This window comes from Xenopus laevis, chromosome 2L (assembly GCF_017654675.1).
Source record: "Xenopus laevis strain J_2021 chromosome 2L, Xenopus_laevis_v10.1, whole genome shotgun sequence".
Classification (NCBI taxonomy): domain Eukaryota; kingdom Metazoa; phylum Chordata; class Amphibia; order Anura; family Pipidae; genus Xenopus; species Xenopus laevis.
The window spans coordinates 47,906,272-47,978,360 of NC_054373.1; the positions used below are offsets into that span (position 1 = coordinate 47,906,272).

At 36.7% G+C, this 72,089-nt stretch overlaps 1 protein-coding gene across 1 annotated transcript; it reads right to left on the bottom strand.

Moving 5' to 3' along the window:
• Positions 1 to 10,706: 10,706 nt before the first annotated feature.
• On the bottom strand, positions 10,707 to 40,913 carry nos2.L (nitric oxide synthase 2 L homeolog). Its single transcript, XM_018246315.2, has 26 exons — positions 40,720 to 40,913; positions 38,016 to 38,088; positions 37,437 to 37,559; positions 36,558 to 36,706; positions 35,794 to 35,956; positions 35,571 to 35,662; positions 34,593 to 34,734; positions 33,945 to 34,084; positions 33,541 to 33,715; positions 32,579 to 32,680; positions 31,099 to 31,293; positions 30,914 to 30,996; positions 30,562 to 30,706; positions 28,872 to 28,976; positions 28,186 to 28,235; positions 27,208 to 27,382; positions 26,009 to 26,141; positions 23,273 to 23,351; positions 21,780 to 21,961; positions 20,459 to 20,622; positions 18,516 to 18,726; positions 17,361 to 17,448; positions 16,058 to 16,179; positions 15,283 to 15,431; positions 12,796 to 12,990; positions 10,707 to 11,687 (listed from the first exon to the last, which is right to left on the bottom strand). The coding sequence occupies exons 1-26, from the start codon at positions 40,824 to 40,826 to the stop codon at positions 11,553 to 11,555; spliced, it is 3,477 nt and encodes a 1,158-aa protein (XP_018101804.1). The 5' UTR covers positions 40,827 to 40,913; the 3' UTR covers positions 10,707 to 11,552.
• Positions 40,914 to 72,089: the final 31,176 nt, after the last annotated feature.

Below are 72,089 nucleotides of genomic sequence, written 5' to 3' on the forward strand. Positions count from 1 at the left end.
GCAACCCAAAATGCAACTTTGTAATTTACATTAATTTAAAAAATGTTCTAAGGTTTTAAAGATATTTGGAAACAATATCAATCTCGTTCTCGATCTGACTCTTGGAAATAATGCAGCAGCTAGCTGATAACAGAGCAGACTTCTGCTACATTGTGAAAACAAAAGGGGTAAATCATACTTCAAAATTAATGTTACGTCAGAAATCAGAAGGAACAATATTGGCTATTGCACACAATGGAGCCTTAAAGGGGACCTGCCATCCTATGTTCTTAGCTTTAATGCTGAGTTTTTTCCATTCGATCCGTTTCCGTGTCCAATTTGGCTTTGCTCCTTTTAGTGTACAAATTTTGATGAGATATGTCGATCTGTTATTATGTCTAATTTAAAAGTTATTACGCATAATATTCAGGGTTTCAACTCCCCACAGAAGAGGTTGAAGGCTTTTAAATACTATCGCTCCATTCGTACGGATATTTTGTTTCTACAAGAAACGCACTTTTCCTTAGATTCAACACCCTCCTTTTTATCGTCCTATTTTCCAACTTATTTTCTGGCAACAGGTCCTGAAAAAAAGAATGGGGTAGCAATATGTTTTATTAAAGGCTTGCAATTTAAACTTCACACTGTTACTAGGGACCCAAATGGTCGATATGTGTTGCTTGTGGGAGAAATACAGGATACTGAGGTAACTCTGCTTAGTTATTATGCCCCGAATGTGGGACAGGATGTCTTTTTTGATAAATTGAGAGAGGTAATACAATTACGCCGTAAAGGTCATTTGATACTAGGGGGGGGACTCCAATATCTGCTTTCATGTCACATTAGATAAAACTTATAAAAGTCCATCACTCCCACCCACTGATTCGGTGCAAGCTAAATGGATATTGGGTATATTACAAACACTACTGGTGATAGATGCCTGGAGGGAACAATGGCCTACAATTAAGGATTATACTTTTTTTTCTAATCCACATAGAATATATTCCCGTATAGACCATATTTTTTTATCGCAAACGCTACTACCAAATATTGATACGGCTAGAATTGTCCCGACTACCTGGTCTGATCACTCATTGGTATTGGTGGAATTGCAGTCCCTGATATGTAAACCTGCGCAATTTAGATGGAGGCTGAATGATGTCATATTGGCTACATCACAGACAAGATCACGCATTGAAGGCGCTATTCAGCAATATTTTTCTATAAATCGGGGCACTGTAGCTTCTCCAATCACGTTATGGGAAGCACACAAGTCTGTTCTAAGAGGGGAAATTATTAGTATTACAACGGCCCGTAAGAAGCAGAAGCGTGAAAAAATACAACACTTACAAAATAAACTGTTAATTCTAGAGCAGCAAAATAAAGCAAAATTTTCTCCTAAAATCCAAGCTACTATACTAGATGTTAAAAGGGAATTAGATTTGCAATATACACAGGATATTGAAACTGTGCACCAATGGCGACTCAATAGACGATATAGTAAGGGGAACAAATCAGATACCCCCTTGGCCCGAACTTTGCACTCAGTTTTGACCCCACACCCTCCCCTACATAAAATCCGAACCAAATCTGGATCTATTACAGGCAATCCGAAGAAACTTTTGCAAGAATTTACTGATTTCTACTCTAACATCTATAGAGCCCCCTCTAAATTTAATGAATCTCAAGCAGATAACATTTTTGCTAAAGTAAGATTACCTATCTTGACTCCTGAACAAAAGCAGATAATGGACAATGATATCACGATAGAGGAAACTTCATTAGCGATTAAGTTACTTCCGACCTCTAAAACACCTGGCCCAGATGGCTTTTCCATATTGTATTATAAGAAATTTGCTTCACTATTGTCACCACACCTTACAAATATGTTCAATAATTTGATGCGTGGAGGCAAAATGCACTCAGACTCTATCTTGGCTCAAATTGCGTTAATACCCAAGCCTAATAAAGATTTGCTAGAATGTGGTAATTACCGACCTATCTCAATCCTTAATAATGATGTTAAAATTTTGGGTAAAGTATTGGCCACTCGTTTGAATTCGTTTTTAGCAGCCCTTATTCACCCTGATCAAGTGGGGTTTGTCCCTAACAGAGATGGCGGTGAAAATATAAGGCGATTGATACAATTGATATACACTCTCAATTCCTCTCAAACTTCAGCAATACTATTGGCTTTGGATATTCAAAAAGCGTTTGATTCGGTCACCTGGGACTATATATATTATGTGTTAAAAAAATTGAATTTTGGAGACAAATTCCTTCTATCTATCCAAGCTTTATATAATACCCCTCAAGCTTTTCTAAAATGGGGCCCTTTTGCCTCTGAGACAATTACCTTGCATAGGGGGACGAGACAGGGGTGCCCCCTCTCGCCATTGTTATTTATTTTAGCGTTAGAACCTTTAGCACTGTTGATCAGACAGGACCCAAATATAAATGGGATAACAATAGGTCAACAGACTCACAAACAAATGTTATTTGCGGATGATATCTTGTTGACGGTGACGAAACCGCTCACATCTTTACCACGCTTGTTTAATAACCTTCATCAGTTTGAGCTCATATCTGGCCTGCAGATTAACCCTACGAAATCTGAAGCCCTACCTCTGAACCTTGCCCAATCTCAGAAAAAATTGATCCAACTTAATTTCGACTTGGGATAATCACTTACATTATCTGGGGGTAGCAATAACGCCAACTCTTGAAGGTCTATACCAAGCCAACTACCCTCCGCTATGGGCAGAAATTGAGAAATCGCTTAGGGCGTGGTCGAAACTGCGTATATCTTGGCTTGGTAGGGTGAATGCAATTAAAATGATACTGTTGCCTAAAATATTGTATTTTTTCCGAGTTTTACCGATAGAAATAGCTAGACTTCATCTACGTAAAATGCAGTCCAAACTTATGAATTTTATTTGGGGAGGTAAAAAAGCTAGGCTGTCCCAGAACACGATAATGCTGCCCAGACACAAAGGCGGTCTGAATGTTCCCAATCTACTTTATTATTATCAGGCCGCGCACATTATGCCGATCATTCACTTTTATAGACCCAATCTCCCATTATGGGCTCAAATTGAAGTTGCGTATTTGAAACCAATCAATCCTGCAGCTTTGCCATGGACCTACTGCTTCCACTCCTGTGCTCAAAATGGCATTGTCTGTTTGGGACCAAACTGTACAAAAAACTCCTTTGATGTCTCCCCATTGCCCAGCTATGCCTCTAGTTGGTAATCCTATTTTTGAACCAGGGCTTCAGGACAGGGACTTTTGTTGGTGGCAATCCCATAATTTGACGTATGTTGCTCATTTTTTTGGTTTGCAAGGACTTAAGAAATGGTCTACTATTGTTGAGCAATATAGTCCCCCACGATCAGAATGTTTTCGATATATCCAAATTCAACATTTTCTTAATATAGTGACTAAAGGATGTACTAATACCTTGACCTCTTCTGCCTGGGAGCAAATGTGTGTTAAATTTCTTTGTAGTGGAGGAATAATATCCATTTTGTATAAGGAAATTTTGAATTCTATGATTTCTTCCCTTCCGACTTATTCTAAACAATGGGGAAGGGACTTGGGTACTGTGATGGATGAATCTACATGGCAGCAAATTTGGACAAATACGTCTAAGATCTCAACGAATGTTTTGGCTCAGGAAACGTTATATAAGGTAATGTCTGGATGGTATATGGTCCCCGCGAAACTGCATACATTTTATCCTAATTCCAGCCCGCTCTGCTTTCGTAATTGTGGCATGGACGGTACTATGTTACATATTTGGTGGCAATGTAGACAGGCGTTCAGATTTTGGTCTAGAATATTTACGTTGATTGATTCCATTATGGGGATCAAACTTCGAAAAGATCCCATGATGGTGTTACTTAACACGACTATTCCAACCCCGAATAAATATCATCGCAAACTTATACAATTTATCTTTACAGCAGCGAAACAGACTATTGCTACGTCCTGGAAAAAGTGCTCAATTCCTATAATTATGTTCAGGCTCAAAATGAACTGGATTATGGTAAATGAGAGAATGTTAAGTATTACTGCAGATAAATATAATGTTTACACCAAAATCTGGACGCCTTGGATTTCATATACCAGGTTATAATAATTATATTGGATGCCACCTTTCTGGTTTAATTTTCTTTAATTATATAAGAGTAGCAAATAGTACGATTGGATGGAGTTGACACCTACTGTATGGTACTTTGTGTGGTTTTAAACACTGCATTAGGAGCAATACTGTTACTTCATAATAAACACGGACACGGGAACGGTTGTTTAAGTTTATTGGTTTAATTTTTGTCAATAAATGATTTCCAATACTGGATTGTTCTGACTAATGCTGTATAACTGTGACATGATGGAATTAAAGGTTTTTTCTTTCTTCACCCTTAGGGTATTTGAATCTGATGGCTATGTCCTCCTCTGCGTAGGAGAGTATTCATTATCTGAAAGTAAAAATGTAAAAAAATCTGCTATGACGAAAGTGATTGCTGTAATGTTATCAAATAAAAAAGTTTTGAAAGAAAGGGGACCTGCCATCATAAGGAATCATTCCAAATTCTTTTATATTGTGTTTGTTGAGCAAAATTAACACTACTTACACTATATAAATTATTTACATTTTGATATTCATTTGGAATCCACAAATAGAGCATATAGGAGAGCGCCATTTTGTGAACACTGTTATTAAGGCAAGCTTTGCACATGCCAAAATCTTGTGTATGAGCCAAAATGTTGATCCAGAGGAAGGCAAAAAACCCAGCTGAAGACTCTCCAATTTGCCTCAGAGGGGGAAAAAATCCTTCCTGACTCCAAAATGGCAATCGGACTAGTCCCTGGATCAACTTGTACTATGAGCAATCTCCCATAACCCTGTATTCCCTCTCTTGTTAAAAAGCCATCCAACCCCTTCTTAAAGCTATCTAATGTATCAGCCTGTACAACTGATTCAGGGAGAGAATTCCACATCTTCACAGCTCTCACTGTAAAAAAAACCCTTCCGAATATTTTTTTCTAATCAGAATGGGTGACCTCGTGTCAGCTGGAAAGACCTACTGGTAAATAAAGCATTAGAAAGATTATTATATGATCCCCTTATATATTTATACATAGTTATCGTATCACCCCTTAAGTGCCTCTTCTCCAGCGTGAACATCCCCAGTTTGGCCAGTCTTTCCTCATAGCTAAGATTTTCCATATCTTTTTCCAGCTTAGTTGCCCTTCTCTGTACCCTCTCTAATACAATAATGTCCTGTTTGAGTGATGGAGACCAAAACTGTATGACATATTCTCGATGGGGCCAACTGGCATTGCTTGCTACAGCCAAATTTATTATCTACAAGGACTCCAAGGTCATTTTCCATAATGGATTTGCCTAGTGCAGTCCCATTAAGGGTATAAGTGGCTTGGATATTTTTACATCCCAGGTGCATGACTTTACATTTATCAACATTGCATCTCATTTGCCACTTAGCTGCCGGAACTCAGACTCCTCCAATGTATACACTGAAGAAAAGAACTGATTTAGCACATTTGCCTTTTCTGTATCTGTTACAACCATACTGGTACCATTATTTAATGGAGCAACACTCTCAACCTGCATCTTTTTACTATTAATATATTTAAAAAACTTTTTAGGGTTAGATTTCACCTGCACCGCAATTAACTCTTCATTTCCTTTCTTTGCCTTCCAGATTGCTGATTTACAACATTTATTACAGTGTTTATATTCATTAAATGCAGCTTCTGTACCAAGTTTTTAAATGCCCTTTTCTTCTGTCCTATTAATTTCTTTACTTCTGTATTAAGCCACATAGGATGATTCTTAGAGCTTCTACATTTACTCCTTAATGGAATCAATTGAGAACAGTAATGATTTAATATCATTTTAAATGACAACCATTTCTGTTCTGTGTTTTTAGCTGAAAACCTAATGCCCCAATCAATGCTCTGTAGTGCAGCCCTCAAGGCACTAAAATGAGCTTTTCCTAAATTCATGTTTTTTGTTGCCTCAGTGTATATTTGTTTTTTGCACCAGACATTAAATGATATAACATTATGGTCATTATTACCCAGGGGTTCAATGACTTGCGCATTTGCTATAAGTTCTGGGTCATTTGAGATCACTAGATCCAGAATAGCATATACCTGGTTGGCTCCTCAACAACCTGTGCCATAAAATTGTCATGCAACAAGTTTATAAACTTGTTTCCATTAACTGATCTGGCAGTACTGTTGCTCCAGTCAATATCTGGGTAATTAAAATCCCCCATTATCATTACTATAGCCAAACTAGCAGCCTTTTCTATTTGCATCAGACTCCTTGCATTTGCAAACATACATTTAATACTGGTACCATATTGAACATATAACATGTGGTCCTCCCAATACTTAAAGTACTTTGTGACTTTTGGCGCATGCACAGTAGATGCGTACTGGCGAAATGCTCCTAATGCGCATGCGCCAAAACGCCGTTCAAAGCAGGAAGAAGATCGCGTGGAAGAAGATGTCGTCTGTGAACTCCCTGGACTGGACCTGCGCAGAAGGGTAAGTAACAAGTTAGGGGCATTTGCCCAGCTGGGACGGGTAGGCCAGGGGGGAGGAGGGAGGGTGGGCAACACACGGGAGGGGGGGGAGGGTTTTTGCGCCAACTAGGTTTCCTTCCCCTTTAACAGTACCCCCAGCCAAATCTCCCCCATTTTCCCTTTCTTTGCCCACTATCTCATCTAACCTGTTTTCCACTGAATCTTTTACTGAACCCTCACCCCCCACTCCTAGTTTAAAATCTCCTCCAACCATCTAGCCATCTTCTCTCCCAAAACAGCTGCACCATCATCATCGAGGTGCAGCCCATCCCTAGCAAATAGCCTGTAGCCGACTGAGAAATCGTTTAGCAATGGGATTGATGCATAAGAGATCACATAACTTTTAATGAACCTTTTTATGCATAAGAGATCACATACCTTTCAATGAACATTTTTCACCTACTCAGAGAGTTCTAATATCTATTAATATTTATTAAAATTACAGAGCGGCAAAACCTCTATATACAGGTATCTTATCCAGAGACTGCTATCCAGAAAGCTCAGGAAATAACAGGAAGGCCATCTCCCATAGACTCCATTATAAGCAAACAATTATAATTTTTTCCTTTTTCTCTGTAATAAAACAGTAGCTTGTACTTGATGGGAACTAAGCTGCCCTATTGGATTTATTTAATGTTTATATCATTTGTTTCTAATGCTACCGGACTACTGCTGCACAAATATGGCAGCCCCCTCATAGAGGAGCATGGGGCTAAGAATGGTTATGTAGATGCATTAGGGGAATACTTTTATGGCAAAATTAAATATAGCATTCAAAGACAATGTTATGATAGATATAAAAAAAGATTATTTTCTGGTGTCTGCTAAAAATTTATTTAAACATTAAATAAGCCCAATGGAATTGTTTTGCCTCTAGTAAGGATTATAGGTATAAGACCTGTAAGCCAGAATGCTTTGGACCTGGGGTTTTCCGGATAACAGACCTTTCTATAATTTGGATCTGTATACCTTAAGTCTACTAGAAAGTCATGTAAACATTAAATAAACTCAAAAGGCTACTTTTGCTTCCAATAAGGATTAATTATATCTTAGTTTGGATCAAGTATAAGGTACTGTTTTATTATTACAGAGAAAAAGGAAACGGATAACATGTAGTCTACGGGAGATGGCCTTTCCATAATTCTGAGTTTTCTGGATAATGGGTCCTATCCCTGTAATTATATCTTAGTTGGCATTAAATTTGAGGCAGTGTTTTATTATTATAAAAAGGAAATCATTTTTAAAAATTCGGATTATTTGGATAAAATGGAGTCTATGAGAGACAGCCTTTCCATAATATGGAGCTTTCTAGATAAAGGGTTTCTGGGTAACAGATCCCATTCCTGTACAAAATGAAACACAGGGCAAATGTTTTGTTAGCGTAACACAATATTAAAATGTACAGAGTGTAACATTTTATTTGCATGAGATCGGTAAATGTTTTAACTGCTGAATGTGGAGCCAAGATATTTAATGAGAAAAAAAAACATACAAAACATCAGATCAACTGATTATTCTGAATGAGTTTAACTATTAAAATAAACTGCTCTAAAGCCCAATTTGTATCACTGTAACCGCTAGATACAGAAGTTGTAGCACTGTATTTAGACTTTATGGCTGACATTCCAAAATTGTGGCGCTTGGCCTATTAAGTAGGGCCCAAAGCAGTTTATAGGGGCACATTTTTCTGGTTTAGATAGTAATGGAATTATATCAGTATACATATTTCAGTCACTTTTCATCACACTGTTTTGAGCTAAGACGGGCCACAACACCTTTTGGACAGCAAAAGGGGCCTTGAACCAAAATGTTTGAATCTCTCTTAATTTCTGATTAATAGTGACATCCTTTTTGAATACTAAGTGGTACAAACTCATAAACCATGGCAACATACAAACTCAGAGTAGATTAGATGACTTCCAGCCAACTACTGAAAGAGTAATTGGCCCTCATATATGGGGCCAAAGCAGTGAATGGGGGTCCCAGCATGAAGGAAAGCATGGCTGCAATGACGAGGCGAGTGATTATGTATAAAGAGGGTCTATTCCTGTAACATTGTTTTGAGCTAAGAAGGACCCTTGAATCCAAAATGCCCGATAAATATTTATAAGATTTATCTACCTACTAGCATACTCAATGGTACAATCATAGCAGACATAACATAAAAAATCACAATGGATAACCTCCAGTCAAATACAATTTCTCTTTATTATTTCTTAAATTCATACAACAGTTCAATACATGTTTAACAACATGCTCTATGCAAATCAGTCGTGATCCAAACACTATTAAAATATATTCCAGTTGGTAAATATAAAAATCCTTGTACAAATATTGTAAGCTCTGAGAAAATTCAGATACATTATGCAACTGAAAGGTGTTAAAGGGATAGTTCTATCTCACATACGTTGATAAACTGTGAGCGGGACATCTGGACCAGCCAGCATATTGCCATATTATCTAAAACACATCTTCTTATATGGGTAATATTTTATAAGTTAATATATTATTTTCTATATTCATCCTATAAACTTAAATCTACAGCATCAAGAGAAACAAAAAAAATATATAATAAATGTAAACACTTAGGGGTTTATTTACTAAACTCCGAATGCCAAAATCCAAAAAATTTAGTTTTTTAGTATAAAATCAGAGTTTTAAAAAAAAACACGAATTTTCCAGAATTTATAAAACCTCAAGAATGGAAAAAGTCAGAATCTGAAAATCCGGCATCTCAGACCTGCCGGGGTTGCATATAAGTTAATGGGATAAGTCCCATATATTTTTTGATCTGCGCTGGTTTCGTGAAATAATCCAAAGCTTTCAGGGATTTCGGACAAAAATCAGAAAAAATATGAGTTTTCGGTGGAAATTCCGAAAATTCATAAAATTCGTATTTTTCACATTTTTTACGGCTTTTTCCCCGCAGACAAAATTTTCAGGAAAGTGTATTAATAAATAAGATGAAAAAAACCCATGTGGATTTGGTTGGAGCTTTTTTTCAAAAATTTTTTAGATGAATTCGGACTTTGATAAATAACCCCCTTACTATTTGATTTATCCTTCCATAGTGTAAAGTCAAGATAAAGTGTAAAAGCAGCAAATAAATGAGTAAAAAAACTGCACATTTTCTATAGCGAATATCATGTGAACATATGTATAACTGACCTTGTATGCAAATATAAATATATTATTGTATTCAGCGATTCATATTTATATATTATTATGGTTCTGCACTACAGTATTCATCCTTATAGCAAGGACACCCGTCATAATTCACTAGCAATTCTAATGGTCTCGGGCATGCTTGCACTTGTATAATAAATATTCTGACAATATTAGCACTGCAAATGTAAAGAGAAATATTAGATTCACGTTGACTTTTCTGCCTCTATTATAATTTATTTTAGATCCAGAGGCTCCTAGCTTTGCTCCCATGGAGTACAAAAAAGTTAAGCCCTGGAGACTGAACCTGACTCTGGACAGACATTAAGGTTCGGTTTCTTTGTGCTCTCCACCCAATTGCAAATTCTTTTATGTATAAAGATAACTCATGCATTAATCCAAAGGCACTTTGCATGTAGTTTAGAAAAAGAAAAAGAGTTTGTGCCAGTAGGAGTATTGCATGCAATAACAATGGAAATCTGGGGGAAGAAAACAATTGTGCTAAAAATGTAGCAGTTGAATTTAGCCTACTGATCATATATGGTATGAGTCCAACAAACACAGGCTAATATTCATGGTTAGTGCCCAGTCATGTGCATTTCAGCAATCTGGACGACCATGGAGCTCTATGCTGCTCTAGAATTCCTCTGTTGCATGTGCTAGTGTGTCATAATGGAGGCTAAGTAACAGAAGATCATTTTTAGGGGATCTTTATAGATTGTGCTTATTTTTTTATCGTGTCAGATGTAAGGAGACTTAGAAGGGTTAGTTACTAAAAAATTTTTCTCATATTTTGCCTGAAACAAACTCGACCTAACCATCATCCATGAATTTGGCGAAATAACCACTAATTAAACTTCTGATGGAAAAAAAAACTCGAAAAATGTGAGTTTTTATGAATAACATTACAAACTAGAATTTATCAAGCGAAAAACAACATCAAACACCCCAAAACACTCAAAAATTGTGAAGGCAAAAAACCATTTTCAAATGGTTAAAGGGACCTCTGCCATTGACTTTTACATGAATTTGACAGGTTTTTCGCTTGAGTATTTTCAGCTTTGGATTTTTTTGCTGCTTTGGGGCTTGATAAATCTCTACAAATTCGATTTTTATTGAAAAAAACTTAAATATTTAGAGAAAACAAAACTTGATCTTTAACTAGCATAGCTGACACAAATACAGGGCTCCCAAATGGCAAATGTGCACATTTCTTGGTCCCAGATTGCAGCAACAATCCACTCTGTTCAAGTTTATGATCATAAAATTGCCTGGCCACCATACCATGTCAAGGTAAAACCCTTAGGATACTATTTCTTTCTGGTCATAGGCTGGGATCTCTCTGCTTAGTTGCATATCTTGGGAAAAGTGTCTCTCAACCAAAGCATCATTCTCACAGGTTGATCCTCCCCTCTGTAGCTTTTATTAGGGAGACATCTCCAAGAACAACACCCATAAGACCACTGTTAAAATAAATGTGGGGGTTGATATATTTGGCCTTTTACAATTAAGCTTTTAGTTTGGTACATCCGCTTGAATGGATGTGGTTTAGTACCACTGAAGTGCCTCCTTTCTACTGTGCAATACAATGAAACATTGTCACATTACCCAGAACTTCATTATTATAATAATAATATAAATAATGATAGTTGTATATAAGCTATTTTTCACAAGGGAAAACAGATTTGAAATGCTACTGATGCACATTGATTATAAGCATAAAGATGGAAAGGAAGACATATGAAGGTGCTCAGAATCAAGCCTGTACTATTTTCCATTCTAGTATTCCTATTTCATAATTTTAGTCCTATGATGTACAGTATAGACTGGTGTACTAAGAGCCACAAGAGAATGGTATCCATTTTTTGAATGCTGAGGCCTATGAGCAGGGCCAAATATATCTTCATGATATCTTAATTTGTTCTGCAAAGTAAACAAAAAAATTGTGTATTAGAAAAAAAAGGTTCAAACTGTAATTAAGTCATATATTTCTCTAAATACGATCATCTCTGTTGATATTCTAAAGAGCAATGTTTTTTGAATGGCACCCTTCATGTGGTTACAGTGCATGTTACCTTTGTTAATCATCATTAAAATAAAATGGGTTGTTGCCCTTTTGTAAGATGTAGAGAGTGATATTCTGAGACAATTTGCAATTTTTTTTTTTTTATTATTATTTGTGCTTTTTGAGTTAAGTTTTTATTTAACAGCTCTCCAGTTTGTAATTTCAGCAATCTGGTTGCTAGGGTCCAAATGACCCTAGCATATAAAAAAATAAATAATGGAGACCAGTTGAAAAGTTGTTTAGTATTCTATAACATAAAAGTCAACTTAAAGTTGAACCCCATTAAGAATGTCATAATTCATTATATCATTATTGTCATTTCATAGAGACCCTTAATAGACTCAGGGTTTTGCTGGTCACCTTCTTTAAACTTTTAACCTATGAAAAAATATTCATAAACGCAAAATATTACCAAACTTGAATGTTTGCTTATTTACTAAAAAAATTGCATCTAAAAGACTTGAAAAAACAGTGGGCAAAAATGGAATGAATCCAATTGTATTCTACTCTTCATTTTCAATGGGTCTACAAACTCTAACAATTTGAAATACTCAATTTGCTCAACTTGATTTTTGCTAACATTTTGCCTAGGACAACTCCACATTGACTTCAACAACCTTTTTAGAAGTATTTTTATTTTTTTGTCCTTGATAAATATTGAACATTCACGTTTTGGAAACCCTAATTTAAATTCACGAGTTTTATACCAAATAAATTTGAGTCGCAGTAAAAATTTTAATTCAGAAGTTGAAAAATCAGCCCCTTTTTTCATTCATAAATAGGTGCTGACTCAGGTTTGGGATTTCCACATTCAGTGAACATGACCCTTTTCAAAACTTAAAAAATTGGGGTATCTGGGTTAAAACCTGGTTAAAATGCTGTTATATTGTGTGTCAATTTTGCTTAATTTATGAAATCCATGTCAGTAGTTTGTACATTTGTTTTATGATCTTTATATACACTTACCTTCAGCTCAGAGAAATAATTTTCAGTTTCTTCCTCGTTTAGTCTCAACCTCTTGGCTATCAAGTGTTTCAGGGTCTGAACAACATCCTTTGCCATGTCAAAGTTTCCACACACGTACAGATGGCCTTCTTCTTCAAACAAAATCCGACACACTTCACTCTCCAAGTTCTTTAGAAGAATATCTTGAACATACATCTAGGTAGATATAAATACAGTATATTAAATAAAAAATATAGACATTGTATGAAAATAACTGCAATTTTTTGCTTCTACGGGTTTGTGAACCAGACATTTTTCTTTGCTTTTTATGGGGGGAGTGTAATAAAATTCGCAAAGAGCAAAACTTTGCAAATAAAAAATCGCCTGTATGTAATATTCTTCATTAGGCTTTTATTGGATTGGGAATCTTAATTGTGCATTGCGAACCTTTAATACCTGCTCTGGAGTTTCGTTAACTATTTTGTCACAAAAAAAGGGTTTGCGATTGCAAAATTTTATTACATACACTCAGAACGTTCACAAAGGCAGTTTGGTCGCAAACTTTGCGAGGAAGTCATTGACGTCTTAATCAGTCGAAAATGGTTGTTAATGGGCCTCTTTCTGAACATTTTTTGCAATAACGAAGCATATTACATTCCCCCTCATGTGTCTATTTCCTTCCCTAATTTCACTCCTTCTCCTCCTTCCTTATTTCTCACTTGCTTCCCAGCTTCCCTCACTGCATGAACATAGGTTTGCCACCTGGCTGGTGAAAATGTTGCTTGATGTCATTGTTATTAGGGTTGCACCGAATCCACTATTTTGGATTTAGCCGAACCCCCGAAACATCTGCGTAAAATTCAGCCGGTCACTGAACCGAATCCAAATCCTAATTTGCATATGCAAATGAGGGGTGGGAAGGGGAAAACATTCTTTAATTCCTTGTTTTGTGACAAAAAGTCATGCGATTTCCCTCCCTGCCCCTAATTTGCGTATGCAAACTCAAATTAGGGTTTGGATTCTGTTCAGCCGGGCAGAAGGATTCGGCCATATGCGAATCCTGCTGAAAAAGGCCGAATCCCGGCTGGATGAAAGATAAATAATAACTGTATGTCCTGTTTGAATTTATCTCTCTCTCTGGGGCACAATACCCAGTTTGTTTCTCTGGGGAAGTGCTATGTGAGAATCTTTTGAAGAATATATTATCTGACTTTCTGGCTCTATCTTGGTATGTCTATAGATCTCAAATCACAATGTGAGAATGCCCTGGCTGCTATGTGAGAGAGAATCCACTCTTCTCCTTCAACTGAATATTCTAGGGGAAAAGAGGCATACTTTGTTGTACATAAAATTGTGTCATTTTGGCAGAAATTGGTCTACTTTTAGTAGAAGTTTTCTTATTCCATGTATAGCTTTTTTAACGCTTTTCAAAGCTAGTATAGGTATGGAATCCATTATCTGACGTCTGTTATCCAGAAAGCTCCAAATTACAAAAAGGCCCTCTCCCATAGACTCCATTTTAATCAAATAATTAAAATTTTTAAAAAGAATATCCCTTTTCCCTGTAATAATAGAACAGTACCATGTACTTGATCCCAGCTCAGATATACCTTATTGGACGTAAAATCAGCCTATTGGATTTACTTATGTTTAAATTGTTTTTTTTAGTAGACTTAAGATATGGAGATCCAAAGTATGGAAATACCCCTTATCCGGAAAACCTCTGGTGCCAAGCATTCTGGATAACAGGTCCCATACCTATCTTCCTAACAACCATGTTTGTTTATTGTTTTTAATTTCCCTCTTATTTAATAACTGCTGGTATATAACTATGGTTTTGATCACTTGGAAAAACCTAAAAAAAAAACTGAAAACTTTGTATTTAAATGCATTTATGATAATCTTTAATCCTCTGTCATCCAAGTCCCCACCCCTTGTGGATAACTTTGTCAGCTTTTAATTAGCGGGGTAGGGAGGTTTTAATGCTTAAGTAAAAAGGGAGAGGGTTTAATGCGAAAGGGCAAATCAATTCTGGAAAGGAAAGTGATTAAACCCATTTCTTTTGAATGACATGGAAGATGGTCATGAAGGGAAATCACAGTAAACATAACATCACTGTAAATCTGGTTTTCTTCACTACAACTTCTATCCTTTTCCATTTCTTTTTTGGCACGAACCTCTATAAAAATGTGTGTGTCTTTCTATATTTCTTTAAAGCTCCTTTTTAAATAAGTTTTAGAGGTTTTCTGATTTTTTTCACTAGGGTCTAGGGCCCACCAGAGTTGCCACCTTAGAGGACCACACAACCAAAAGGCCTCCTGCCCCAACTGTGAGGTCATCCATGTACCAGCATTGCAAACCAATGTACTTTTCCCTTACAGCCGTGATTGGGGGGGAGGAACGGGGATGCAGCACCTAAAGCATTGGGCATGGAGCAGATCTGGGTTGGGGAGGCACAAGAAGGCCAGGGGCCACTGGGTTTCTTCCCTGGTATCCCACAATCCTCACCTTGGCTTGTCCTGGCTGCCTGGAATATGCAGTGTACACATCTTTCAATATGCCTTTATTCTTCATATATTTTGTCTCGTCTGCATAAATTTCATCCATCCCTGATTGCTGGCAGCCAAACAGTAGTATCATAGACCCGGCCTTTATTCCTTTAAATAATAAAATGTTAATATGTGGTTGGTTTTAATCCAGTACAAATGTATATAGCTACTATATCAGAAACCACAGCAATACCATAAAGCTGCATTAAATAATAACATAAAAGGGTCCCTGATAGGTTGAATTATAACCACATTTTCCCACATGAGAGATTTCATTAATGGCACCAGTGAGAATATGTGAGAGCAACGTTTTTTAAAAGGTTGGAGTAACAATATTGTCACTGTTTCTTTCAATTTAGCCAGTAGGCAGCAATTCCCATAACCAGAAAAATGTCACTGAAATATTTGTTATATATGCATAAAAACAATTTATGACTTAAAGTAACTGTAGCTTGATTTAATGACTTTATGACATACTGGGAGCAATGCCAGCTTGAGCCTATATATATATATATATAAATATGGTGCAACATACTGTATACTGAAACAGGCTTCTATGTACTTCAGAATTAGCTACTTGGACTATCAAGGCATAGAGGAAAATAGAGAGTGGTTTCTTATTTCTTTATTCAGATCATTTTTATTATCGTTTTATAATTTGTAGCTAAGCTCTAAAATGTAAATATGGCGAGACAATTTTCCTTAACTCAGAGCTTAGTAAATGTCTGTCGTACCTTTCTTTTCTAGGTCATAGAGTCGCTGCTGCCAAAATCCTCTAAATGGAGAAATTCCTGTTCCAGGGCCAATCAATACACATGGAACTGATGGGTTTTCTGGGAGATGGAATGTGTTGGTGCTAAAGAAATAAAATATATTTTTGCATATAACCTTAAATATCTCAGATTTATCTCAATACATATAATTGATTATATTGATGGTACTTAAATACATATACATGATATAATACACACATTTAATAGATATACTTGACTTATATATCTGAATACAATTTTTATATTGCCCCCTAACCTGTTTTTATTTGATATATCTCTAAACATTCTGCTTTTATGTGGAATATTCATTTATAAATATTAATATAAAAAAGGGGAAAAGGAAAAATGGCAAGAATAAAATTAGTAGGAGATGAATTAATTCTACAATATTTCCCTGTATAGCATTGCCAGAGTTCGGGAATCTATGCTGCATTGCAGAGCATGGAATCTAGAGGCTTATTTACTAGGTGGGTGGAAACGCACGCACCAAAATTATTTAAGAAAAATTATTCCGGAGCACATTTTTTTGCAGGAAGAAAGTAATTTTTTTTTCAATGAGGCTAAAAAATCTTTAATGTTTAATTAAACTAAGAAAATAAAGTCATACAGGCAATTTCCATTGACTTATATGGGGTTATTTACTAAACTCCAAATGCAAAAATCCTGAAAATGTTTTGATTTTTTTTTACTATAAAATCAGACTTTTAAAAAATCACGAATTTTTCGGAATTTATTATACCCCGAGGATGCAAAAGTCTGATTTAGAAAATCCGGCATCTCAGACCTGTCAAGGTTGTATATAAGTCAATGGGAGAAGTCCCAATGATTTTTTGATGTGCGCTGGGTTTTGTGCAATACCCTGAGGATTTCGGATTTTTAGGGAAAAAAGCATATAAAATCGAAATTTTCGGGTGGAAAAAATGAGGAAAAAAAAGTGAAATTCAGATTTTTTTTTCCCCTGCAAACCCCATTTTTGGGAAAATCTAATGATAAACAAGCCGAAAAAACCTGTGTGGATGTAATCAGAGTTTTTGGCAGAACATATTGAGATAAATTTGGACTTTGATAAATTACCCCCATAATGATACTCGCCAGGTTTTACTTGCTGAGTAAGTAAAACTATTTGAGGTTCTGAACAATATTCGAGTATATTTGCTTTTGTGAAAAAAGCACACACTTGAATTTTCACTGTTTGGGTCTTAATCCTACAACATATTCTGATGTGTTGCAGACGACACTAGGGAATATTCAGAGTCATGCTTACCTTCTAATAAAGCATGGAACTGTTTCATTGATATTCAGAGTGTTTAGCCATGTGCTGCAGACGCCATGATGTAATGGGCCCTGGCCACCTACGGAGAACAGAATATGCACATTTATTCAGTGTTTAAAAGCAGTGAGCAGAAAGCATGAAGGCTTAAGGAAATGTATATCTCAGACTTCATGAAAGAGAGTTTTATTCCAGCAGTACAAAATCAGGTGTGGTGTGACGGGTTTCATTTATAAGCCACAATAATTGGCCCTTCTTTGTAAATGTAAATTGTGTTTGCTACAGTGAAAATACCTATAAGCTGTTACACATGTTATGCTTTTTAAAATGCCTTATTCCTACAAAACATGATATGAATATTATCTTTACTTTCCTTTTGTAGGTTTTTCTAAGTCTAATGGTGGCCATACACAGGCCGATAAAAGCTGCCGACAGACCGAGTCGGCAGCTTATTGGCCCGTGTATGGGGCCCTCCAACGGGCTTCCCCGATCGATAGTTGATCGGACTAAAAATCCCGTCGGATCGCGGCCACATCTGTTCGTTGATGCGGTCCCACGATCCGACCACCCGTTAGCCATCGTTAGGATCTGATCGTTGGGCCCTAGGGCCCACGATCGGATCAGCCTGATATTGCCCACCTCAAGGTGGGCATATCGGGGAGAGATCCGCTCGTTTGTCGACATTGCCAAACGAACGGATCTCTCCGTGTATGGCCACCTTTAGCCTCCACTGAACAGAACTGATGGATCAGAATAGATAGGGCAGGGCTTTATTGTACTAATTGCAGAGTGAAGAGCTCATGGCAAACCCTGATATACAACGTAGTAGTGTAAAAACGAAGGCAGTAAGATTAATGTGTAAAGTGTGTGTGTTGCAATGAAGCAGTGGGTAAAACTAATTTTCTGTAAAATTTAAAATCCTGTAAGTAGTGTTGCCATCTGTCTGATTTTGAACCGGACAGTCAGGTTTTTACACCTGCTGTCCAGTTCGAAAATACCTGCCCGGTTTTCAGAACTATTAGCAAACCAGGTTTCTATATCAAGCTGTTAGCAAAGGTTTTCCTATGTTACAGTAATATTCTTTAGTCCTGATTGATAAATAATTATGTTAAATATGTTTTTTCTGCTAGGGGAATATACCTCACATACCTCTTGTTGTGTAGTTCACAACAGCAACAGTGAGATGGACCTCCCCAGGCACCATATCATTTGAGGAACTGATAGAGTAGTATCTGGGTTTCAGAGGTGGCAGCTGAGTGAGCACAAATGTTGTAGGCACATGTAGGGATGGAAACTCTTCTAGTACCTCCAGGAAGTTAGGAAAGTTATGGTTCTTCCACTGATTGTATTCATCTGAATTCTGCAAACAGGGTTAGAGAATGGTGTTACTTGGTAATGGATAATATTCAGATTTAACAAAAACTTATCTGCAGATTTATCATGTCTGCATTTTTTCCACTTGTGAAAACACTAATGAATTATTGGTTTCCTACTTTGATCTGCCCCTATTTGAGGAGAGTTAACAGATTCTACTAACAATTAGATAAACTGGCAGTCCCTGTTAATTTAGAATTCTATAATAGCAATGAAAATATCAATGGACTGTCAGTAATCACAACAGAAGAACAGACAAATGAAAGTGATGCATTGTGTGCCCATTTCAACATTTTAAGAACTAGCTGAATTGTTTTTAGTACAGGAGAATACATATGATAGCACAGTACAGGGTGTGATATACATGGTATGTTGTTTTAGCTAATGCTTGTCTTGAGTATTACAATTTCTTGTAAGGGTATCATAACACAACAGAAGGGCCATGGCAGGATGGATGATCCCACCCACCCCATGTCAATGGCTGCTTAGTAAAGAATAAAGGTGCAAAGTAGTAGGTACAACATTTATAGGAATGAGGTTGGGCATAATGGGCTAATCATATACAAGTAAAGGATCTGTTATCTGGAAAGCCATTATCCAGAAAGCTCTGAATTATGGAACAGCCGTCTCCCATAAACTCCATTATATACAAATAAGCAAACACTTATGACCCACTTATGACCCATGTGCCCCCCCTCAAGTCACTGATTCGTTACTGCCGGTAACCAATCAGTGGAAACCAAGACAGCTGCAAAGCAGGAGGTAGTGTTCTGGCTAATATGTTAGACATACCAGCACCAGCCTTTATAGATTACATTTTTGGCTAACTATATTGAAAATATTTTTTATTTTGTACAACCAATCTATTTACCCAGTTTTTATTTTTATACTGAACAATTCCTTTAAGGTATAAAGATCTAAATTAGGATCCGTTATCCGGATAGCTCCAGGTCCTGAGCATTCTGGATAATAGGTCCCATACCTGTATTTACTTCTTAATATTTCAGTAAGGCTACCCAAATAGAAAAGCAAAAGCCAAAGGTATAGTAGCCCTCTCTACAGCTAATATAAGCTCTAAAAACAAAAGGCAGAAAGAGTTCTAGCATCGTTGGCATTGTGGGTAAATTCTGCTGTGATACACTTGCTTTACCTCTCTCTTTTAAAGGAAAACTATACCCCCAAAATGAACACTTAAGCAACAGATAGTTCATATCATATTAAGTGGCATATTAAAGAATCTTACCAAACTGGAATATATATTTAAGTAAATATTGCCCTTTTACATCTCTTGCCTTGAGCCACCATTTTGTGATGGTCTCTGTGCTGTCTCAGAGATCACCTGACAAGAAATACTACAACTCTAACTGTTACAGGAAGAAGTGTGGAAGCAAAAGACACGTTAGTCTGTTAATTGGCTCATGTGACCTAACATGTATGGTTTGTTGATATGTTTGTGAGTACAGTGAATCCTACGATCCCAGGGGGCGGCCCTTATTTTTTAAAATGGCAATTTTCTATTTATGATTACCCAATGGCACATACTACTAGAAAAGTATATTATTATGAAAATGGTTTATTTAAATGAAGCAGGGTTTTACATATGAGCTGTTTTATGCAGTATCTTTTTATAGAGACCTACATTGTTTGGGGGGTATAGTTTTCCTTTAACTTTAATTACATGACCCCTAGAAGAGGCGAAAAATAAATATAATTCGTACTTTGCTTAACTCTTCCAGCCTGTTTTTATCCGTGACCTCGGTCGCCAGCAGGGAGAGTTTTTTCAGCAGAAGCTGCGTCGGTGGCGTAGTTATGTCTAGGAAATATGTCAGTGCTTGTGTCAAAGAGCAAGGAGGGATTTTTTCACTGATTGTCCAGAAGTTATCTGTAATTACAAGAAGAGAGGAAACACACACAAATAAGACCCAATTAGTTCCTACTGCAATTCTCATCCTTCCTGTTTCTGGGGACGTTTTTCCTTTATTTTTTTTTATAGATTTATTTAGGGTACTTTATGCTTTACAGAAAAATAAGAGTTCCTCTAAGTGGTTCCATAAAAATACAAATAAGCACAGTAAAGGCTAAGAGGTTAAGAAACAAACTGCAAAAGGCTTTAGCCCCATGCAATAAGCAGTCATTCTTAAAGGGTGTGTTCACATTAACTTTTAGTATGATGTAGACTGTGATAATCTGAGACAATTTGCAATTGGTTTTAATTTTTATAATATTTGTTTGTTTTTGAGTTATTTAGATTTTTATTCGGCAGCTCTCCAGTTTGCAATTTTTGCAGTCTGGTTGCTAGGGTCCAAATTACGCAATCATGCATTGATTTGAATGAGAGACTGGAATATGAATAGGATGAGGGCCTGAATAGAAAGATAAGTATTAAAAAGAAGCAACAACAATAAATTTGTAGCATTACAGAGAATTTGTTTTTAGATGGGATCAGGGTCAGTGAAAAAGAGGAAACAGTTGGAAGCAGAAGAAGGCAACTATAAAAAGAAGAAATGAAGGCCAATTGAAAAGTTGTGTAGAATCAGCCATTCTATAACATACTAAATGTTAACTTAAAGGAGAACCACGCCTTTAATGGAACTGTAATCTCCTATATATTTACTGGTATCACCCCATTGTTTTTGCTATTTCATATTTCTAACATATGGGCCTCAGTTTAAAAAAAGGAAGCCATATATCGTCAGACATTCGGGTTATCTGAGAGCCAGAAACTCCCAAATATGTTGGATCTGCATGGAGAAAGTCTAAATGGACCTTTACAACTTAACTTATTTTCGTTGCTGTAAAATGTAACATATACACAATATTTTTACCATACTCTCAGGATATGTTAATGAGGGTTGGATGAGATCCCTGCTTGTCCTATCATGAGGAGACCCTACAGTGCACACCGTGGTCAGTACTATAATGATTGTGGGAAAGGAAACCCAGTTTTACCCCTGACATTTCTAATTTCATCCAATATGACACAGGCTAAAGTAGTTTGCGGGAAATAAAAGAGTTAACCAAGCCAAGACAGATTCTTACCCTGCTCAGTCCGTGTCTCCAGTCGGATATGTTGATTGCCGGGCGGAGCATCCTTCAGATGTCTAATTATGCTCATTACTAGCTCTGGATGGTTTCCAGCAAACAAACCAACATGTTCTCCTGGCATATATCGTACTTCCTGACTGTTCTCATAGGAAAGCTTCACAAGCAGTGTGGCACGGCTGTAAACAACAAGAAAAACCCCTATAATTGCCTTAATTGCATAAACAGGATTTCTGTTTAATGAGAAATATCAACATTGTTTGTGTTTTTTGCGAGTCAGATATACAGTTTAAGCTAGCAATGACTTTACTGTCACCACAAGTATTTCTAGCTTCTCAGAGTTACGGTTGGATTGAATGCTGGCCTTTCCCCAAATAAAGGGTGGGGGGGGGCATTCTATCAACTAAATGACTTTATAGCAACTAACTGCTGTCTGCAATTAGAACTGTATTGTCCCATGATGAGCTATATTTAGGCTCAATAATAATCCCCTTGCAAAGGCACCATAGGAAGACACACACAATACTAATCATTGGGATTATTTTTTAAATAAGAATGAAGAGTTGGGAGTCTTGTGGGCCAATCCATTGTGCTGCTACTATTAAGCACCGGACCAAATTGACATGCTGAAATGGACCCAGGAATCCTACAAATTGCCTTTAGTGTAGACTTATTAATATTGCCATCCAAACAAAAGTCACATATAGGATTTAAAACAACAATAGAAAGCAATGTACAACATGCACAGTTCAAAAAATGTGCGATATGTTAAGTTGTGTCATTTGTAATAAGAAACACTAAGGAGGTTGCTAAAAATCTCCTTTCATGTTTGCATTGATTTAAATACACTGTACTAATATTGCTTACTGTACTGCACCAATGTTGAAAAAAATGTAAAACCCTCCAAACAAGTTAATGTAGAATGTCCCATAAACACTTTTGCCATTTTTTTGTTTTTGTGTTAATAAAATGAAACAGCATCTTGTTTAAATAGGCTAACTGGCTGCAGTTAGTAGACATTTAAGTTAGTCAGCAGAGGAATGTTTTGTGGTGTTGCTCTGCTCAGAAAATTAAGTTAGTGAGCATAGAAGAGTCATCTGACATTTCTCTGGTCAGTTCTAAACATCAAGACTTCCCTCTTCCTGAACTGAACAGCAGGGGGCTGTTGTTTTCAGATTCATTATATTAGCAGTGTAAAAAATTATAATGTCTTGAAAACTACAAAAAACATAATGTAAATTGCAGAAGTCTTCAGATGAGCACTCGGAGTCATTTTGCATTCAATTGTTTCAAGGGTTTACATTTGATACAGACTGAAGAAATCTCACTAATGCAATAAAAGGATCAAGCTTTCTACAGGTTTAGTATTTCACAACAACAACCAAGCATACAATATATATATATATATATATATATATATATATATATATATATATATATATATATATATATATATATACACTAATGTGCCATTGCTGAAGCTAAATTACCTGGATTTGAGGCTTTGCAAGTTCTGCCTAGATTTCAGTTTCATTGGCAGTATGCTCCTGGAGTGCAATTTATTGAGTGCTGTGAAATGAAAAGAAACAATATAAGAAAACATTAGTCATTGTGGCTATATTTCATTCCTTTCTTGCACATCACATATTTGATCTTCAGTGCAAGCTGAACAATTCTAGCACATTATAGCAGAGCAGTTATTGCACGGGAACTGAATGCAGATATTTTGGGAGAAGGCATTTAATCAGATTCCGGCTGTGGGCAGCAGTCTCATTGGGCTTCTTATAGTTCTGTCCTGCAGTTTAACTAGTGTGATACCAAAGAGGAAGAGAGAGCACAAGAGGAAACAAAACAACAGTCCGTTAACTATTAATATGTCTATGAAGAATTAACTATTAATAATTACTCACATAACCTAGGGTTTGTATTCTGGAATCCTTTTAAAGTACATTTTATGCACAAATGGATTACTCAATAATGCAAGTTGGAGTCACTAGAAATTAGTTTTAATCTCAGCAAAACCAAAGTATGAAACTGGCATCAGTTAAGGTTTTTTGATGTTTGATATTTTTGTATATCTTTGAGCCAGTTCCCCCCACGAGTGCTCTTACATAAATTATTGGCATTTATAGTCGCTTGCGTGGCTGAGAATAAAGAGCTTCCTTCCGTGTGCCCTAGATTAATGTATTATTTTGTGGCCTCATTTCCGTAGAACATAGAGAGGCTACACCTTTTCCTGGTTTCTGTAGTTAGACAGATGTGGAGTAACAATAAGGCAAAGGGAATATACTAACTGGGAAACAATGTGCCATCTGGAGATATAAAAGGTCCCTTTCCAAACGTTATTACAGTCCTGCTCTTCCCTGTTAAATGTGGAAATGCAATGATAACCCTGCAGGTGCACTTTATCTCTCAGGAAACATGATCTGGAAAGAACCTGATCCTTGTTTTGGTGCTTTCTCTATTTTTCAGTTCATTGAAAAATCCAAGATTGTGTGATACACGGGTTATTACAAAGGAAGTTTGTTTCGCTGTGTGTTTTATGTGCTTGTGCAACTGAATACTGGCAAATGATCAAATGATCTGCAACCCTGGCAAAAGCTACTCTAATGGAACATTAAGGGGCACATTTACTAAGTGTCGAATATCGAGGGTTAATTAACCCTCGATATTCGACCCTCGAAGTAAAATCCTTCGACTTCGAATATTGAAGTCGAAGGATTTGCCGCAAATACTTCGATCGAAGGAAAAATCATTCAATCTAACGATTAAATCCTTCGAATCGAACAATTCAAAGGATTTTAATCCATCAATCGAAGGATTTTCCTTTGATCAAAAAAAGCCTAGAAACCTTTTGGGGAAGGTCCCCATAGGCTAACATTGATGCTCGATAGGTTTAAGGTGGCGAAGTAGGTAGTCGAAGTTTTTTTTAAAGAGACAGTACTTCGACTATCGAATGGTCAAATAGTCGAAAGATTTTTAGTTTGAATCGTTGGAATCAAAGTCGAAGTCGTCTATTCGATGGTCGAAGTACCCAAAAAAAAACTTTTTTTTACTTCGAATCCTTCAGTCGAGCTTAGTAAATGTGCTCCCAAATAAATCTGTAAAATCACATGATGCCTAGTCTCTGGATTATGCATGTTTATACATTTGCATCCATGTGAAACTTTTCTGAAAATGGAATAAATCCAAAAAATGATCACATTGTATCACCTTTAATTTTTCTTGATATCTGTGGCACAAGTCAGAGGCGACATTGTAAATGTTGTGATGCAAATGTATGAAATCATTTTTTGGATTTGTTCTATTTTCAGAAAAGTTTCACACAGATGCAAATGTATAAACATGCCTTGTTAAAGGGCTAGAGCATTCAATTTGCTATATGTAGCACACTTGGTATTCTGTAGGAATGCTGGGTAATGTAGTCCCCTGTGCCTTCCACTGCAGTACAGAACAACTAGTCAATGCTTTGTAAGAGATCTTGAGGCTACTGACCCATCTGGCAGTGTTAGCCTTTCCTTAAGTAACCAATGTCTGGGCACATGTTCCTTATCAATTTGTATACTATACCGTATTTCCATTTTATTTATATAGTGATGTTTCCTGACCATCACTGGGGTAGTTAATGACACTCTACCATGGATTTCTTATAGCCTGTACAGCCAGCATATGGCTATGTAATCATAACTACTCCCCTATAATATACACATTGATACTGGAAAAAGGTATAGTGGGCCCTTAATTTACACCAAAAACGGTTTCATAACTTTACATTCTATAAAAGGAACATATAATCCTATTTATAAGGAGTCAAACCAGAATTTATACAACTGTTTTTACACCACAAGGTACTTTATATTTAGATATAGTTATAGATAGATAGATAGATAGATAGATAGATAGATAGATAGATAGATAGATGATAGATAAATAGATAGATGATAGATAGATAGATAGATAGATAGATAGATAGATAGATAGATAGATAGATAGATAGACGGATGGATAGATAGACAGATAGTAGATAGATAATGATAGATAATGATGATAGTGATATATAGATAATGATAATGAATACATAGATAGATAGATAGATAGATAGATAGATAGATAGATAGATAGATAGATAGATAGATATAAAAATCTGAGCTGGGGTACACCACCCTCATTATTAAGGCCACAATAATATAATGAAGACTAGTAGCATTTAAATGACATTAACATACCTTTGATGTGGTCATATGGTTGGTTCTCATTAACAAGGCGATAATTTGCTGCACTCCAGGTTTCCGTTGAGGTGTAACACTTAGGTAAATGAATATTGTGTCTGTCTCGAATTTTAAATAGTTCACATGCAGCCTAGAAAAGGAATGGTTAGAATGTTAATGAATGGTATATTTCAATTCCAATTTGATATGTTAGAAAATCAGTTTGGCCACTGGTGGTCTGCTGATAAAATTGCTCATGGCTCCCATAATCCATCTTCCAATCCACTGACTTCATTGCTGAGTTTTTCTGTCCACCTATTTGGGGCCAAACTGACTATAGCCTACCTCCCAACATATGAAAATCAGAAAGAGGGACAAACATTTCTCCCCATTTTATGGTCACATCTCCTAAATACCACATCTATTTTACAAAATTTGGCAGGTTATGGAAAGAGTGAACACTTTTCTGGGGGTTTTAAGGCCATGTTTTATGTGTTATTACAGTTTTGCTAATAAAGGTGAATTTCCCTTTAAACTGTGAGTTTTATTTCTCCCAAGAGACCTGCTTATCTTAAATAGTTACAATTGTATCTTTGCTTATCTCAAATAGTTACAAATGTATCTAAGTGCATTTGCCGAGACATTGTATCTTTTTCTGGCTGTTCAGTGTAGGCGATCAAAAGGGAAACTTGGGACATTTCAGTAACAATCTGGGACTATATATATATTGTCCCGTGAAAAATGGGACAACAGTCATAGAAGTGCATAGAAATTGACTTCTGCTATATTGTCAGAACCAGATTGAAGAAAGAAACAGGCAAAAAATAGGGCTTCCCTTGCAGTTACATTTACAAATAAATCTATAGAAATAAGTCAAATCAACTGGACTTGCTGTGTTATTTTCCTTGGAGACATTTCACCAACTGTTGGATGACTGGGGAAACGTCTTCAAGGAAAAGAACACAGCAAGTCCAGTTGATTTTACTTTTTTTTATAGATATACCATGAGCTGGATGAATGAGAATCTTCACAAACAATTACAAGTACCTTTAGAACTATTGAAAAATGTATTACCAAATGAAAAGTTGCTTAGAATGACTTTCTTTTGAGTTAGGCATAATGTTCCAGTATATTTACCTCAATTTAAGTGACAACATTTTTATCAACACTATACTCGATTGTCATGAACAAAAACCTTTGCAAATCAATATATCTACCTTAAATGTTTGAACTGCCCAATTTAGGAAAGCCTCTTCCTGCCCACTGAGTTCATCTCCTTCACCAGTAATGCTGATTTGCGTGGCCCCAAGCTGTGCCAGTCTTTGGTCTACTGTATGAGCAAATGCACAGAACTGCGGGTACATGCTGGATCCAAGGCCAAAAACAGCATACCTATATACAACAAGGGTATAGTGAGTCATACTTAAATGTACAATAACACTGAGAATGTCATCAGATCTTACCAATAACAATTGCATGCCAAGTATTTTTTATTAGCTGAAATGCTCTCAAATCTGATATTGATATTACACTGATTTACAAGATGCCTGGCAAGCCTTAAATTATTGTAATGCCATACTGTGAAATAGAATATTTTTAAGATATTACGGTGTACACAAATACATTTGGTTGTGTTTTATTTGGGAGAAAAATCTAGGAACTACTTTTTTCCAAGTCGTAATAGTAATTTATAAGCACAGTACATGTAAATACAAAACAACAGGTTTTTCACTTTAAGTATTATGTAGAGAGTGATATTCTGAGACAATATGCAATTGGTTTTAATTTTTTATTAGTTGTGGCTTTTGAGTTTTTTTAGCTTTTTATTCAGCAGCTCTCTGGTTTTAATTTTCAGCAGTCTGGTTGCTAGGATCCAAATTATCCTAGCAAACATGCACTGATTTGAATAAGAGACTGGATTATGAATAGGAGAGGGTCTAAAAGAAAGATGAATAATAGAACACATTTTTTAGATGGGGTCAGTGATCCCATTCGAAAAAAACTATAAAAAAAACTATAAAAAAAAAAATTAAGGCCAGTTGAGACGTTGCGTAGAACTGGCCATTCTATAACCTATTAAAAGTTAACTTAAAGGCAAACCACCACTAAGTTTGACTGTTCCTAAAAGAAAGAGAGAGACACACACAGACCAGATGGAATTGCTGAGAGTCAACAAGCCTAAAGCTCACCAATACCTTAATTTGTTCTTTAGCTCTTTGTAAGAAAACATTGCTTTCTTAAATTTCTGTAAGAAACAAAACAAAGTCTTAATGCATACATAGAAAATGGCAAAGTGATTCTCTGGTGTAAAATTACATTAATCCTTTTTATTGCTTTACATATATAAAACATGCACTTTATATCATTCGACTTGTCAAGTTATTTGCAGTAACCAGAAATCAGTAGAAAGAAGTTGTGGACTCCTTAGCCAGCCATCCTCAAATGCAATAATGTAACTTTTTCTAGAATTTTTCCTGACCTGACCACTAGAATGCTGACGTGTAGATACAGGTTGCTATAGGCAAAGCAAACAAAAATATTATAACTTTTGCCTCCTTGAGAATTTAGGCTAGGCGAAGGCATTGCTTAAAAAAATAAACCAATAGTTAGTTAGTAATAAGTGGGAGATTTATTATAATTCAAATTGGAACTCCTAGAATATTCCCCAGTAAATTTTAACACATTTACTAACTTTTTTAGAAATTTTGCTTATTTATCTGAGCATTTTCCTTTTCCTCTGTCTTTTTCATCAGAAATGTCTATGTTGCGTTGAACCCTGTACAAGTTGATTAGGGTGTTCATATGAATCACTAAAATCTTTGCCACCGTTTCAGAGCCTGACTACTTTAGAACTGCATACTAAGTACAATATTTCATCTACCTCTCCGTTTCCTGGGCAGTCTCCGTTTCCGAAAGTGCTCGTCACCACCAGTAAAAGAGTTTCATTCTCCAAGTTTCTGATGTTATAGTCATCCATACAGAGAACCTATGGATAAAATACAGCAATAACTATGATAGAAATTGTTTTATACTTGTTAAGTTATAATGACTATACAGAAAAAGCCTTTAATCAAATCCCACTCTTTAATCTCTCATACCTCCTTATTGCTACACAATATTCTTGCGCTTTTAGAAAAAAATGAATGATCACAAAAAAAAAATAGTTTATGGTTCTCTATGGGTTTCTATTAAACACATAGGGGCAGATTTATCAAGGGTCGAAGTGAATTCAAGGGAATTTTCGAAGTAAAAAAATTTGAAATTCATGTAATTTTTTGAGTACTTCGACCATCGAATAGGATACTACGACTTCGAATTTACCACAACTTCGAATTGAAGTAAAAATCGTTCAACTATTTGACCATTCGATAATCAAATTACTTCGACTTCAATATTTTGCCAACTTAAACCTGCTGAAGTGCTATGTTAGCCTATGGGGACCTTCCAGAGCAATTTTCAAAGTTTTTTATATTCGAAGGAAAATCGCATGATCGTACGATAAAATCGTTCAAAACGTACGATTCGAAGTACGATCGTACGATCATACGATCGTACGATCGTACGATCGTACGATCGTACAATGAATAAAATCCGAATTTAAAAAAAAAATTAGAATGTAGGAGGATTCTATTCGATGCTCGAATTTCGAAGTATTTTCCACTTCAATATTCGACCCTTGAAAAATCTGCCCTAGTGTTTCTAGAAGAAAATCCACGGTATAAATGAAAATGGAATGACAAAATCAGCTGTGATACTCCCAGGGCTAAGATATTGAAAGTCATTATCGCTAAACATCTCCCAAAAATGCCAGATAAATCCGAAACACTTATTAAGATATTCAGGGCTTTTGTATATGTATTGTAAGTGGTAAAGGTTGTGCTACCAATAGCAAGTCTACTGTACTGCTGCAATTAAGGTAACTTTTAATATATTATAAAATGGCTATTTCTAAGCAACTTTTTAATTGGTCTTCATTTTTTCTTTTTTTTATAGTTTTTTAATGGTTTGCCTTCTTCTTCTGGCTCTTTCCAGCTTTCAAATGGGGGTTGCTGACCCAATCTAAAAAAATCAAATGCCCTGTAAAGCTACAGATGTATTGTTATTGCTGCTTTTAATTACTCATATTTTTATTCAGGCCCTCTCCTGTTCATATTCTAGTCTCTTATTTAAATTACCCTAGCAGCCAGAAATTGCAAACTGGAGAGATGCTGAATAAAATGTTAAATAACTCAAAAACCCCATATAATAAAAAATGAAAGCCAGTTAAGAATAGTCTCATAGTGCCTCAGGCATAGAGGCGGGGCAGATCGTATTTGATTGACAGCTCAGATTTTTAAATAAAAAATAAATGAAAAATAGATGTTTTAATGAAAAAAAGAATTTGCGTTCAATGTTTAATTTAAAGGACTTTCATTATGCAGTTTTTTATTTGTAAGTGACAGGTCCACTTTAAGGCCCCTTAATTTTTAGCCAGGATCATATCACCAGATCTTTTCCCAGCCAGCAAGGCTTGACTTCATATATAAACGAGCATTGCATATAGCCACCAAGTCCTTAAAAAGAGCACTAACCTTGGCATTGAAGGCATAACTGAACAATTCTTGCAGTTTCTTTGCAAATGTTTCAGATTTCCCAGTTTCTGTCGCATAGAGGATCGTTACTTTGGTTCTGGCAGCCACAGTTTTCTTTAAGAGTGAGGAAGCAAATAGCACAGACCTGGTGTAAAAGGTAGCTATGGTTAGCACAATGAAAGGCTCACAAAGCAATAACTGTCTGAGTGCCTCTGCTTTCTGAGAGTAATGCAGTATATATATATATATATATATATATATATATACAAGGCCATTAAACAGTAAACTGGATGTTGTGTTATATCCAAGTAGAAGTACTTAGTTCACATTTCACCAAAAATATGGTTCTTACTTTGCCACTACACTAAACTTGAATTCCTTCTTCTTTGGCTTACGGTTTTCGTCCTGCCACACGTGAGTTTTCCAAGCATCAATCTATTATAAAAGATTACATATTAGGATTATGAAGCAGACATTTTTGTTAAATATCCATGTCAACTCACATAAAAACTGGGACTTACTGTAACACATCCCTACCTGATAGTAATAAAAGGGGCTTAGAATGTAATTCAGCATTTCTTGGTGAAACACTGGTGTAATGCTGCCTGACATTGGGGGGACAAGCCAAACCCAGTCAGCTGGGCAGCCTCCTCGTAACCGGTACTCATTCTCCAGGTGCTTCATAAAGGATTCCGCTGCAGAGTGGTGATCCATAATGGTCACGTTGTGTTTCTGAAATGCAGAAATATCATAAATAATATGTGTAAGTATTGATGCTAGTTATTAATTCTGGTAGGGGAAAAGTTATGGAAACGGTAATTCATTTAGAGCTATGAAGAATAGACACCTCTGGTATACGGTGTTCAATTTGGAACTGGAACCAAAATCAGAATCACTTGGAAGATAAGATAAGTTGCTTATCATAAAGGGAAGTTTTATTCAGAGCACTGAGGAAAGTCTTCTACTGATTATATGACTCTAACATCATATGTTATACCTATTACGTCTATATTGATTGGTTACTAGCTACTAAAACGTTATAAGCAGATATAATGTCCTCCTGCAAAGTGTTACCCAACACATTTGCCTACTTTCACAATATGCGTGTGCTTAGCAGCAGCAACTACTTCCCTTCTCGTGTCTAATAATAATGATAAAAATGCTAGTGTATATTGGTTCTTAGTTAACACTCATTGATAGAAATGGGAATATGTGATTATACCTTAACTTCGATAAATTAATATCTATGTAAATTAAAAACTCTTGCAGTATCCCAACTGGAAAAATGTATACATATACAGGTACATGGGACCTATTGTGCAGAATGCTCGGGACCTGGGGTTTTCCAGATAATGGGTCATTCATTAATTTAGTTCTCCATACCTTAAGTCTACTAAAAATCATTTAAACATTGATTAAACCCAATAAACTCGGTTTGCCTCCAATAAGGATTAATTATATCTTAGTTGGGATCAAGTACAAAGTACTGTTTTATTATTACAGAGAAAAAGGAAATCATTTTTAAAAATCTGGATTATTTTCTAAAAAGGGAGTCTATCGGAGATGGACTTCCTGTAACTTGGAGTTTTCTGGATAATGGGTTTCCAGTGGCTCTCGAGCAACATGTTGCTCATCAACCCCTTGGATGTTTTGGATGTTGCTCCCAGTGGCCTCAAAACACATGATTATTTTTGAATTCCTGGCTTGGAAGTTTTGGTTGCATAAAAAACAGTTGTACTGCCAAACAGAACCTCCTGTGGGCTGTCAGTCCACATAGGGGCTACCAAATAGCCAATTACAGCACTTATCTTGCACCACCCAAGAACATTTTTCGTGCTTGCTTTGCTCCCCAACTCTTTTAACATCTGAATGTTTCTCAAGGGTAATAAAGGTTGGAGACTCCCATCCTATACCATATTCAATTTAAACCTCATTAAATAAGGGAGCAATAAATCCCTAAATGATTTCCATATTGTTCAACTGTCACAGAATATATCAGAAATGACTAAGCACTCACCTGAAAACTATATAGAACAGCAATATTGAGCTCAATCGCAGCTTGGTCTTTCCACAATGAAGTCAGTTTGTGTGTCTCTAAACCCAGTCGCCTTCCTACTTCCTGGAAATGGGGATAAAATATTATCTTGTCAGTGATATGGCATCACAGCTTAAATTCAGTGAACACATAAGGATTTGTTTGTTTAAATCATCTTAAAAATCTGACATTTTTTACCCATAGTTTGCATTTGATAAGAGTAGTTCTACATGCAATTTAGCATCTAATGCTGTGCCTAGCAATGGTAAATCAACAATGTTTTGCATTTAAACATATATTCAGCACAGCAGCTACACAGCAATGGACCTCCAGTTCACGCTATGAACAGAGCAGGTAGAGATGGTCAGTTGGCTTAGTTCATATTTAGTAACCGATATACATTTTTAAAACCAAGCTCACTCCATATGGTGATCTGGGACTCCATCATTCTCTGCTACTCCCTAAAGGTGGCCATACACGGGCCGATAAAAGCTGCCGACAGACCGAGTCGGCAGTTTATTGGCCCGTGTATGGGGCCCCAGACGGGCTTCCCCGATCGAGATTTGGCCGAAAGTGGGCCAGATCTCGATCGGATGGGACTAAAAATACTGTCAGATCGCGGCCGCATCTGTTCTTTGATGCGGTCCCGCGATCTGACCACCTGAAGGTGGGCATATCAGGGAGAGATCCGCTCGTTTGGCGACATCGCCAAACGTGTGGATCTCTCCATGCATGGCCACCTTTATTATTTATCTGAATGACACATAAGGTATTCAATGGGGTAATTCTACATCGAAAAGAAGGCCACGCTGCACACTTTTATGCACTTTGCACACTGCCTTTCTTAAATTAAATGACATATAAGACAGCTTCAGCCATTAAACCATATGGGTCCATGCCATTATTATGCGCAAAGCTGAAAAATAACACTGAAGCATAACTACCTCAAGCACATTATACCGCTGAACATCACAGAAATCCCGCACGCCAATTTCTGTCCCCATGTACCAGCCGTTGAATGGGCAAGCAGAGAACTCTATACCTCCAACTTCAAGAAGCATATTGGCAACTGCAGGTAACGTATACCACCTCAGGCCAAGTTCCTTGAACCACTCATACCTTAAAAAAAACAAGAGTATTAAATACATTTTGAACCTATACTGTATCATATGTATGTAACTCTATATGTTCTATGTATGTATTTCCTATGTTGTGTGTATAAACACATTTACTTTACAGCACTGCACAATATGTTGGCGCTCTATAAATACATGTTATAATAATAATTGTCATATATTATGTGTGTGTTTTTATGGGAACAAAGGAACCTCAAACCTGCTCTACTTACTTTGGGTGTTCTATTGGTACTTCATCGATGATATCTGAGGGGATCTCAAACAAATCTGGATCTTGGCCATTTGCCTGAAGCACCAAAGGGAGGATCTCAAACCGACTGTATTGTGGCTTCCATCCAAGATGGATACACAACTGAAAATACATGGGGCTTTAATGTAAAATAAACCTGTTTGCAAATAAACTCTAAATGCTGATATTCACACTGAGAGATATTCAAGTTAATTAACCATACATAATCCAAAATAAAAGCAATTTTTATACATACATAGATGGGAAGATCTGTTATCTGAGGTATCTGACACATTACTTCAACACTTTTAAAACTTAAACAAACAACAAGCCACATGGATCCTACATAGCAGATCAAACATCAGTAAGTTCTTGTCCATCTGTAGAGCAGACATGGCTAACATTTCACATTCTATCTGTTGCTGAGCTGAAAAGGATCTTGGAAATTTTGGATCTGCAAAACTTGCAGAAAAAATAGCTATCCCTTAGTTGAAGCTTCATTAGTCTGAACTCAGAGATCTCAATGTTTATTCATTCTGAGATAAGGCGGCTCTGTGCAAGGATTTCATTATGGTATTTTTAGTGACTTTTGGTACATTTGGAATTTACAAAGAACATTTAGCATATATACCTCTGTAAATTCTATACTGGCTGGGTCTCCAAGGATTGATCCATCTGGCATTTGAAAGCCGGCATAACGAACAAGCTGACTGTTCCACACTCTGAAATCATGTTTCCCATCAGTCCTCTGAGGAAATATGGTAATAGCAGATCTGAAATAGAACAATAGAAACTGGTTCAGCTTAGTAATTAGTTCTACCATTTAAAATGTTACTCTTAAACCAATAAATTAATTTTTTAGCTGTAATATTGGTGTATAGGCAGCCATCTCAGGTCATTTTGCTGGTCATATGCTTTCAGAAAGAGCTAGCACTTCACAATGGACCTATTTTCAGATAAGCTATTGTTTCTCCCAGTCAGTATAACTGAAGTTGTGATTTGGGTTTGTCAGAAATTTTTACTATTAAGTGATGTTCTCATATCTACCACTAGGTGGGGCAGTGGGCAATTTTTAGCTATTTGGGTGTCAGGGACCTGTTATCAGGTTACCTCCCCATTTTTCTGTTGAGAGGCTTCTGGGGAGGGTAAAGGGCAGTAAAGAGTGACTGAAGTTTATCAGAGCACAAGTCACATGGCTGAGGGAACCTGGAAAACTAACAACATGTCTAGCCCCATGTCCGATTTCAAAAGGAAATATAGAAAACTCTGTCTGCCCCGTTGAAACACAGACTTCAGTGCAGGATTCTGCTGTAGGAACATTATTAAGCATTTTGTAAAATAAAAAGGGGGATTCAGAAGTACAGCAAATGGTAAATACCTCTGAACGTCAGAATTAAAACTATGTGCATGGGTGAATCACACGTTGGCCTGCACTGAAAATATGATTCATATTTATGGAGGACATTATGATGAGACCTTCAAACTGTAATTATCTAAGAATAAACTCTCTACTTATTACAGTGGAAAAAGTAGCTTAAATGGGTGTTATTTGATTTGGATTTAAAAAAAATGTTTTTTTTAAAAAAATTTGACTTTTCAGTTCAAATACCTTATGTTTCCTCCATTTGACGAGTAATTTAAGTGACGGCATAGGTGATCAAACATTTCTTTGGTTGTCTTGCAGTCACGAGCATCAAAAACCTTGAATTAAAGAAAATATATATGTTTTAGTGTGCGTGTAATCATTTTCACTCATTCCCTTTCATATTCATAGGCAACCATTGTCCATTGGTTGCTATATATCTATATTAAGATAACCCTGTTTCTGTTACCTGTAAGTTGGACCACTGTATTCGTCCAATGCACCGGGGAGCATTTCTCCAAGCCATCTTGGTTGCATAGATAAGCTCATCTTTAGTTAGCTGGTAGGTGCCGGTACATTCTATTTCTTTGGCCACAGTTTCCAGCCTGTTGAGGTGATTTTCTATCTGAGGCCTGAAACACACATTGCCCAAACAAGTTAAGGGTAGGCCTAGTAAATTAGTAATCTAAGATCTAAATATAGTTTTGAAGGAATATCTTAGTGCAACACAAAATTAATTGACTGAGAACAAGTACAGAGATATCCCCATGTTTATTTTAATTAAAAATAACAGAAAGCACTGATGACTGTTCCACAGCTACCAACACTGAGGTGCTATTAGGGAACAGGTAGCATTTATTGGTCACCTGTTTAAAAGCAAACATGTTATTCGTTGGTGTGGATTAACTGGGCAAATTTAGTGCCAAAGCCTGAGAATTGTCAGCTGATGCTTAGTTGAAGTAAGTATCACATGGGGGCTGATTTATTATAACCCAGTATAAAAGCAGTATCAAAAATAATCAGTAACAAAAAAAATATTGGTTATTTAAGATAACTGTCTGATAAATTCAGCTAAGAATTATTCAGGATTCCCCAGTTCCATGTTTAATTAATGTGTCCCTAAGCCCGTGGGATGGGTATTGCAACTGAATATATAAATATAATATAAATATTACTTTTTTCACTTTGCCAGGTAAGAAAGCGTTCTATAGAACCCAAGCCAAGGTAACTTACTCTTTGAAGGAGCTGTAGTACTGGTTAACAAATTCAATTGCTTGAAGTAAAATTTCATCTTGTGGCACTGGCTCAGTCCTGGGGCCTCTTATATACACCTTTGGGTTCATGATGGATCCCTGACATATTTTAGACTGGCAGCCTAGGTTCTGAAAAAAGAGATACACACATGATTGCTTGCAGTAAATGAGTTTAAAGCATTGATGTAGGACTCAAATGTATCTAACCTAATTGATCTAAATAATAAAACGATTCCCAATTCTTCATCCTATTTGTAATATTTGCTGTGAAGCTCAATCACAACTCATTCGGGTATTATAAAGTTTCACACTTGGGGTGCCAAATGTTAGGCACCCCCAAGTGATTGTATTGAGTTAAAGTTCGGCTCTTCTCTAATGAGCATGCGCAGCCGCAAGAAGAAAGAAGCAGCCGGAAAAGGGTCGCTCTGTGGTGCTCACTGGAATAACCCCAGACTAGTGCAGTTTTCTGCACTGGGGGTGCCTTCTCCTTTAAATACATAGGCCTATTTATCATGATGTGTAAAACATTGGAGAAAACATCACCAGTGATTTTGCTTTTGTTTTCTAATGTGTAGGAGACTGCTGAAATATAATTGCTGATTTGTTTTTATAGATAAGCCAGTGATGTTTGTCTCCAGTGTATTACACATCATGATAAATAGGCCCTTAAATATTTAGATCCATACAGAGAAACGGGAGAAAAACTTTAATGGCAGAAACATCTGTTTTAGGGTAAAGCAAGGATTAAAAAAAGCAATTGCGTTGGGATTTACATGCCATTTTGACTGCAGCACAGCAACACATTCCACCAATTCTCTGAAAATCTCTATCCCTCATATTCCAACATTTGTATTCTAACCTTCTTTGCTTTGAGGTGTAAAGTGTCTTGGAAGATTGTTCCATTTTCAAAATTCTTCAGCTTCAAATATTTAGGACAGGTTTCTCTTTTCTGCGACTGCTTTATGTTTTCTGGAAATCTTTTCTAAAGGAGAGAAAACAACACGGATATGAAGGAGAATAGTTAACTGCCTCACTAAACTGATATGAAGGATTAATATGGAATTAATTATAAGGGGAAACAAATGACTAGATTTTAAATGATTTTTAAGACAATGTAACTTGTGTCACAGCATACTTTGTGAATTCCATTTGGGTACACTAAGAACTGGACAAACCTTATAAAACTGAAGATGTTGCAAGGGTACAAGCTCATAAATTCTTGTTTAAAAAATAAAACACAGCCGCAGTCATACTTCAATTAGGCAAATGTTGTACCAATCATTAAAAGTACTTGCATTCAAATGAACTCTTGCATTTCCATAAAGTTGCATTAAGTGCCATCATTGCATCTGTCCTGTCTACTTGTATTGCTGAATAGTTCAATGTGACTGCAGCTATGTTCCATGGTTAATTCTTATGTAAGTTCTTGGTTTCTTACCTCCGATACAGATTTGAGTTCAGCCATTGTTTGCTTCTTGCCATTGAAATCGATTGCTTCTTTTATGATTTTGCTGAATAATGAAATGTATAGAAATGTTGTTTTTAAATGGGGGTTTAGAATCAGAATTATATTGAATTGAGAACAGATACACTTAAATGGGTGGTTCACTTTTAAGCTATCTTTTGGTATGTTATAGAATGGCCAATTCTAAGCAAATTTTCAATTGGTCTTCATTATTTATTTTTTATAGTTTAATGATTTGCGTTTTTCTTCTGACTATTTCCCACTTTCAGAAGGGGGTCACTGACCCCATCAAAAAACAAATGCACTGCAAGGCTACAAATTTACAGTTAATGCTACTTTTTATTCAGGGTGTCTCATATTCATATTCCAGTCTCCTATTCATATAAATGCATGGTTACTAGGGGAATTTACAAACTGGAGAGCTGCTGAATAAAAAAAAAAAAATAACTCAAAAACCACAAATAATAAAAAATGAAAACCAATTCCAAATTGTCCTAGAATATCCCTCTCTACGTCATACAAAATGGTAATTTAAAGGTGAACAACCCCTTTAAGACAATAAAAAAAGCTATTTTTGTAATTGTCCTAAATGAGACAGAATTTTTGAGGCAACACTGAACCCTTTCTCTGATATGATATCGCTTCTGTAGGTTAGACATTTTATTGTCATAAAGCATTTGACCCATTAAATATTATAGAGTTAAATAATGCAATGTATGTGGAAGAAGAGTAAAGATAAAACCCCTGTGAATAAATGAGTCTGTCCAGGCTAGTTTACTCTGCTTTCCTGGTCTTCTTCTGTGTTTAAGATAATAAGAGACATGAAGTTATTCAGAGGTTTTTTAAATTCCCTTTGTTAAACAGTGCCACTATACCTGCCTTTTTACTCCAAGCCAGGTGCAATGTAGTTATGATGGTTCAAGGATTATCATTTAGCATCTTAGATTGCTGCCCTTTACCCTTCTGCTCCTAATATGCTGTCCTGTTTCCTGAAACCCCCGACTTGTCCAGAATGTACATTTCAATTAGGCATCTTTCAGTGCTGTATTGGCACTTTGAGCCAGGAAACCCTCTAGAGGTGCCAGTCAGGAACTCCATAGGGTTAATGAATGCCAGTTTGCATTAATGAATCATGGTTAAAAGACCAAGCACTTAAATTTAAGCTGTTTCAAGAGAAATGAGGGAAGTGCACACCCTGTTTCTGTGGCTTTTCAAATTTAGTAGCAAGGACTGTATGTCCATTGTCCCAATGAAGGCTCTCTAGTTATTTACTGATATTGAAACACTGATTTATTGCACCTGATGTTTGAAAAGGGAAAGAAAGAACCCCATTTTGTTAAAATGCTACAGTATACAAACCCAGTACTAGTATAGAATCCATTATCTGGAAACCCGTTATCCAGAAGGCTCCAAATTACAGGATGGCCGTCTCCCAGAGACCCCTTTTTAATCGAATAATTCAAGTTTTAAAACCAGATTTGCTTTTTCTCTGTAATAATAATAAAACAGTACCTTGTGCTTGAGCCAAACTAAGATATAATTAATCCTTATTGGGTTTAATTAATGTTTAAATGATTTTTTAGCAGACTTAAGGTATGAGATCCATTTTATGGAAAGATCCCTTATCTAGAAAACCCTATGTCCCCAGTGTTCTGCATAAAAGGTTTCATACCTGTACATGAATGCAGTTTAGCCTAGAAAGGGAATCTGATGGTTGTAATTACTAACAGTAATAAGGAATTGTTACACACTGCTCTGCATATTAAACCACAGGTTTACATGAAGTTAGTAGAGAATTAATGTCACCCAGACATAGAGCACAAAGATGAGAGGTAGTGAGTTCCTTGTCCACCAGGGCTTGTCATCTAATGGGGATAATGGTTTAGAAGGTACAGGTATAGGTTCAGTTATCAGGAAACCTATTATCCAGAAAGCTCTGAATTACGGAGAAGCTACCTCCGATAGGCTCCATATTAATCAAATAATTTAAAAAAATTTTAAATTATTTTGTTTTCTGCTGTTATAATAAAACCGTACTGTAGATGTGATCCAAACAAAGATATAATCAATCCTTGTTGGAGCCAAAACAATCATATAGCAGACATAAGTTATGGAGATGCACATTACAAATACCCCAGGTCCCGAGCATTCTGGATAAAAGGTCCCATAAGTGTATAGCACATCTATACAGATGCTTTTCTGATGATAAATAAGGGGCAATCCATTTAATCCCAAACTATTTTATTTCATTAAAGTGGTACATCTCCTTTCTTTGTAACCACTGGAAAAAAAAGTAGCAAGGGTGGATTGTGTCACCAATATAGCAACCGATAGCAACAAATCCACATTTAGCTGTTATCATTCTAATGAAATCAAATAACCAGTTTTTTGTTATAGATTGCTATACTGGAGTACATTTGTACCTGTATAAGTGGATGTGGATAAGCCCTTGTGCTAGAGATCCAAGACACTGAAACCTTATCTTATATTATAAGTATAACCTATTCACTTTTTCTGTAAAGATAGGCATTTGATAACTTTGTTTAAAAGATGGCAAGCACCACTGATATGTCATATAATTATTACCATACATTATTATTATAATTATTTTTTTAAAAAATTGCCCTGGTTAGTAAGTAGAAAGTGCCAGGTGGGCATGCATATATCCTCACATTACCTGTGTGTTTTTCCGAAGTCCTGATTATTGTTCATGTCGATTTCATGGCAAGACAATTTTTCTTTAACAGTTCCGATCTTCATGAACCGTTTCCAGGGGCACATCATTTTTGAATGAACTGTTTCTCAGACGATATGTGCAAAAAGGAAAAAAAAGTCTTCCCAGGGTCTTGCCTACTGAACAGAAATAGAATGTCATTTTAAAGTCACAACACCCACCCATCAGTTGTATTCAGGAAAAGGGTTTTCACACACTGAAAGCAGAGAAACATCCGTAGTGGGCTTACTTAAGTGTAATGAGGCCTCCAGTCATATTGTACCATTTATTTTTGAGTCATGATATATTTTTTAAATAAGGCAGTGTATATAGCACTGTAATTACAAAGAAGTCTAGTATTTCAGAAAAATACTGGATACACATACTCTTATATTCAGACCAATGGGAGGTGCAACATGTAGCTACATAAGATATTCTAGTTTGCTTATTCTAGGTGTCTTATCTGCATTTAAAAAATGTTGGGGTTTCTGTTTATTTCTCAGCAGCCTCGTTCTGCTGCCTTCACCTTAACATACACTAAAAAAGCAAATTTCCTGTGCTACACTGCTGGGTGTGGTAGTGAAACTAAACTGTGGCAATAAAGAAATCGTGAGAAATCTGAAAATAAACCTGAGATTCTAAGAAAAAAAAAAAAATCCCTTGCATACAACTCACCATTACTTTGCAGTTGTATGATTGGGACACTTTTTCTTGTTAAATCATTGTCTTATAGCCCAGTTATCACATTTTAAATGCTACAACAATTCAAATGTGATGTGATGTGATATATATATATATATATATATATATATATATATATATATATATATATATATTCCGAAGGACCTGCACTCCAGTATGTTGCAAATCAAATTATTTTTTTATGTGCATCTGTACATCACCCATGGATGTACAGATGCACATAATATAAATAATTTGATTTGATTATTTGATAAAAAGATTTTAGCATTTTTTGTCTGCACTCTATCACTGCTATTTGTTTGAGATGCACAGTCAAAAATATGTACAGTTTTGCATGTTAAAATATATATATATTTTTTTTTTTTGAGGACCAAACCATTTTACTGCAACATAAGGGAAGGTCCAAAAGGGAAAAAATGGCATATTTACCGGTTATATATTTTTGAAGCAATTGAAGTGTAATTAATTACCAGCTATTAGGAAAATATTGTCAGAGATGGAAACATTTGGATACATATATTGCCTGTTGCCAGTGCGGCAAAAGTGCAGCACCAGTGAGAAGATATCTGGCCCTCTTGCAGATGCTGCACCCTCAGTAAGTGGGTTGTAAGGCTTTAGTTAGAGAGTTACTCCAGCAATCACAATCACAACATTATTGGGATTTAACATGTACAGCTGATAAAATTCATAAGACGAAATTTAAAGTTGGAGAAACAGTGTTGGATGAAAACATTATTGCCACCTACTGGTTCTTAAAGAGAATGTCAATCAAAAAACTTTCTATTCATTACAGATTGTCAATGGATTAAAGTTATTTGTTGATGCAGTTCCAAATGTAATGTCTTTGCACTGCTGGTTTTAAATACTGAACAAAATGTAAGAGAACTTTGAAGCATGCAAGGCATTGCAGGAAGTGGTTGGATTACAGATGAACGCTGCTATATTGTTATTATATACAGGTAGTGCAGAGTATAGCAAGGGGCAGACAGATAGAAATGACAAATAATAATACAAATAATAATTACGTTTATTTGAAATCTGTAATGAATTTATACAGTAAAGTCACTTAGAATTGCCTTTTTTTCTTTTTTCTTTTGGGTTACAATACCTTTTATATATAGTTATACATCCCCACTGCAAGGACAAGGGACTCAAATTCTCTAGCATTTTTACAAAACTGTCATTAATGATTTATCAATATGATGCTACAAAAATTCAGAAATCCCCAAATCAGAGACCAGATATGCACATTCCCATCAAAAAACGATTACTTTTATTCACATTGCTAAAATAAAAAACCAAATGAATGTATCATGGATATATAAAGGGCAAGGGAAAAAATCAGAAAGATGTTTTGCCTCTACCTATACTTATCCTGGATTAATCGAGGACTTTTAACACAACTTAAAAATAAGGCATCAGATGGAGAAAATATGCAATTGATTGCTTCTCATAGACTGGAAAAGGGGACCATCCCATTAACTATAATGTGCTCAGTAGGCTGAACACTTATTATATCAGTGCTCCAGGCTCTATAAAGCCAAAATGTTTTGATTGGAATTTGTGTCAGGCTCCTCACAGTTCCATTTTACATTACAGGTATGGGATTACTTATCCGGAAACCCGTTATCCAAAAACAGCTCCAATTTATGGATAATCTCCCATAGACTCTCTTCTAATGAAATAATGAAACCTTTTAAAACATTTTGTCTTTGAACTCAACTAAAATATAATGAATGTGTACTGGTGGCAAGATAATCCTATTGGGTTTAATTAAGGTTTAAATAATTTTTTAGCTGACCTCCAAATTTGAAAACCTCAGGTCCCAAGCATTCTGGATAACAGGTTCCATATCAGTATTTATTTTAATACACCAGCACACCACCTGAGAATCTTGCCTCAGGCAGCAGTAAGTGGCCAGTTACAAGGGGTGGCAAAAAGCTACCTCCTGTAAATTTAAGAGACGAATTTTCGAAATGTAATATTTAGATAGATGGTAGATACCTTTTAATTCAGAATCAGGGGGCATATACAACAGAAAAGCATTCTGCAAAAGAATAGATCTATTCAGATTCTTTCTCTTGCATCATTGTCATTGATAACTACAAGAAATTGTATTTCTGTATTGTAATGATTCTTAGAAAGATAGGCAGAAAGCAACACAGGTTTAGGGAGGCTTAACCACCCCAAAAGGAGACAAACTGCTTTATATAAGTATATAATTATACACTCTCTCGTGGAAATGTGGCTCCAAGTTCTCCCAAAACACAAATATCACTAACCCCTGCTTAAAAGAAAAGCCATATTTCAAATAAAATACATTTAAACACATTCTTTTTATATATATATATATATATATATATATATATATATATATATATATATATATATATATATGTGCAATAGCTGGTGCAATGAATATCTTCGATATAACATATTTGTTTTATGTTTGAAATGTTTGCTTTAGCAACTAAAGCTGAATTCATGCTTAATAAAAATGAAAAATTATGCTTTTATTAGTGATAGCATTGATGGTGGCAGTCCTTATCTTATGATATCAGTTGCCTGATAAATGGAAATGGACTAGCCATAATCATTGTATATTTACATCTTCGAATTCATTTCAAACATTTTAAATAAATGTCATTGAAATGAAAAAAAATGTTTCTTGCAAAGTAAACCAAATATGTCAATCAGCTTAAGCACAGAGAAGTAGAAATTGTACTTTATTTTACTCCCTTACCTGTTCACCTTTCAGACGTTTTAGTTCCAGTTGTAAAAAATTATAGCTCTCTGCATTTATATAGTCATTTGCCCAGTCCAGTATGCAAAACAGATCAGGACTCGGAAATATCCAAGGAATTCCCCTGTAGGCACAGGATCTTTCCTTCTTCAGTGAAACAGGTTGCAGGGGTTGGGTGTTTCCAGCTGAGATGCTGGAGGTGTGTCATTACAGTCATTTGTATATGTTGTGTTGAATAAGCATTTTATTTTTAGTCCTTTCCGTTTGCAGTGACCTCAGACTGGTTACTCAATATACCATGTTGGCTGGTTTTATATACCGTTGTAACTATTATGATTGATATTATTATATCTTTATATTTATTGAAATGTTATGTAAGGAAAATACTTTCCCCTCATCCTTTTTGACATTCAGTTGGGCATATGTAAAAAAAAAAGGTGAATAACAACTATCTGAACTAAAAATAATAATATGATTTTTTATTTTAAACAGACATTCCAGATATTGAAAGGAAATCAGAATAATCTGCTGCTCACATGTAGGAACCATTCCCCACCTCTGCCTTAGGCTTACAGATTCATTCAAACTGTCCCTTACATTGTTCCATTGGGAATTGATGGATTCTGCAACCTGAAGTCCCTCTACTTTCCATAGTATGTGGTGCACAGATTCTCTACAAACAAGAGACATCAAGTCCCATAATCCAACACTGCACAATGAAACAAGGTGAGGGATTTAATGACTCTGTGAGCCAAAGGTAGATTTGAAAATATGTCCTTTGACAAATAATATACAGTATACATTCAATATAACATTTAGATTAGATTTAGATCCTTTCTAAGCCATACATTTAAGGTGTTGGTTGCCTCTAATGCTTTAATAACTTTGATACTATCAGTAACAGCAAGTAAACAACAGAAGTTGCAGCCCTGGACTCTTAGGAGGGTATGTGGTACAAATGTCCCAGAACCAGCAGCACTGGTTATTTTTTGGGATGAGCATAAGTGATGACTTTGTTTTTTTAACACAAATTACCAGGTAACAAAGAGTTGCCATAAAACAAATGCTCATTGTCTTTAAAGCATTTGGACAAAAAAGTCGCAGAGACAAAAAAAGTTGCCACAAGAAAAAAACTCCCATTGACTTGAATGCATTTGGAGCTAGAAAAACTGACGCAAGCATAAAAAATTGACACACGTGAAAAAGATTTTGATGCCCATTGACTTCCCCCGCCACCTGCATATGCGGCTTTTGAAGGAGAGACTGCCCAGACCAAAAAAAGGTGATTGTGAAGAGACTATAATGAAGGCAAAGTAAAGTTGTATGTGCACACTTGTGTGTGTATGTGTGTGAGTATAAGTATAAGTACAGGTGTGGGTATAGATGTAGAAGGAGATGAAAAAGGAAAAGCTAAATGAGGAGTGTAATAGGTGTAATATGTGTGAATCTGTGTAAAAGTGTCACCTAGTGATAAGTGCTGCAGATATAATGAGTGTCTCACAGGCGTTGGTAATAAAAAGGCTAAAGCCTCCCCAGCCGCTAGAATCTGTGGTTTTTATATGGCCTTAGGAGTGCACCCCACAACCCTCCTTTTTTGTACCTGAACTGTAGCCGGAAGCTGTGGCTGAGCTTCATGTGGTTAGTGCACCCTCATACCCACCCCTTTAAATTAACGGTGGCCCTATGTCCTTGTTGTTTTATATTATATATTTTATTAATCCTTGGTTTGGGCAATTTTTCTCCCTTAAAAGCCACAAATGCTAGCGGCTGGGGAGGCTTTAGCTTTTTACCACAAATAACCAGGTTACTTATAATCCCTCTAATCCTTGTGTTCGTGTGCCTATACAAATTTTGAGACCAACTCATGCAATCAATGTGATGCACTATAAAATTAGAAGTAAAAACTCTTAATTTAGTACCCAACCACCTCTGGGCACACACAGTTATAAAAATATTATTTTTGTGCACATGGGCAAAATGAAATGCAGGTGTCAAAGATGCCTTTTGCCAACTGTAAAATATAAGAATATTATAAGTCACAAAGGAGTTCCATGACGATATAAAGGCACAAGGCCGAATATCCAATATCCTCGCATTTTACAACAAGGGGGTACAATATTAATTATAACACACAAGTCTCAGCGAGTCATGTGACATCACTGAGCACCGATTATAGCTGAGTACATCACTAAGCACTGTTTATAAGGATATCATTTATAGGATATTCTTGGTTCTTGTGTATTATAATAACATAAAGATTTTCTTTATAGTTGTATATTTGTTCTTTGATCCCAGTCTCTGGCTCTAAAAAGAGAAACTACTTGGCATTGGCAACATACCAGCCTACTTAAAACAAGATGCACACTACCAAAAATTTGTTTTAGAATCTTCAGTATACTATAAAGGGGGAAGAGTGTCCAGCATGCTTGACAGTGGGGGCCCTGTAGGCTGTAAAGTATAAAGAATATTTTCCATTGATTTCTCTAATTGTTTTTTATAAGATAAAAGGATAAGCAAAGGGCCACAGAGACCCACAGTTCACTGGTGTGTATGAATGCATAGGGCTGGTCTACTATATCTTACATTTAGTAATCCTTATGCAATTTAAAGGGATATTGTCATCATTCACTGGAAAAAAATGCTACCCTACTGACTGAAAATGAGTCTCTATGTGTGGATGGCGAAATGGGTTTTCTACTTTCTTTCCGGCAAACAACAGAAATACTGTCATGCTTAATGGCAGCAATGTCAGATGTGCTCTCAGTGTCCCACAGGACAAAGCAGGATTCATTTCCCTTTATCCTAAAAACTCAGTAATGTTTCTTGCACTGCTGCTTGGAATCCTGCGTTTGATCTAACAATGAGAGTGATGAAGATGAGGAGGTTTAATTGAGGAAAGGTAAAAGGATGGACTGAACTTGATTTTGACCATTTTCTGCAAGCATCATTGTTGAAGCATCTCTACAGTGTAACATCAGGGGACTGGGTGGGTGATCTTGGGGCTGAATTGTGATGTTGTGGTGCGGGGATATGATTGGCTGATCACTACATCATTCAAGGAGAATCTTGTCCAGATTTACTTACGAAACTGGGCTGTACAGGTCAAAACAGTTGGCAACCTTAGCTATGCTATAGCCTAAATCCAGCCTATATGTGATTCCAAGGTAGTAAGGGGAATCGCAATGATTAAAACAATGCTATCCATGACTCTAGAGGGTTCAAGTACAGTGTAAAATAATTGGAGCAATTTGCCATGTTTTTATCCATAATGCAGTACTCCAGCATAATTGAGCATGCCCACTAAGTAATGTGTACCAAATTGTCCTTGTGATTTACCAATGTGGATTCTAGTTTGCTACCAGTGGAGCTGATCACAGTTTTGGTACAAGGCTTAAGTATAGAGGCGCATGTGTTGATGCATATTCATATCTGGAAAAACAAATTTGAATATTTAAACCAGCAAAGTGTTTAAGCAGCTTTTTGTTATGTAGTGCATTTGTTGGCCTTTAGAGGGCAGTGATTAACCTGCCTGTAAAAGATGGCTATCCATTTGATGTGCCGTATTGTATTTACAAGAGCGCTTAACAGAGGGACCAGCAGGATCATTTATATAAAGGTTTTCAACAAAAACACATACAAAAATATATACTGAGGATTCATGGCACAGCTGGAGGGTGGTGGTTGTTACAACGTGCTTAACATTCATTAAGGATAGAAGACAGACAGAAAGCCTAAATGTAAAAAAAACCAGAGGTGCTAAAATACATCACTGATTAGAAATTATGTTTTGTTGTCCCACATGTAGTGGGCAAAGTAAAGTAAACTGCTGTTTGGTTGACATCCTTATTATGTATTTTTAGAGATGAGGAAAAACATCTGTTCATTGGCACACTGGACTCTTTTGCACAACATTTGGTACCACAGCTGAATGCCTGGAACTGAGATACTGCTCAGCACAGCAGCCAGAACTGGCAGGAGGGGACAGAAGACAGACGTTGTTTCATTTTTCATGTTCCCTATCATGAGAGGCTAAGTACTGTACCCTCTGGAAATGGCACATTCAAGGAATTTCCCAGAAAGCTGAGTAATGATTGGCTCGTTTCTGAGAAGCAGGAAGGTGACAGCTTTGCATCACAGGGTGCTCTTCTTCAGCAACCAAAATCTTTCCACTTTACAGCTTGTCCATAGTTGGCACACAGAGCTTTCTACTACCTATAAATACAATAGATTTGCGAGAGTAACTTTTTTTCAAATACCCAAATGAAGCTACAATGAAGCCCTCTTTCCTTAGAATAACCCACCATAACGACCACCTGTGATATCTTGGGTGAAAAGGTTGCAGCTTATTTATTAAATCACATGAATAACGACCAACATAAACCAAAAACAGTTAAGTGTAGGGCAATGTATAATCACATTTATGTAAAATTTAACTACAGTAGAACTCCCATTTTACATCCCCTGATTTTAAGTTTTCCCTCATTTTACATTGTTGTTGTGGTTCCACCTATATATGACACATAATGCATTTCACTGATTTTACATTTTCCTGGATATCCCCACCATTTTTTGGGTCCCCTGAAAAACATAAAATAGGGGTTCTTCTGTATTAACTTTCTTAACACCTGAAGGCTGCAAAGAATTGTACTCAAGAGAGAGGGGCCGCCTGCTGTCCTTCCAAGGCGTGGAATTCCTCCATAACTCATGCCCCTTCCACTGGGCCCCTTCCATCATACCCCCTGTTACGCTCTACACTTCATACCACTATCACCAGCCCCCCCCCCTTGGGAGCCCTCCTGCTGAACACTATGTTAACACCTACCCCCTACATTGCTAGCCCCTTGTTCTGGGGAGGACAGGAGCTGTTCATGGTAAGAGAGAATGCTCACTTCCTTCCTCTTTTAACCCCTTGTGTCTCCATCCATCTCAATAGTAACCCAGGAACTACAACCCCCATATTTCCTAACCCCTTTGTCCAGTTCCATCTTTCCTAGCCCTGTCATGGCCCTGCCACTCCCAGTTCCTGGATCACTCCCCACGGGCATTCTGGAAATAATTATTCTGTTGATCTGTAATTGCACCTTGCATTACTGTGACATCGATTTAATAAAGCTGATGACTCAGTAAGGAAACCAGATGTTTTTTAAAACAAAGAATGGAAATATGGACTTTAAATTGCTCTGTGTAGTTAATATTTCTAACCTGACTACATTCACCTGTCACACACCAGCATGGAATCTTGCAGATATTCACAGCTCCAAAAGCACATTAGCCTAATAAGCACATTAAACTATATACTGTTTTTACCAAAAAATAACTTTTCATGCTTAAGAATGTGATGCTATAGGGCATTTTTTTCTCTACTCTTGTAATAATATCTCACAAAGCATCCTTTTTATTTCAGTGTACATATTACACTGATATATAAATATAATATATACAATTATTATTAGATTGGCACACCCTATATATAGCATATAGCTTTATTTTGAACAAAAGGAAAAGGTCAGAATAAGGACAGAAATTACAGAATTTTGTATAATGTGTTTAAAATAAAGCTACTTTTATAGGGTATGCCAGTCAGGCATTATATATAAGTAAAAAATAAGCCAGCACCAAGGGTCATAATATGGAAAAAAATATATGTATTAATTACATGGTATGTATAACCAACGTTTCGGTCCCATTTGGGACCTTGAAAAGGGTGCTGGCTTATTTTTAACTTTTATCTACTACATTTCCATGCACAGGGCAAGAGGTGCTGTCCAAAGACATTGTTTTATATATATATATATGCCTAATTAGCATACGGTGTGCAGTTAAAGTACAATTTAACAATTTATTAATACAAGTTAATAATAATATTAATACATGCTAATAATATATCACATATGATATCATTATTAATACCTACATTGAAAGGGGGTTGTAAACATAAAATGGTACATGAAAGAAAATACGATTCTAAATAACTTTACAATAATGTCCATTAGACATTTTCAATAGTTTATGTTACTGTAATTACTATTGATAGTAGAAAAGTTTTATGAGGTAATGTGATTCAATTTTTATTATTTGTCCTAGGTGTGCATACCCCATGCAATGCAGCAAAAGTCTTCTGAAAACAGACGGTATTTGCATTCCTTATGCCACACACATAGCATTAACCAAAAACCTGCTAAGCAATAATTACTCCATTATGTCCCTGTGGCCAACTATGCACCACTGATGTACTAAATCCTGCACTATGAACTACTGGTTTAATAGCACCAATAAAGCTTTCATATCATTATATGATATTATGTATTTCCAAGGTATTCTTAAAGGGTACCTGTAAAAATGTTATCCCCAACCAAAGGTGCGGGCTAATAGAGCCTGCATTCCGGTTGGGGATAACAGTCGTTTTTTTTTTTAAAAAAAAAAAGCCCCCGACAGCGCTACGATACCTGCACCGGGAGGGAGCTCCCAGTGTGAGCAGCCATGTCTGGTCACTCGAATGTCAGATTTTTCTCGACCCGCACCCAACCCTAACCCCCCCTACCTCAGCTCGCGCCCTCAGTTCCTTTTATAGACCTGCGGCGACCCACCCCGCCGATGACATCATAAAAGGGGCGGGGCCAGCAGGCACTCGACTATAAAGTCGAAAGCCCGAGGAGTGCGTTATCGGCCGAACCAGCCCAGGTCCCGCGGGTATCAGGACATATATCACTATAGCATATGCATAACGCAAATGTGACATCACGTGCATTTGAATAATGAGCAATTCGGTGCAGCTTTTCATTATGCGCATGCGAGTGACAGGACATGGCTGCTTGCACCGGGAGCTCCCTCCCCGTGCGGGTAGCAAGTCCTGGCGGGGGGCATTTTATTTTCGAAAAAATGACTGTTATCCCCAACCGGAATGTGGCTCTATTAGCCTGCACCTTTGGTTGGGGCACAAGAGCACACTCCTTAGTACTCCTTATTGAATCACTTGCACCCCCCTGTGCTCTGCACTGAGCACTGGATGAAAACACTGTCCTTACTGCCTACATGCCACCTCTGTCCATACTACTGAATGTACTGTTGCCTAATGGGGTCAGCATTCTATTTAAAATGCTTCTGCAGGTTGTCTCCTTTTTTTGCATTTTGCACACTTTGTGGAGCATTTTGAATGACCCCTCATAAGTCTTTATTCAAAGTAGGAAATAAAAAGCCACGTGACATAAACAAAAAAGAAAGAGGTTGAGGATGCCATACCCCTGTTTGCAAATGAAGCAAAAGTAGGAGATTTGCTTTTTTGAAACAGTGATGTAAAAAACTGACAGAACAGTTTCAAAACTATACAAGCAAATTCCCTTGAGTGTAATAAAAAAAAAGGAAAATTGAACCATACTTCTTGTGATTTTCCTTTCGTGACCATTCTCAATGTCAGTCACCTACGGGTTAGCTCCTCCCCTTTGACTACAGAAGACACTTCAGTCCCAAAAACTTTAAAAAAATGCTTTTGGTGGAGAATCATTCATTTTGATTTTAAACTTGGTTGCCATGTCTAATGGAAGATGTTATCAAACAAATAAACTATCTGTAGAAATAAGTCAAATCAACTGGACTTGCTGTTTCGTTTCACCAGTCATCCAACAGCTTTCTCAATCACTTGTAACTAAGATCATTTTTCAGGGATATAAACTCTGAAATGTTGCACCAATCAGCATAATGTGATCTAAGATTGGAGCTTTAAAGTGTTATTAAACACTTGTAATGCCCAACACGGATCACAGGATCTTGATTATATAATCCTATTTGCTTCCAGTACCTGTGAGAGATAAAAAGTTAGGTTTATAAACTGAAATATCAGTCCTGTGCTGATAAACTGATTAAACAAAATTTCAGTACTAGAGCTGTTAAAGCACCTGCAGCAGGAGAAAAATAAATAAATTCTCCTGTAAAATTTAGTGCCAGTTTCCTTAAGGACTGACCTATTTTAAGCTTTTGTGTTCTAAAGTATTTGATCAAAACATTGCTGTTATGCTCAATAGAAAAGATCTGTGGCATGAAGTAATTTTATCTGTAAATACAAGAAATGCAAGGGTAGGGTCTAAACTCACTGATCCTTACAATAGAGAGTGTTAGAATAGAGATCAAGAGGGAAAAAGGAAAAAAAAAACATTTTTATAGTCAAACCTGATTTACATTCCATTGTTTAAGAAAATGTTTTGCATTTCTGCCAGTTCCAGTGCATTCCAATTGTTTTACACTATGGGGCAAATTCACTAAGATGCGAAGTTGCGCCAGGCGCAACTTCGCCGCACTTCGCCGAACTTCGCCGTACTTCACCAGGCGTAGTTTCGCCAGGGCTCCGCAAATTCACTAAAATCCGAAGTTGCGCACAGGGGTAGCGTAAGGTTGTAGAGTTGCGCTAGCGTTGATTTGCTATATAAAGCGAAGTTACGCTAGCGAAGGCTAATTTGCATACGGCGCGAAATTCAAATTTCAATGGAGGAACACGTATCTGCACTACAAATGCCTAGAAAACCTTCAAATCAGCAAATAAAAATTTAATTTTGCCCTACACATGTGCCCACTGTCTAGGTAAGTTGCCATGAGTCAGGAAATGTAGGGGGGAGGAAGGGGAGCCCCAAAAAATTTTCGATCTTTTTCAGCCTATAAGCCATCATGTAGAAAACACGCCAGCGTTTTTTGGGACTTAGAAAAAATTTTGACTTTTTTTTAAACAATCCCTATCTACTCTATTGCGCTTCGCCAGGTCTGAGGTGGCGAAGGAAGTCTAGCGTAAAAGGTAGCGTTCGCTACACTGCGCAAGTTAGTGAATTTGCGTAGTTTCTTCGCTAGCGAAGATTCGCCTGGTGTAAGGTTGCGAAGTAACACTAGCGAAACTACGCCAGCGTTCGTTAGTGAATTTGCGCAGTAGCGAAAATGCCAAACGCTAGCGAATTAACGCTAGCGTTCGGCGCTTCGAGGCTTAGTGAATTTGCCCCTATGTTACTTGGGATGTTTATGTCTGTTCACCAGGTTTGCCTTAGTAGAAATGTAACTCTTCCTGTAAGAAATAGCCATTTTGGGGGGTGGATATAATATTAATAACATAATATACCAAAAATCGAACTTCCCAGTATTATAGTAGGGGTCATTAAATGGTTTGGGAAGCATTAAACTGATATAAACAATATCTAACAGATATTTCAATCACCAGAACTCAATCCAATTGGAACTGGGCCAGTTCTACACTCTAACATTAATTCAGTTGATGCTGATAGAACAGAGTTAATAAAAACCAGGGGCTGATTTACTAACATTCTGATTTCTATTTTTTTCACAAATCCAATTTTTTCTCTAAAAATACGGTTTATTTTATTTCTCTAAAACCGTAAAAAAAGTGAGTTTTATTATGGGGCAGATTTATCAAGGGTCAAATTTCAAAGTAATGGGAGTTTTTTGGAACTCCCATAACTTCAAAATTCGAATAAAAAAAAGACCAACAGAGATTTATTGAAAAAATTGAAGTCTTTTTTTGAGGTTTTGTTTTTAGGGCTTCTTTTGAGGGTGAATAGGCTGCATTCGATCGTTCGAATTAAAGTAAGATGGAATTCTATTGAATTTGATCGAATTCAATTTGAATTTCAAGCTATTTTTTGTGTACTTCGACTAGGGAATAGTCCAAATTAGAATTGAATTTGAAAAATATTCGAAAATTCGAATATTGAAATTTATCATGTATTGTCTCTTTAAAAATTCGACTTCAACCATTCACCATCAAAAACCTGCCAAATTGCTGTTTTAGCCTATGGGGGACCTCCTAGAACCTATTTGGAGTCAATTGGTGGACTCTGAAAAATCAAAGATTTTTTTGGAAAAACTTCAAATCGAATTCGATCGAATGCACTATTAATTCGATTTGTACGATTCAAATTTGACCAAAAACAGACCTATTCGATAGGTCTTTTTTCATTCGAATCTCGAACTTATGGGAGTTCAAAAAAAACTCCCATTACTTGAAATTTGACCCTTGATAGATCTGCCCCTAAGTGTAAAACCCAAGAAAAACTCTAATACAAAAGTTTGCCAAGTAAAAGTAGTCAAGGCTAGTAGTTATCCTAAAAACTTTAATTTTTAGAGGTTTTCATCTTTTAATTCAGATCATTCAGTCTTCATTTTTCATTCATACTTTTTATATGCATGGGATCTGGAATCCCATTATCCAGAAAGCTCCAAATTATGGGAAGGCCATCTCCCATTTTAATTAAATAATTCAAGTTTTTGAAAATTATTTCCTTTTACTCTGTGAGAAAACATTATCTTGTACTGGATCCCAACTAAGATATAATTAATCCTTATTGGAGGTAAAACAAACCTGGGTTTAATTAATGTTTAAATGATTTTTAGTAGACTGAAGGTATGGATATCTAAATTATGGAAAGACCCCTTATCCGGAAAACCTTAGGTCCTGAGCTTTCTACATAACAGGTCCCATACCTGTATTCAGATCTTGTAATAAATTACATGCTTCATGGTTTTTGAGAAAATGAGTTTATTAGTGTTTTCAAAAACCTCTTAAACCACTAAAATGAGAATGTTGATAAAAGAGCCTCTAATGATTATTACTATATTTATATAATGTTTAGCATGATAACCCCCCCTCCCCATACACACATATTAAATGATGCTCTACATTCCAGATGTCTTTGTCGTGGGCATTTTTTTATATATATATTACTGAATTCCAAAAAAAAACATACCTCTGGGTATTCAATAATATCTACGCTGGCCAGTGTAATGAAACTCCTCCCATAAACTGTTTTTGTCATAATGAAAGAAAAAGTTATTCTAATTCCTTTGATTTATTTATTTATTTGTAAATTAGTTATTTGTAAATACAATTGCTAGAGAAAGCAGTATCTGGCTGACTGTTTATATTTGTGTCACTTCTGAAACAATGTAGCAGAAGTAGCTGATTAATAGAGCTGGAGAAGAATTTACTTACATTGTTTCAAGAGTCAGAACCACAGAACCCAAAGGGATAAATAAACACTGCTTTCAAAAGCTGTTACATTTACTTTAAAATCTTTCAACATTTTTAATTACTGTATATTGAACATTTCTCAGAATTCATTTCATGTTATTATGCATTAAACCATTTATCAGGGAAGATCATGGAATGCTGAACAGCTTTTTGCATAGAATATGAATTATAAAGCCTTTGGCAATGAAAATTAAAATTTTATAAATTCTTTAAAAAAATGCCCATTTAAGCCATACGTCCCATCTGTCCAGTTTTTCACGGGACAGACCCGATTTTGACAGCTCAGCCCGCAGTCCCGAGTTTGTTTTTTGATTTCCTGCATTTTCCTTAATTAAATAAAAGGTTTTTTTGGTAGAGAATCCAGAAAACTCAGCGCCTACACTCTTTCCGATTTGGAAATGTTGGAAGGTATGTTTAAGCTCAAGTGCAGAACTACAGAAGGAGTTTTTGTTGGATGCAGTCAGATCAGCAGATCTCATCCTACAAGTCTAACGTAGCTGCACATGTCTAAAAAATAATGTAACTGAAAATCTGATCGGTAAACTGTCAGGTACCACTTCTCTTCTTCACTTGTCGCACAAGATTAAAACCATCTGATGGTAGGTGCAGAGTGCAGCATCAGGGGGCACAGGCAGCCTTGTCCTTACCACCTACAGTTGGGGGTCCTCTATTGCTTCGTAACTCTTGGGTTTAAATGACGCAGATGTTAAGGGTACCTGCATGCCTCCCCTCTACCACCTCTCATGAATGCAGCTCTGTCGAACACAGGCTGCTCTGTATTCATCAGAGCAGCCACAGGTCTCTGTACTCTGAAAAAGAGTGTAGAAGCCTGTAGCAATTCTAGGACAGAGGAAGGCAGTGTAGTGTGCAAAGTGCAAATATTGCATAACTGAGGTTGATTTTTGCACTTTACCTTCTTTGTTATTAATGGCCCTTATGCCTGGATTTCAATGGTCCAAAGATGCTGTTCTTGCAATTAAGGGACAGGTATAGGACCTGTTATCTAGAATGCTCAGGACCTGGGGTTTTGCAATTAAGGGTTCTTTTTGTGATTTGGATCTCCATAAATTGATTAAGGGGTTAATTTTATTTACTAAACTTCAAATTTTTCTGGACGAGCTTTTTAAGCAAGCCCATAAACTAGCCACACACATCCTAACAGCAGCAAGATCACTATTAGCAGCTAATTGGAAACAGCCACAAATACCAGGTCGGCAAACATTGGAGACCAAAGCAAATTGAATCAGGGCAATGGAATCCATTAGAGATAAACTCCTAGACAGGAGCTACGAGGGGGAGCTGGAGTGGTATCCATGGGCCCAGCATTTGGAGAGTAGCCAACCCGGGACTAACGACACTACTTAAGGCGTTAATCAAAGAATGTTTAAGACATTTTACCTTTTGATAGTTGCATTGAGAAGCTGGAACACGTTGTAACCCCCTCCCTTCTAGTGCCCCCCCCTTTTTCCCCACCTTTTGTGGCTATTCGATAGAACATATATAAGAAAACTTAAGGGTCTTAAGTGGTGATTTGATGTCACTTAAAGATATATTGGAAGGGACACATAGAGCTATAAATTAATGAAACACAAGCTGCTGTTTATATTTTGTATTTTATTGCAATTTTGTTTTTATATACATTTATGAAAACCAATAGAACATATATTATAATATATAATAAAAAAATAGTACATTTTCTTGGAAAAAAAACTTGCATTTTTCAGGATTTATTATACCCCAATGCTGCCAAAAGCCCCAATCTGAAAATCATGTATAAGTCAATGGGATATGTCTGTATCCCAATTTGAAGATATTGTGGTTTGCACTGGGTTTAGCCTGATAATCTGAAAAATTCTGTGTTTTCAGGCAAAATCCCTAAAAAAAATTGAGCAATTTGGGGGAAAAGTACAAAAAAATCATACGATTCGGGTTTTCGCTCGATTTTATTGCGTTTTTTTACCAATCCAATCGATTCAAGTTGTTTTGTTAATAAATAAGGCAAAATCGGAGATGGGAGTTTGGTCAAGCTTTTTTTATTGAAACAATGAGATAAAATCGGATTTATTCAATAACCCCCTACGTCTAATTAAAAATAAATTAAACTGTAATTTAACCAAATAAGATTGTTTGCCTCCCATAAGGATTAAATATATTTTAGTTATAGTCTAACGCTAAAAAAGTTCAATTAGAATACATCAAGAATACATTAAGGGGCAGATTTATCAAGGGTTGAAGTGAATTCGAGGGAATTTTGTAAATTCAAAGTAATTTTTTACCATTGAATAGGATATTACGACTTCGAATTTACTTCGACTTCGATTCAAAGTAAAATCGTTCGTCTATTCGACTATTCGATAATCAAAGTACTGTCTCTTTAAAAAAAACTTCGACTTCAATAGTTTGCCAAATTAAACCTGCCGAAGTGCTATGTTAGCCTATGGGGACCTTCTAATTCATTTTTCTAAGTTTTTTGTAGTTGATGTAAAATTGTTTGATCGATTGCTGAAATCGTTCGAATCGTTTGATTCAAACGATTTAATCGTTCGATCGAACGATTTTACTTCGACTGCAAAATGGTCAAATTTGGTAAAAAAAACTTAGACTTCAATATTCGAAGTCGAAGTATAGCCATTCGATGGTCGAATTTCGAAGTATATTTCACTTCGAAATTCGACCTTTGATAAATCTGCCCCTAACACTCTGTTGAATAATTCATAATATATTTAAATGGAATAGTCTGGCATTGTCAGACATAAGCAGTCATGCAGTCATGTGTAGCCATGTGGTATGCAGCCATAGTAATCACTATGATTAAAACAACAACTGCAAATTAGTTCTAAGTACAAGTTAAATACCTGGTGGTACGACTTACTGACCTTTTAAAGGTGGAAGAAAATCTGAAAATATAGTTTTCTTGATAATGATGTATATGTGACCAGAAAAAGACACAATACATGAAAACACATTAAAACAAAAAGCAAACACAATCTGTGCTCATTGGAAAATTTAACATTGTGTATACAATGTACAACCATTTGTCACACAGTAAAACAAGAAACACGGGTAAATTGCATAATTGCGGAATTTGCAGACAGCCCATGTATTTTTAGCACTGTACAACCTTGGCTGTGTTTACTCAGATATAATGGTATTTTTAAGAAGAGCAGTGGGGCCACAAAAAAAATGTTCTGATGAATTATGACTTTTAAAACTCATAATTGTGACTTTAAAAAGTCAAAATTGTATGGGAGTATGGAAAAATTATGACTTTTAACATTAAGGGGCAGATTTATCTTGAGGTGAAGGTCAAGGTGAATTTTCAAATTTAAAAAAATTCAAATTTCGAGCTATTTCTGTGTACTTCGACTAGGAAATAGTCCAAATTCGATTGGAATTTGCAAAAAAAAAAACGACTGTCTCTTTAAAAATTCGACTTCGAACATTCACCATCTAAAACCTGCCGAATTGCTGTTTTAGCCTATGGGGGACCTCCTAAAACCTACTTGGAGTCAATTGGTGGACTTAGAAAAATTATAGGTTTTTTTGGGAAAAACTTTGATGGAATTTGATCGAATGCAATATTCCTTTGATTGGAACCCGAATACGGACCTATTCAATCGAAAACTGACCTAAAAAAACTTAAACTTAATATCAGTTGATCTTTTTGAATTCGAATTTCTAAGCATATTTATCAAGGGTTGAATTTAAAGTTTATGGGAGTTTATAAAAATTAAATCAAAACTTTGGGAGGAGGGGGGATCAGAAAGCAGTTTCCCATTAGGCTGACCAGTTTGCTTTTGCTAGGTGGTTTGTTTGTTTTCTTATTTGTTTGCTTCTGACAAGGTTTCATTACATGCACAACTACTGTATATATTATACACCATTCTCTGAATACACCAGTCTCGGGTTCAATGTGGCATTCAAATAATCCCAGCAAGATTTTTTTTTCAGCCAAATCTATGGTATTCTGCCAAATTAAAAGTGGTTCCTAAATATCATAGTACATTTTAACTGGACAAATGAAAGTGATATAATTTCAAATGTGAATATGCAAATTAAGGATTTGTATTCTGTTCTGTATTCCAGTGAATCTTTTGTGGAGGATTTGATATTTTACCAACTTTAAAAATGACTTATTAAATGTGGTATAACCTTCCACCAGCTGGACATTTGGGGGCATCTTTATCAAGAGTCGAATTTCAACTTGAGACAACTTCGAAATTCGAATAGGTCCGTATTCAGCCAAATTTAAATCGTACAAATCGAAGGCATAGCACAGTCGATCAAATTTGATTCTAAGTTTTTCCCAAAAAAACTTAGAATTGACCTCGAGGAGGTCCCACATAGGCTAAAACAGCAATTCGGCAGGTTGTAGATGGCAAATGGTCAAAGTCGAATTTTTAAAGAATGGTCGAAAAATAATGGAATGGAATTTGGACTATTCTCTAGTCAAAGTATACAAAAAATAGCCACGAAATTCGAGTTTTTTTAATTGGAAAAGTCACCTCGACCTTTGATAAATTTGCCCCTAAGTCTGGAAAATAGTGTAAAGGGGCCTCTTTAAGAAATATAAACAAAGCATCCAGACATATTTTTAGCCGAAAATATATGGACTCTGCATCTTAAACTACATGTCCTTGGTAGGAAAAGGTTCCAAGCTGTCTCTGAAAGCCAGGGTCGTACTGGGCCGACGGGACACCAGGAAAAAACCTGGTAGGCCCTGGCCCTCATGTAGGGTTGCCACTTTTTGGCCCTTCTAACTCCAGGCAGGGGGCGGGCCATGATGTAATGGGGTTGGGGTTGTGACACAACCGGTGGAGTAGTGACGTCAGGTGCAGGGCTATGACGTGGCGATCGGCGATAGCCCAATCTCCGCGTCAATCATTGGGAATCCTGCCCAGTTTTCTTACTTTGGAAAACCAGGCAGGCAGTTTTGACAGGGACAGACCTTCAAAAAACTGGACTGTCTGGGTCAAAACCAGACAGGTGGCAACCCTACCCTCGTGGGCCCTGCTGATCCAGACCACTCCCCCTGCCTGCTCGAAACTAAGGAGCTCCCTAACCTCCCCTCACCACGATAGATGGAAAAAAAAACAGATACACACTGATGGGGGACGGGGACTGTGTGAGGGGAGAGTCAGGGGCCTAGGGCATGTGTGTGTGGGCCCTTGATGATCCAGCCCCAGAGGGCTGGGACCTCTCCAGATTGACACTGCTGAATGCTCAATACCAATCCACGCTTAAAACTTTAGTATCAGAGAAGGTCCCATCACTAGTGCAGAGAGTGCTATTGCCCAGAGTAGTGGAAACACATATTCTGAAGTAATAAATGGCATTTAACCATCTGGCAGTCTATAGAAAAATCAGGATTTGGAAGGTGCCAGACAAAGTTTCTTATAAATCCATGTTGAATTTATGAGAATTTTAGAAATGATAAAATTGATCTCTGATGGAGCATGCCACCTATGTTCCTGAAACTAGACTCTTTATCATTGCGTTTGTTTGTTCGAGCCAGTTCTCATTGTTCTAAAACGAAACACAATGACCCACATTCCCCCTCTCGCCAAAAGATTTCCTTGTACTCACATGGTATGACAAGGAAATGAATCAGTGTATTGTTATTGGTGGTTTTTAATCCCCAGCTAATTTTTTTTACTTTGTTACAATTAACATTATTTGCATTCTGGTTAAAGTTCTCCCATGCATTGCTGATTTTATTTCAGGAAATTGAGGCCTCAGTAAACTCCCTTAACCTCCTTCCTAACCCCCAGACTAATTACACTGACCAGAAGCTGATAACTTCTTTAACTAAATTAGTTACATTATAACATGTGATTTGCTGCCGTGGCTCTTAGGGTTTATTGGGGAGGGGGGTTCACAGTTGTGAAGCATTAAAAATTGTGGTCATGGTGGTACATGCTTTGTAGCTTATGGTCAATTACATATGAGCTATCTTTCATAACCCTGTATTCCCTCACTTGCTAAAAAGCCATCCAACCCCTTCTTAAAGCTATCTAATGTATTAGCCAATACAACTGATTCAGGGAGAGAATTCCACATCTTCACAGCTCTCACTGTAAAAAAAAAAAACCTTCATCTGTACAGCACCCCTATATAACTGTTGTACTTTTGCTTGATTCCCTTGCTATTCCCCTGTTGGGTTCAACTTGTTCTGGGAAATTGTGCCTCCAGACGATGTGGAGGATGCCGGGTGGGAAGGGTATTGTTGGGGTTCAACTGTTATCTCCTTTGGTCTTTTCTCTTCTCCTATCTTTCTCTGTCTCTTCTTTGGTGAGGCAAGACCCTACGGCGCTCAGAGGTCGGGGTGTTGAGACAACCCCCATGTCATATGTTGCACGGATAGATTTGTTACGTAGGTATGGCTCAACCTGGCTTTAAATTGTTATCTTGGAATGTACGGGGAATGAATGATAAGGTCAAGAGATCTATGGTACTAGATGTTGCAAGGAAATCAGGGGCAGACCTCATTCTACTTCAGGAGACTCACTTAGTTGGGCAGAGAGTCCGGGCCCTCAAGCGTAATTGGGTAGCTCTATCCTTCCATGCAGAATTTTCCACCTACTCCAGGGGTGTCACTATACTAATTAGGAAATCCTTGAATTTTCACTTTGAGACACTGATCTCTGATAGAGGAGGGAGATATAGAATTCTAAAAGGCCAAATAGCAGGTTTTACCTATTATTGTCAATGTATACCTGCCTCCCCCTGCAGAGATTCCAATATTGAATGAAATACTACAGAAGGTAGCTGACTTGGGAGATTTTCCAATGTTATGGGTGGGTGATTTTAACCTGGTAATAGACCCAGCAATGGATAGGCTACACCCTTCTGCACACGACACTAAAATCTTCTCGAATTGGGTGGATGCCACTGGGCTGATGGATATTTGGAGGTGGAAGCACCCTCTGACTAAACAATGCTCTTGCTACTCTGTGGCTTCAGCTGCAATGTCTCTTATTGATCTGTGTCTGGGCTCAAGGGATATATTGACTCAGGTGGACAGCATAGCATACGTCACTAAGATGTGCTCGGACCATGCCCCCCTAGCACTGTCAATAGGTAGGTCTCCCTATACTCCTGCAGGTCAATGGGTAAATAACCCCAAAGTCCCCGCCTGGTATGATTAAGGGGACAAAAATGGAAAACTTTTGGCACTGCTAGCTCGGGGTGATGTGCCTAGAACGGTAATACATAGTGTCACCGATAGGGATAATACAATGACAGACCCAACCCAGATGTTGGATCATTTTAGGCAGTACTTCCAGGCAACATGCCAGATACCCAAAGATGCTACAATGGAAGGACTCACTGAGTATTTAAATAATATCAACTTCCCATCAGTACCCCATGACTCAGTAATGATGCTGGAAAATTATATTACAGTAGACGAAAGTTAAGGACGCAATTAATGCATGTCCCCCGGGAAAAACACCCGGACCTAATGGGATTCCCATAGTATAAGAAATATTTCGAATTTTTCGCTCCTAGACTGGTAGAGCTGTTTAATGGGTCTGGTGAAATTGGTACTTTACCTGATTCTTGCTATGATGTGTATGTCACGTTGATCCTAAAAACAGGCAAGCCTTCTGATCGCTGTGAGTCTTATCGTCCAATTTCCCTACTAAACTCGGATGTTAAAATCTTTGCTAAAATTCTTGCTAATAGACTTAAATTGGTGATATCGGAGTTGATTCACCTGGACCAGACAGGCTTAATGCCCTCTAAGGCCACAGACATTAATATCAGGCGTTTATATACCAATATATCTACTCAACATGATAACTCGGGATCTAGAATCGTGGTATCACTAGATACGGCAAAAGCTTTTGGCACAGTTCAATGGCAGTTCCTTTGGGAAGCTTTAGCCAGATATAAATTCGGCCCTAAATTTAGAAAGTGGGTACAGTTGCTTTACGCTCGCCCTCGAGCTAAGATTATAGTGAATAGGAGGTTAACCGAGAGTGTATCCTTAGAGAGAGGCACGCGCAAGGGTGTCCACTTTCCCCAATGCTCTTCGCTCTGGCTATTGAACCATTGGCCATACATGTACGGGCGAATGAAGGGATACAGGGGTTGAGACTGGGGAATGTTACTGAACAAATATCGCTATATGCGTATGATATGCTGCTGTTCTTGGCAAATTCACACCAGGCTCTGGAAAGTCTCCTTATAGCTGTGTCTGAATTTGGTCGATACTCTGGTCTTAAAATCAACCATTCTAAATCGGTCATCTTCCCTATAGACCCTATCTCCCCAGGCACCCCTGACTATATATCACGTCTCCAGGTGGTGACCTCATTTAAATACTTAGGGGTCACATATACACTGGCCTGATATCGTTGAAAGACAAACTAATACAATATAAAATTATGCACCATATTTACATAACTCCCACACGACTCAAACTGATGGGCCAGATCCCTTGCGACTCCTGTCCCAGGTGTCACCAACAAGCTGCGGATTTCTTCCATCTAATCTGGGAATGCCATTACATACTGAGCTTTTGGACACAAGTTGTAAACTATCTATCAGATAATCTTGACTTCCCAAGAATAATTTCACCTGCAGTTTGCCTTTTGGGGGTTCTAGAAGAGATAGTCCCAGCTAAATATACTCGAATCTCTTTCCGTATCCTACTCTTTTATGCAAAAAAAACTGTAGCCCTTCCCTGGATGGGTAACCTCTCACCCTCTCTCAATGCGTGGATACGACTGATTAACAAAGCAGTACCCCTATATAAGCTCACCTACGAAATTAGGGGAACACCAACAAAATTCGATAAAATTTGGGGCTTGTGGAATGACATTGCCCCGACCCCTCTATAGTAGGTCATAGCCGAGTCCATCTCCTACTGTGACACCCCGCATGGTTTGCTATCCTTCGTATCCTCGAGGGTCCCAACCTAACCGTCAGATGTATAGTTCCCCTGAGTTTGATAGTGTCCATCTCAACTGCTCAATAACTGTATTGTGTTATGCTTGGTGATAGCATGTGCCATATTTTCTTCCTGCCTAAATTGTACAGTCTAGTCTGCGAGTGTACTTATTGTTGTACGTATGATTGTTGTATGTGTTTAAAAATGAGAAATAAAACTTACCTTTAAAAAAAAAATACTTAGGGGTAACAATACATAAAGAGCTAGATAGATATGAACAATTAAACCTATACCCGATAGTATACCCGATAGTAACTAACAGAGTTGGTATTTGGCAGGACTTACCCTTTTCCCTCCCACAATTCCCCTATCACTCCGAGGGCATCTTGGTTTACAGGGGTGGATAAAATAATTAGGGGCTTCTTATGGGCAGGAAGCCACCCACGCTTAAGCATGAAAATATTGCAAACTTCTTTGTCTAATGGGGGACTAGCCTTACTAACCTCATAGCTTATTTTCTTGCAGCTCAGCTAGTCTATGTCCATTGGTGGATGGTCCCTGATATGAATAATCCAGCAGTTATACTAGAAGCCGCCATAGTTGGTTAACTTGAAGCCCTATCCAAACTTCCATACCGAGGTGCCTCTTCTTAATGTACCACCACACCCTCTATGGTCACTGTAGTACAAGCTTTCCAGAAAGCTCTGAAGGTCGTACAGGGTCCTTCTGAAGTTTGGTCTCCTAGGACCCCAATATGAGGCAATAATCATCTTCCCCACTTTCATGAGCTACAAGACATAGCTAGATGGGCTCAGTTGGGAGTAAAAACCTTAAGTGATAATAGTGGTGAATGTAAAACCTATGAGACAAGACAAGATACACCCTATGAGACAAGAGATACACCCTCCCCCTAATATGTTTTTCAGGTATCTGCAGTTGTGTCATGCCTTTAACATGCAATTTCCTGCTAGACCCATAAGGGTAGTTGAAACTAACCTGGAGACCTACCTCCATAGACAAGACCTGACTAAACCACTCTCTTGGTTCTATACTATTTTGTTGATGGCAGGCCCTTCACCCCTGGATAAATCTAAGACCAAATGGCAGAGAGACATTCCTGAGTTGGATGATGAGAAGTGGTCTGATGCTCTCAAATGGTCCCAAATATTTCCATCTCAATGAGAGATAGATACATCCAGGTTAAGTTTTTAAACAGAGTGTACCTGACTCCGTACCGATTAGCAAAAATATACGGTAATGTATCAGTTATGTGCCCTAAATGCAGAGATGATATAGGTACCCTGTTCCATGTATTTTGGTCATGCCTGGTGATACAGGGATTCTGGGGTAAGGTGCTACAATTCTTAGATGAAAAATTAGCACTCCCACATATTCGTTCCCCGGAACTCTGCTTACTAGACCTGTCTGGTGATGTTCCACTTCGCTCCTACCCCAGACTCTGCTATCTACAACTTCTCTATTACGCCAAGAAAGCCATTCTTATGCACTGGAAGTCCTTGGACCCCCTCCTCGTTGCAATATTGGCAAAAGCTGCTAAATGATACTCTTCCAAGTCAGAAATTGACATACTTAGCCAGAGAGTGCCCAGAGAAATTTGATACCATTTGGGGTACCTGGTTGAATTTACAGTAGTCTGTTGAAATGATTGTAATTCTGTATAGCCGTAATGACTGCCTCTGCCTCACATCTTTTCTTCTCTTTTCTATTTCCTTCTCTGCTTATTGTTGTTAAAATTTCAAAAATAAAAACTTAAAAAAAACCCTTCCGAATATTTAGACGGAACGTCTTTTCTGCTACTTGGAATGGGCAACCTTGTGTCAGCTGGAAAGACCTACTGGTAAATAAAGCATTAGAGAGATTATTATATGATCCCCTTATATATTTATAAATAGTTATGTATCGCCCCTTGAGCACCTCTTCTCCAGCGTGAACATCCCCAACTTGGCCAGTCTTTCCTCATAGCTAAGGTTTTCTGTAAAATATTGGGTATTGGAAAATACTTCAGTATTGATTAAGTTTGAATATGTTTCATTTGTGCACTCATGACTTGTCATTCACACATCCTTCACACATTGGTTCCCATACTCCATTTGTTCCTTAAGTCTGGAGGGATTAGGTTAAAAGAAACATATGGAATGTCTTATGGGTAGGCTGGGGGAGGTGTATCTCACAGGTTTTGAATATATCCCTGGAAAAAGAGAAGTTTGCTCTCTCACACTGGACACACACAGACACACACTGACTCTCACACAATACAGACTTGAATAATGATGGATTCATATTCATAAATTTCATGATTATTAAACATATGCATCTTACAATATATCTTTGAAAGTTTCAAATGTTTTATCACATGACTGGCCAGGTCATATAATAATCCAAACTATCAAAGGTTTATAAGATGTATATAGAGTACTCTTTCAATTCCTTTTCCTTATCCTAATCATACCAATATGTACGTTATCATGTATGTTTTCCAGATTGAAACATAAAATTCAAAATGTAATGCTATTAGTGAAAACATTTAATACATTAATGTGCTCAGAGAGGAAGGGAAAATGATGTAGGAAAGATTACTGCTCTAGATGAGGAAAAAGTAGAATGTGACAGAGTTAGCACTGACTGTCTGGCTAAGGAGATTTCTAAGCATGAACTTAGACTGTCAGAAATAGAGTCAGTTTTGCAAAGGAATAACCAGGTTTCGGTTATAACAAAGGAACAGAGATCCATGTTTGTTTCGGATCTCAATAATCCAGAATTAGACTATGACAAGATTCCATATTTCAACCCCAAGTTAAAAGGTCCTCATGATTTCTGATCTATTAGAATCTCATATAGAGAAATATGATTTAAGTGAGGAACAAAAGAACAAAGTCTTTAGACTTTGGGTGCCAAGACAGATTTCCCATAGGTTATCAATACCGGTGACTGAGCCAGAGATTGATATAGATGGGAATCTAATATATGGCTCTAGAAGGGAGAGGCTTTTGCAGCTTAATTATATAATTGATGGAGAAGAGTTTTTTAACACTGCACTGCTTAGGAGAGGCCAATCAGGTGGCAGCTGGGCTGGGGGTACAGAGACCTGGTTACACATAGTGAGCAACCCTACCAGCAAGGCATTGACGCAGAAACCCAAAGGTCCCTGGCTCGAATCCCAGCAATACCTGACAGCTATATTTTGTATATAGCCTAAACATTAGAAGGTAACTTTTTATATTTTATAGCCAAATATTGTATTGGTTATAAGAAAGACAGGGAAGATTTAAAGGAAATACAGTGAGCAAGTTGAGAATGATTTTTTGAAATTTCAAATCAATTTGGTGCATTGTGGCACCAGCACTGTTTTCCTGTCTGGATTCCAATCTACCCACCCCCATCCTTGGGTGTCATGTTATGTTTGTTTTTTTTTAACCAGAACAAAGAGGATATTTTGCTTCCACTGATATAAATATCTTAAATAGTAATATCCATAGAAGTTCAAGTGGGACTGATATTGATGTTTCATAATCAAATCAGGTTCACAAATGTTTAGATGTTGACTTGGTTTTTCCCAAATTATAAATCTATACATTGAATATTCTAAATTGTAAGATTTGGCTCTAAAGGGCACACTGGTAATACTCAGGTTACACCAGGGAGTGATTTGCACAATTCTTCAACCAGAACATGGTGTTTATGTAATGAACATATGTCTACAGTATAGAAGGTGGGACGGATCAACAATTCTTATTTCCTAAATTCTGCATTATATTTCCATGTAAATTGCTAATAAATTTAGGTACACTAATTACAGTGATTTTTTAGTGTATTTGCCAATGATGCAATTATTTCACTTACCTTTGCTGAATAAGTACAGAGCTAAAAGATTAAATACATCCTAGTATATAATGGGATTAGTATGTTTCACATGTTTTAACAGAAAAAGATAGAACATTTAAGTGTGAGGCAGGAAGCATGGGAACAAAAGCATTTGCTAGTAGGATTCACAGGAAAGTAAAGGCTAAGCTTAGACCCAGAGTGATTTGTAACAGGACATATACATGCTAAAAATATACATTTCATATAAGACTAAAGAATGTTGACACTAGTAACTTTTTGTTTGTTACATGAAATGTGTTCCAACTTGTTTATAATTGTTCTAGGATATGGGTTCCTTCTCCACATGGATGGTCATGGATAAAGGAAATATAATGAAGTGCATGAAGGGAGAATGCATGTAACATGGGTAGTTCAGTGTGAAAACAGTTTTTAAATTTGGAAAGTGATGTGTTTTTAATGATTAACATGAGCAAGTTTGCATGGTAGCAATGTAGCAAACTCTAACATCAACTAATTTGATCTTAGTAGACTACACTATGCATAACCTTTATTTTTTTATGTGCACATACGGAAATCCTGCGCAGGTCAATGAATTGGCAATTTTTTTTTTCCATAAACATACATGATAACGTACGTATTGGTATGATTAGGATAAGGAAAAGGAATTGAAAGAGTACTCTATATACATCTTATAAACCTTTGATAGTTTGGATTATTATATGACCTGGCCAGTCATGTGATAAAACATTTGAAACTTTCAAAGATATATTGTAAGATGCATAGATTTAATAATGATGAAATTTATGAATATGAATCCATCATTATTCTATGTATTATTATTTTTCTTTTAAAAAATATCAATTGTAAATATATAAGTTTAAGGTTGTTTGTTTATTATTACTATTATTATTGTGAGGTACGGAGTCATGCTCAGAATTGTTTTTTTTATAGGAAAAAAGTAATGTCCATGAACCTTGTTCTGACATTGTCAGAAATCTCACCTGTAGTCGGTACTTCAGCAGTAATTTCATAGTAGTCAAAACCTTGAACTGGTTTCCTGCAGAGATGTGCAGTTCAGCAAGGGATTAGATAATTTAAGTATGAAATGTATCTAGAAAGATAGTATTATAGAAATATCATCCTTGAAGTACATTTTTAAGACATGTTTTTTTAACAACAGTCAATGCAGACAGGATTAATTAAATGGGGAAACTGCTGGGAATAGCACTTTATTTGAAGATAACAATCCGATATCATACATGAATATCATTTAAATATTCTTGAGGGCACATATAACTGTGACTGATGTTTAAGGTGGTCGACAAAATGGAATACACTTATTTTGACTATATACAGTTATTTGCGTTAATAACAAGGAATCTGAATAATTGGTTGGACACCTTGAGTTTTAAGATCTTCTTGAACAGATGGGTTTTGGTATCACAAGACATGAGGTCACATAGCTGACCTTTGGTAATTAAAGATCATGAGAACGGTGCAACACATGTTTTTTTATGAGATTTGATAATTATAAGGTATAATATATATACGTGTTCTGAGTCAATTTTGACATCATTCTCATAAACATTGAGGAAAACAAGAAGACCTCAAGATAACAGTAAAGTGCTTTCATCAGAGAAAACAATTAACTTTGTTTGCCTCTTACAAACATGATATTTAAGGACAATGTATATTCTACTGTTTTATTCTATACTGTTTGAAAAAATAGGAGAACTATTTGTTTCCATGCCTAATATATCTGCTGTGCAAAATAAAATTAAAGTTAGGAATTAATTAAATACACATATTAATAACGTTTCCCTTCACATGTAATTATGCAGAAACCAGGAAATAGATAATGTTTACAGCATTAAAATGGACAACTAGTTTTATATGGACTCATATGAATATTTTTTTTTATTTTTTTATCCATTTGGAATGTAAAGACAGTTTGGGGCAGATTTACATATGGTCAAATATCGAGGGTTAATTAACCCTCGATATTCGGCTGACAAATGTAAATCCTTTGACTTCGAATATCGAAGTCGAAGGATTTACTGCAAATAGTTCGATCTAACGGTTTTTCTTCGACCAAAAAATTGTTAGAAAGCCTATGGGGACCTTCCTTATAGGCTAACATTGCACCTTGGTAGGTTTTAGGTGGCGAAGTAGGGGGTTGAAGTTTTTTTTAAAGAGACAGTACTTCGATTCAAAGTCGTAGTCGAAGGTTGAAGTAGCCAATTCGATGGTCGAAGTAGCCAAAAAAAACATTCGAAATTCGAAGTTTTTTTTTTATTCTATTCCTTCACTCGAACTAAGTGAATGTGCCCCCATATGTTTGTTGATATTTTGTTTTTTTGCATTCACAAAAGGTTTGTTATTTCACTGTGGGGGACATTAATTGAATGCGGAATATATTTAATATACAGTATAATATAATATTCATGAGAATGATATGGTAAGACAGTGATAGTAGTTTAGAGTAAATAAATGAGTGCAGTTTTTGCACTAGCTATAGATCGAAATGGACAAAATTCTGTGAGACTATGGAAGAGACAATCGACAATGGAGGAGAAACAACATCATTCAAGGAGAAGTGTAAATTCAAGAAGTAAAGTGGTTTGTAATACAGACTGTGATTCAGGATGACTTAACTGAAGGATATCAATAATTTCATGAAAAATTGTTTTCATTCTGAACTATAAGAACTTTTTACAAAGTGTCTCAATCTTTTTAAATTTTCCTTTGTCTGGTTCCATTACTGAAAGTCTGCAGTTTTCCAAGAGCCTGCCAAAGACTGTGATATTTATTGCTTATTCAAGTCACACCTTTGTTTCACACTGTATGGACTAAAATATGATTGTTCTGTATCAGGGTAACTGCAAAGTGACCAGGGGCCTTAAAAAAATGGAATTGATAATACATATACTGGTGCAATTCCCTGATTCTATACAGATGATTAGTGATTGATCAACTATGGAAGTCAAGGATTACATCTGCCAGGCCCAACTGGACCAAAGGGTCGTAGGAAGCCTCTGTATAGGCAAAGGACACACATCTGTCATCAATCACAGGAGGAATGTTTGCCATATATTGTGTTACAAAAGAAATGAAATGACTGTAACTATGCCCACTACCTCATCTAACCTGTCTTCCACCAAATCCTTTACTGCATCCCCCCATGTCTAATTTAAAATCTCCTCCAACCCTCTAGCCACCTTCTCCCCCAAAGCAGCTCATCCCTGGCATCTGACAGGTTAGAAGATTTCTGTCAACTAACAATAATATCTCTGTTTGTATTGCCTATCTGACGATATCAATGGGTGAATGTCACTATTTGTCGGACATAACTTTCATACAATTGCTGTCCAGATGGTCAGAACATCATCTGATTAGTTATTTTTACTACTTTATTTAATCAAAATGGTTAGTTGTAGGTCAGGAGATTGCACAACACAATCGTCAGATAAAAGGATAATGGCCAGCTTTACAGCTATAGTGGAAACAGACTCGGCCGGCCGAGACCAGGTTTGCTTCCACTATATATTAAAATTCTTACTGTACTGTATGCTTCTGCTGATTGGGGTAGGTTGGAAAAACTTTGTGTATAGGCCTGCCCCATCTTAACCCTATTTATGATTGTAATGGCATGTTGCATTAAATTTTGTATGTTTCTATTTGGTGCAAATAAAGACAAAAAACAAAAAAACTTGTACTTGTGATTTTTCATATGCAGTTCAAGTTTCAGAGGGTGCTTTTAGTCTTTCTGCTTTAAGTCATACATAACACAGCTAGGGGCAAATATAGCATTTCTAAAGGGATATTTGAGGTTTGAATTTTCAAATGAAAATGTTTAAGTCATTTTAACAATTTCTAAGACAGAACAATGTTCAGAATAAAAGATATGATCTAGAAATACAACATACAATGTAATCATTGTTGAGGCTATTCCTTTGATAAAACTTTTACAGGTGTATTTCCTTGTAGACAGTTTAACATTTATTACAGAATTGTATTTCCCACTGAGAATGAGTTTATAGGCTGGCGTGCTCCTTCACCGATAATAGCTCTTGACAATAATGTGATTTACAAGAAATCATATCAATGTTCAATTCAAACTTGAATAGTAT

What these genes read in the sequence shown, in the direction of transcription:
- nos2.L (XM_018246315.2), bottom strand. Translation starts at nt 40,826, where the DNA reads ATGATGTGCCCCTGGAAACGGTTCATGAAGATCGGAACTGTTAAAGAA. An exon ending in ACTGCCCAGGAAACGGAGAG is followed by an intron (nt 28,236 to 28,871) that starts GTAGATGAAATA and finishes TGTTTCTTACAG; the next exon opens with AAATTTAAGAAAGCAATGTT. An exon ending in ACCATATGACCACATCAAAG is followed by an intron (nt 23,352 to 26,008) that starts GTATGTTAATGT and finishes TTCATTTCACAG; the next exon opens with CACTCAATAAATTGCACTCC.